The sequence below is a fragment of the Ixodes scapularis genome, unplaced genomic scaffold, assembly GCF_016920785.2.
Source record: "Ixodes scapularis isolate PalLabHiFi unplaced genomic scaffold, ASM1692078v2 ptg001029l_1___fragment_2___debris__unscaffolded, whole genome shotgun sequence".
Taxonomy (NCBI): domain Eukaryota; kingdom Metazoa; phylum Arthropoda; class Arachnida; order Ixodida; family Ixodidae; genus Ixodes; species Ixodes scapularis.
Window position 1 is genome coordinate 71,669 of NW_024610085.1, and position 72,089 is coordinate 143,757.

Sequence of the window (72,089 nt, forward strand, 5' to 3'; positions counted from 1 at the left end):
CTGTCGTCCGTGTTTCGTACCTCGGGGACATTGAACATAAGAAGCTTAGCATACTTTTTAACATATCGTAGGGCGACATAGAGCAGTCTACGTTCTCCCCCAAATAATTGAGCTATCGCTTGCTGTGTAGAATCAACTGAACGTAAGGTGAACCCGTCAATGGCAGTTTAAATGTGGCTCTGTTGGACAGCGAAATAAGACTTTTGTAATCCACACTAATGTATCTATATTTAGAGCCCGTCAGATCCGCACCACAAATATTGATATCCGGAATGCTACATGGTGCTTCAGTTGTCCATTACGAACTGTTTGATGAACAGCGGAAAAGAGCAGCGGTCTTGAATGTTCCCTTATATCGAAAACCTTCCTGTCAAGGGAGCTTCGGAGAGCGAGGTTAAAACAGTTAAGGATGTAGCAACCTGTGCACAGTTAAAAGGTTTAACCCCCCAGAGCTTTTCTTGAACAGAGCAGAAGACTGCCCGACTCCCGAGCATCGGAAAGTAAGATGTAAAGATTGAAAAAAGGTAGTAGTCAAGCCAGGTTTATTTAATGACTCAAAACAAAGACCGCATAACAAGTTTGGAAATCATCGCCAACAACTTTTCCAAACGCTCTGGCTCCGTCGTTTATTTTCTCCACGGCGGTGAAAATAAGGGAGCCCCTAGGCCCTAGTGTCACGTACCATAAACCTGGCTTGCCGCCATGTATAGGTTTTTTGAACCTATACATGGCTTCGAAACGAACGCCGTGTTTAGGGCGACGTTTCATGAAATGGTCGTCACGTGGCGTATACAATAGACCGCGCGAAGCCGACCTCTTCCGTCACGGAGGGAGGTTTTCCTCTTTGCTTGCTTTTAATGCGAATGTGAAAAAAAAATACTTTTTTTATACATATACCTGTTCCTACGATCAGTGAGGTCGGGCTCAGCAGTAACTTGAAACGACCCCCCAAAAATATAACAATGCCCCAAAAACATCCCTGGGCTACATAACAACCCTAGGCACTTATGTAACGAAACATAATCGCACACGCGCGTCAGCATCCGCTCATACACCCGTTTACACACTGATCTATATGTTTATTGTTTAATATATCTGTGTAGCAAAAACATTAATTGCCTATTGCTTGGATAAAGGAGTGTCCCCCGCTCAAATGATCTTCCTGCCGCAGGTAATAATTAAGTTAATAAATACTGAAATATAAACCCGTCAAGGCAGGCTGTACCAACTCATTTATTAAAACATCCTTGCCCATCTCCCCCCCCCCAAAAAAAAAAAAAGAAAAAAGAAGAAGAAAAAAACAAGAAAAAAAGAAAAGCGGATAGGAAAAAAAGGTTTCCCCCGAGAAAACGAAAAAATACCTGCGCCGAACAGCGTCGAACTTGCGCCGAACCCATAGCGGCGCCATCTATCGACAGCCCGTGATATCGCGAGGAGAAACTAACTCTCCTTACAGTTACTCTCGAGGTCGAGGGAGGGTTAAGGGAGAGTATCATCGAAAGAAACGGTCGGGAAAGAGTAACTTCCATGCAGATAGAGTTAAAGGAGAGTAAGTTAGGGCACTTACTCTCCCTTGACACCTTTTTTTTTTTAGAGTGTATAACCCGACGAAACTGTAGCTGAGGCACACGATATCTAGTCGGCTTCGGCACTGGTTTCTTGGGAATTCAAGCTAGACTAAACCTCGCACTTAGATATTTTGTTGAAGCACGCGGACCTCTCCGTGCGTTGATTAGATAATGGCGTCGGTCATCGTCTCAGCCGTGATTTTGGCTGCGGTTTGTACCTCTTCGGGGTCTCCCGCTTCAACGCCTGGTGAGTAGAAACTTGAAGTACAGCCTTCGCCAGTGTAAAAGAGCCACTGGTCGAGATAGATTTCATTCACTCTAATGTACTTTCACGCAGAACACTCGGAGAGCCGATCAGCGCAAGTTACGGAGGCAGCTCAGCGAATGACAATGCCGAAACATATGTTCAGACCAAAAAACGCAGTCCGAGTTGTGCCATTAAGCAATGCAAAACGTCACGCTTGCATTGATTAATGTCACAACTGAGTCTGCGTATTTTGGTCTAAACAGATGTTTCGGCATCGTCATTCGCTGAGCTGCCTCCGTAAGTTTCGCTGATTGGTTCTCCGAGTGTAGTGCGTGAAAGTAGACGCACAGACTTTTTTTAGAGTGTGGCGATATAGAAGGACGTTTCGACCAGGGGCCCTAAACTCGTCTATTACAAAGTTGGAGCGGAAAGTTCGCGGAGCGTGCCAATTGGACCTCTGCGAAAAAAGCGCCAAGTCATCGTCGTGATAGGCCAATCGTGGCGCTCCGTCAACTTCAGCCCCAACTTTGTGTTTGACGAGTTTAGAGGGTTACTTTCTGCTTAAAAGAGAGATTACAATAAATTCATCTTTATTTACTTGCCCCAAGGAATGCGGCCTGTCCAATCTGAATCCAGTACAGATACCTCAAACTGACCCGACAAATGGGTCTTTTATACTAATGGTGACTGTGCAGAGTGCCCCCTCTGCCCCCCCCAAAAAAAAAAGAAAACGAGTTATTTTTCTTGCAAAACGAAACGTCACGACGCCGAATGCTCCTTCTCCACCCAAATATTGCATGTAGCGCTAGTAATACTATGGTTCCTCGAGTGCGTCTCCGACTGGTGTGTTTAGCGTCCTATCCCGCTCATAAAGAGCATTGGCGTTGCGTAATTTATTTTTGCACAAAAAAAAACGTACTTTTTTGTACGATGCGAGTTTTGAGCATTTGATTATCACTTCGCAGCCAATCAGATTACGGCGTTTGCCAATAGGAACACCCAAGTGCCAATCCCGAGGAGAGATGGGTTAATTAACATAATAGGCCACACCCAGGATTTCTTTAAGTTGTCTATTACCGTGAATAGGCCGTGCTTACTTTTTTTTTGTATAGGGTAATATAGAAAGTTTTGTAAACGTTTTCCGATTAAGAGTAAGAATGAGCAAAGCAAGCAGCGTAATGAAACAAAGAAAAAAAATCACGGAAGGTTATAAACGCTCCGCTAATCCATTGCAGGATCTGCATAAGTCGAACGAGGTGATGTTTGTGGTCGATTGTGAAAATATTTATGCATGTTTGCTGTTTGAAAAATGAACCTTTCTGCTTTAATATTCGTTAACGTTTTAAGACGTTTGAATAGGTAAAAAGAACCGAGTATAGATTACAGGTCTGGCTCAGTGAGTGTTCTTTGTAAAAAAAGAGGCGCGCGTTTCTTTGTTTGTTTTTTTCGATTATAATGCACGTTATTATTAAGAAAACTCCCAATTTTCTTTTTTTGAATACGAGTTATAACATGAAGCATAGTTTGAGTGAGAGAGCTTTAACGTGTTCGATGTTTATGATAAGGCTGATGTGCGCAACATTTGAAGCACGTTTCATTTTATCTGCTTTCATTTATTTTTTTTTCTGCCTGAATATTTAGCAAAGTTGACTTTTCCAGCTAAATTTGAGGCTAAGCCTAAATTGGCGGGTAATTATACAACAATTCAATTAACTGCTGAATTTAGGGAGCAAATTCATCAGTTTTACGCTAATCGTGGATGGCATGACACATCATGCATCCTAAACACTTTGTGTGAAAAAAACTGGCAGCGACTTCTAGCTTCAAGGTCACCTAATTCACGAAACGTAATATAAAAGATTGGTGCGTTACTTGTATATTTTCCCGCTAGCCGGGAAACTGGATGGTAGTACAGATCCCGTGACGTCGATTTTCACAAACGCTAAATTTAGCGGGGAAACTTAACTGGTGTGTAGGGCACGTGCCGTCACTTTTCCCGCTATATTTAGCGGGCAAACCGAATTGGTCTCTATGTCTCATGACGTCAGGTCACGTAGTATCAATTTTCCCGCGAACAAAATTTTAAAATTGGGAGGGGGGGGGGAGCGCGAAAAAGGCCTTTCTGCGTGTCTCCTTGGTGTATATTTTAAAGGCGCTCAAAATGCGTAGGATTTCTAAGTAGTATTACGGACTCTGCGACAATCATTAGCCACCTGACATCGCAGAGTCACGGGGCCATCAGGAAAGCACATGGTCCCGTGACCTTATGACACGTGCGGACCACAGTGTCACGCGACAAGTGATGTGACATCAGGTCACGTTACCGGAACATGTGACACCATCGAGGCTACATGGGAGCAGCCTAAACGACAGCGCTAAGTACCGTCCACATAAATGCGACGTACGTTTCAATATTACCGCTTTCCTGTATTTTACGACTAATAAACGGGGTTCTTTTTGGGTTCTTTTTTTTCTCGGTGCAAAGTGTGCGGTGTTCGGGGTCCGAGCACCAAGGCCCGAGCCGGGTCCCAGGGTCCGAGTGCCCAGATTGTTGGAGGCAAAGACGCCCAGCCCCTCGAGTTTCCCTGGCAGGTCTCTCTGCAGGAGATCCTGACACCTGGAGGGGACTGGCAACATGTCTGTGGGGGTGCCATCATCAACAAGCAGTAGATCGCCACTGCAGCGCACTGCGTCGAAGAGTGGGTCACACTAAAGCCGCATCCACACTGCCCAGACAACTACGGAGAAAAATATGGGGAAGAGGACAGACCGTTACGCCCCAAGCGGTTAACTTTAGAACTACAAGGATAGGGACAACAAATTGAATGACTCAGCGCTCGGCTGAGTTAACCGAACGCGGCGTCAGCGTTCGTCTGGTGTTCGTGTTCTCCGGTGAGGGGGAGAGGCGGCTCTTTTGTTACCACTCCAGCCTGCGTGAACAATGCTGCATGCACGGTGCCCAGCTCAGCACAAAAGCCGAAGTGGGTCAAGCTCGTATTCTCTGACGACTGCTTTCGGGATAGATTCGGCACTAAAGCGCGAGACACATGGACGACAGAATCGTCCGATCCGACAGTCCGAAAGCCCGCTCCGAATTGCCGCACGCGACAGTTTGAGACACACGCTTCCGACCTTGCATGATACACGACAATCCGTTCGGCTCCGCCCAAAAGATCCAAGCACTCCAGCGGAGGTCTGCGTTTATAGATCTCTGGACCCATATTGACGGTTTAACTCGCACGAGCGAAGTTAGGAGCTCGTTCTCGCTAGCGCGTGCATTCTTTGCCGCGGCTATCTTTTTCGAATGGGTCAGCGGGATCAACGGCGTCCGGCTTCCCGTCGCCCGTCCCGTTCCTTTATTGGTCCCGCCAGACCCAGTACATCATCATGACGTTCACGCTAGCTGGGCTGTCATTGGCTGGACGCTTCCGACAGTCCGTCCGCCTTGCGAAACTATCTGGAACGTTGGACGCACGCCAGATCCACGATCCGACGTCTGAAGCGACCAAATTTTTCGAATTAGGCAGTCGTACTGCCGGATCGGACGTCGGATCGGATGGATTTTCGCGCATGTGTGTGGCACTTTAACGTCACTTCGTTGATTGTTAGTATTTTTTTACATTACACTCTGCCCCGCGCTTTATTGTTGAGGATGACATGGCCATGCCCATAAAGCCTGTGGGCACGTGCACAGGCCTTGTGTTGAGTAAACACCGAGGCGTGGGGACAACAAACCGGTCAGAGCGCCCCCTATAGTTCGATCTACCGCCCAATAGGTTTCTTGCACCTGCATGACGTAACTTCCGGTTATCCTTGAAATGGAAACCAACATTTTCATTGTATGCAATCAATGCAAAGTTGCAAGCGAGCTGGACAAGAATGACAATGTTAGCCCCTAGACAAAGAAAAAAAGGGTACAGTTCTGTTGTTAGAGCGCTCCACTGGAAATGGAGAGGTCCCTGGTTCGATACCAGGACCTGGCGGATTATTTCGGTCGAGCGCTAGTCACCTATATTGCTGTGTTTGGAGATTTCTGTTTGTCTTTTGTCCCCTTTGTTCCCCTTCTCCAGGGATTACTATTGTTAACATTGTCGTCTGCCCATCAGTGCCGTGGCGCCCTGTTGGAGGCGTTCAGCGTCCTGTTGCAGCAGTAGTGGTGCCATAGAGCTCCATGGCGTTCGCCTCGCTCGGGCGAGCAGCCGATGAAACACGTGTCAAAATAAGCGTGGCCTGCGTTTAACATCCTCGGGTGGCACTTGGATGCGCGCGTGGAGCGCCGACGCTTCGCACATGAACGCCTCTCAAGAAGTGCCGTCGGACGGCACAAAAATGCGTTGTCTGCTAATAATTTGCGGTGACTGACAACAAAAAGAGTGCCTCAATGATTGGGGTGTTTCGCGCAAACAACATGTTACTACTCTAGCCGGTCTTCCAACGTTTTGACCGGCTACAAAGACGAAGACCGGAGCTTCCGCCCAAGTAATCTCGTTTGACGTACCAGACCTAGTCAATCGCAAAGAGGTTCCTCACCCGACACAAGCGTGGTCCACCAATCCTTAGTTGCTACGAAGCTTTTCTGTCGAGATTGTACCAGCGTGTCGGTCGGAGCCATTAAATGACGCCAGCGAACCGAATGCTCGAGCGTAGCCTTATCTGGCTCCAATCAACTGCAAAAACTATGGAGAAAAAAAAATACAGCTGGCCGTAGCTCCATTTTGTTGCCGACGTCTACGGCTGAAATAATTAATTAGTGCACCACTGACCACTTTAAACCACGAGTGAGCAGAAAAAGAACAGAGCGAACACGGCCTCAAAGCACACTAAGCGTAGCGTGTGGGATTTTTCTACCAACACAGGTACCGATAGAGTAACCAAAGGATTGCCTCAACAGCGGCGATATCTCAATGGAAACGTCAAACCTAGTAGCGCGATCCCCACATCTCCGCGGCAATATAGACGACGTTTAGGGCTACATTACCGCGGGTCGGTTCGATTAATTTCCTCCGTCGGTGCCAATGATCGTCTACCTTGTCTCACTCTCTCGAATATAGCGGAAGAGAAGACACACGTACCAGAGTAAGGACAGAGTCGAAGAGCATTTATTAGAACACTCTTCTATATAAACTACAATGTCCCCATCCAAAATGCCCCCCGCGCCGGCAAGGTTAGAAAAGGTCCTTACCTGGGCAGATGCGGGGTTCCGGAGAGCCAAGACAGGGAAGCATCGGAGAAGTCGCCGACACACGTCCTATCTCTTTCGCGGTCACCCGGACGAGTCCCTTTCCCCAAAGCGGGAAAACAAGAGGCGAAACCTCCTCGCCTGTCAGCGGTGATCCGCATCCGAGCGGGGGAACGGAAATCGGTCCCCCCGAGAAAGAGAAAGAGAGAGACAGGAGGGCCCCCCAAGCCAGGCGGCCCTCCGCGTCACGAGCAGGTCGGAGCTCACGGCGAAGGAGGCCGAGTGTTCCGACCCGCGGCCGTTATCACAGCCATCGGGGAAGGGAGACCACAGGAATCCCCACAAGCGTAGCAGAGACAAATGCCGGCAACGTGTATTCCGTGGCGGGTTTCGGCGAGATTTTCGAACCAGCAGATCGTGCAGTCGTGGAAGAACCCTATGTAGAGCGCAAGTTGAATTGAATTGAACTGAAGTTTATTTGACATACGAAATGTCGGGGAGGGAGGAGCAAAAGTTGCCGAAGCTACCTGACGAGGCTCCATTCCCTTTTTCGACGTTACAGCAGTCGCAGCAGCAGTGTAGAGGTCATACATTTAAAATTTAAGCGGAAAATTATTCTACAGAGACTGTTTTAACATAAATTAAACACAAACAAAATCACAAACTAAACACAAACCAAACACAAACTGCGATGATTTGCCTTAAGTCAAGTCATAAATGAACGCATAAAATATTAATCATCTGAATCTGGAGAGCGTGAAGCAGTGGCCAATATTTAACCCAAGAGCGTAAGAATGTACTCTTTTATTTCCTTTTTGAAGCTCCGCAAAAAAGAACAGCAATTTATAAAATCTAATACCTCTGAAAATCTGTTGAAAAAATTTTGGAATCAAAAGGCTCAATTTCTGTGACCCTTAATTTGTGCAAATTCTCTCCTGAAGGAATAACTCATGCAGTAAATTTATGTCGTAATGTATTTTGGTTACATATGTAGAGACGAAGACTCGCTGTTTTTTATCTCTTTCTAAATTAATAAGGCTAATTAAAGTTATAATATTGCTGAATTGTAAAAACCTTGTGTTTGGAGAAAGAAAGAGCGGTGTGAACGCAAAAATCTAAATAGTCTATGCATCGAATCGCTTGTTTTTGTAGGACAAGTACCCTGGTAAGATTCATTGTTGCTGTTTTACCCCAGATAAGCAGACAGTAGTTTAGGTGAGAGTATAACAATGCGTAATACATTTGACGTTTTAACCAACATGGAAGACGCAATCTAAGCCTGCGTAATATGCCAATAGATTAGCAAAGTTTTGAGCAGAGGTGTTCAACATGGCGCGACCAAGTCAATCTCTCCTCGAACCAGACACAAAGAAATTTATGTGAGCTTAGATTTTTGATAATAGTTCCCTCAAATGTGATACTCATGTCATAACTAACCGGTTTATTTCTTGATTTAAAAAGAATACATTTTGTTTTACCAGTGTTAAGCTGAAGTTCATTAGACCGCAACCATAGTGATAAATTGTTTAGCTACTCATTCGTCAAGAATAGTAGTTCCATCAAGTGCAAATGTGAAAAAAAAACATTTGTATCGCCTGCGTACGTGATAATATCGGGTGTTTGTGGCAGATTAAGAATGTCGTTTATTTAGAGAATAAATAACACGGGACCTAAAATAGATCCCTGACGTGCACCATACTCAATAGTTTCAAGCCTGGACTGCATGCCTTCTATTACCGTACACTGTGATTGTTCCGTTAGGTAATTTCGAATTAGCTCCGACGCCGTGCCTTTTATACTGTATTTTGGCAATTTTTTTTAAAGAATATCATGCTTGATCGAGTCAAAAGCTTTTCTAAAATCTAAGAAAATTCCTAGTGCAAACATTTTATTTTCTATATTGCTGATTATCTTATCTATTACTTTCAATAACGCCATTTCGGTTGATTTGTCCTTTTGAAACCGATTTTGCTGGTTTACGTGCAGAGTATTGGCCGTAAGGAAGTTGGTGAGTTTTGCGCTTATAAGTCGCTCTATATTTTTGAGAACAATGGTAAAAACCGATATTGGTCGATAATTATTTAGATTATTTAGTGCTCTCCCTTTATGCAACACGCAGGCCCTAGCCATTTTCATTCTCTCTGGGAAAATGGCTTTGCTTAATACGGCGTTAAAAATGTGGGCAAGAGGCACTGAAATTAAATTAGACACCGCTTCAATCGGTTCAGCTTTTATTTCAGCCTGGCCAGCTCCGGTACTGTTAGCCAAAGCATTGATCATAGCAAATATTTCCTCCTCACATGTAGGAGAAAGAAAAATTGAAGTAGGTACACCCGCCGGTGATATGAAGGTGAACGCCGGACCATCGACCAGTGCGTGCTATCAGCGCCATGACGCGGCTGCCGTGGCGGCTCGCTTTCTTGTCGCGCGCTTCGCCGAGATTAAGCGCTTAGATCGAGCGCTGTTCACAGCTCTGCTGCTACACCTCGCAGAAAGCGCGAGGATTGGGGAAGGAGCGTTTCAGACGCTATTGGTAGACAATATGATTTAGTAGTTTTTTGTTGTGATATGTGCTGAACCGGAAGGCTGCGGAACAAATCAAAAAGTAACTTATACTTTTTGTTTCTTAAAAAGAATAGTTATTAGCGTTCGCAGTTATTAGCGTTTGCTCATAAATAGAAAAAGCGGTTGAGTCACTGATAATCCATGCCCAACAACGTCCACCCTAGTTCAAGTGCAATGTGCAAATCACTTGCCGGCAATCAGGCACGGCGCCCACAAAAAAGCGATGCCGAAATCAATGCCCACTTCCACGCTTTCTGCGGGGAGTATCAGCAGAGCTGAGAACAGCGCTCGATCCAAGCGCTTAATCTCGCCGAAGCGAGCGATAAGAAAGCGACGGTAGCCGCGTCATGGCGCTGATAGCACGCACCGGTCGACTTTCCGGCGTTCACCTTCATATCGCTGTCGGGTGTACATTTTTGCTTACGTATAAGGTTCCGATCCATCGTGGTCCATCGAGAATGGTGATGCACCAGAGGCTACAAAGTGGGAATTAAGCTTATTTGTTAATGATTCACCAGAGAACAGGACACCGTCAATTGGTAATTGGTCCGGAAATCTATGTACATCTTTCGAGCTAAGGCTTGATACTGTATCCTAAATCTTCTTCGGATTGCTTTGAATTCTCAAAACTTATGCTTGTAATATTCTAGTCGTGCTTTCTTAATCTCATAATTAACCTTATTTCTCACCATTTTGTACCCTGCCAGAACACATTTCTCTCTGCTCTCAATGAATTTGCCGTATAACATGTTATGGTCACTAATCCGTTTATAGAGCGCTTGCGTTATCCAGGGCTTCTTTGCCTTCTTGTGCGTTCGTAATTTCTGCAGCGGATATGATAAGTCGTAACAATCGAGCAGCTTTTGTAAAAAGATGTCATTAGCTTGACTCAGGTTTTGTTCATGACCTACATCATCCCAGTTTATGTCGGACATAAGTAGGCAAAATGAACTAATTTTCTCGTTGTTGATAGATCTATACAAGATTTAAGTTTTTGGACACTTTCTAGATGTGGAACATGGTAATACAGAAAATATAGGCAGGTGGTCATTTAGGTCACACAATAAAACACCAGAGATTACATTATTCACTTGTGAACTAATAACACTTAGATCAATCACCGTTTCAGTTTTTTGTGTAATTCTTGTTGGTACATCAATCACATTTTTACAGTTGTAGGATTCAATCACATCAAGAAACTGTCGACACGCTGGGCTAACGCATAATAGATCAATATTCATATCTCCAATGACAACCATAGGCAAGTTTAAAAACGAAATTCTATCAATGAGGTCATCCATATAAAGCACAAAGTCATTAATTGAACCAGAAGGCGGACGATAAACAAGGGCTATGACAGTGCCACAGCATTTTACAACGAGAGATTCGCAATGAGCGTTCAATACCGATAGCTCAGGCATAACGTTAAAGCAGTCTTGAATAGTAACGCGTTACTGTAACTTCGTTACTTTTTTGGTAACTTCTAACTGTAACAAGTTACTTTTTAAAAATATAACTTGTAACTGTAGTTCTATTACTTTTTTCTGAGGTAACAATGAAAGTAATGACGTTACTTTGGTCGTTACTTTCCAGTTTTTTTATGAATAACATGATTAAACGAATACCCCCCCCCCCCCCCCCCCCCCCCTGTGTAGCTATTCTTGTACTTTCCAAATTTTCTGTTCCGACATTTCGAGTGTCAAGTTGGCCATGCACAAACTTGTAAATAAATTCTTTCTCGCTAGTCACGACCCGAATATAGCCACGTGTTGATGTGATGAAAACAATATCTAGTTATCTTTACGCACGCGCGTGTGCTTTATGACTGAACACTTATATCTTAGTATCTTGAAGCACTATCTGTGCTGCGGTTGTACTTTTTTCTGCGCAAACGCTTTTTAATCGGGTGGATCTATCGTGAAACAACAATACACATGAAGGGCACTGCGAATGTTTCGTATTTGGATTTGCGCCACTGCTCCGACATGGTGTGAACAGTCGAGGCAAAATTTACTGCTGTTTGCGCGGGGTTTGTTCGTTGCTCATGGTTGCGCGGGGTCCGTTCAGCAAGGGCAGGGACGTGTTCGCCATCAAACGAGAGAAACTTTTAGTCACTAATTTTGATAAGCAACTGCTGCTATGATACAATATGAAGTAAAAAGCGTACTTTTTACTTTTATTTAATAAAAATTGATGAGGGGCGTTTTCGAGTATTACCTAAATTGGTCGTGTTCTAGAAAAGTAACTGAAAAGTAACGCCGTTACTTTTTAAAAGTAACTGTAACGAGTTACTCTTTTGATGCGGTAACTGTAACGGTAACTTCACTACTGTTTTCTGAAATTAACTGTAACTGTAACGAATTACTTTTTAAAAGTAACTTACCCAAGACTGCGTCAAAGGCGATATTGTCCGGGAAATAAAGCGCTATTCCTTCCCCACTTTTGTTCTCTCGATACCTTCCTTCATATATGTAGCCATCAAAATTAACCACGTCATTTCTAGAAGTATACAAAGTTTCAGTAAAAGCCAGCACATCAAACCTAAAATCTAGGGAGCCCAGGTACACATCACTGTCATCGCTTTTGTTTCTCATGCTTCTTGCATTTAAGTGAAATAAGGAGAGGATGCCCTTAATTAAGGCCTGACAACCCTGCAAATATTCAACAAACGACGTGTTATCGTAGTATCGTTTCGTTTCCACCGACCTTGCCATAAAGCAAAGAAAGATAAGCCAATGTATACTTTAGGTGAAATCCCTCAGCACATTTTGTCCAAGTCATCTTCGGTATCAATTTTGATAACTCGATCACCTTGTTTTTTTCAAGCAAACATTCTGCTTCGTCTGCTCCTTTTTGCAGGGGTTGTGCTGACGTCAGAACGACGTCGAGTTCTGATTGGCTCTGATGGGAAGGATAGTGGGTAGACCTCAACGGCAAGCTGCCTTTAGGTCTACCCACTATCCTTAAGTCACACCTAATCAGAGCTCGGCCTTTTGACGTCACCACAACCTCTGCAAAAGACGTAGACGAACTTGCGCTCCACATTCCCGGCAGTCACGTTGGAAAAATTGTCTGTGGAAATGAATCAAGCAGCCTCGAAGCAGGCTCCCTTCCTACGTACGCATGTTTCGAGATTGTCCGCAGACAGTTTCTTGTATGACCAATGGACAAGGCCCGTCGTAGAGGGAAGAAACGCGCCACGGAGAGCGCCTGCAAGACTGTTTTTCGCGAATTATAGAAGCACGACGGATGCTTCTTAGGATAAACGGAAGCAAAAGAGCGCGAGTTTTTAGCCTAGGGCGGTCCCACGTAAGTGCCTTTTTCATTCCGGCATGCCACGTTCGCCATGTCGGTGGACAGTGTTCGGCGTTTGTTTACACGCAGACGCTTGGTTATTGGCGTCGCGTTTGGCACTGGCGAACGCTCGAGCGTGGTGAGCGGCTCGGCCTATACGTCAGAATTCGGTAGGTGTACAGTCGGAAACTTGCTTGGGTTTACTTCGATGTCTACTTCGAAGTTTACTTCGATGTGTTGTCCATTGGAGTTTTTTGGTGTCAACACATTTTGAGTTTTTGTACGCTGACGGATGTTTATCGGTGTTTTTCGGTTCAAACCGCAATGTCTGTGGCCTACCTGTCGTATGTTAACGGCAGTTGTTCCCATAACAGAGTAGTCTACGTTGCGTTTCTTTTTTTTCCTTTTATTTCAGCAACCTATCACCCTCCACCTACAGGGTCAAGGTTGGAGAGTACGATCTCGGCAAACAAGATCCTCATGAAAGAAGACTGGAGCTTTCGGACGTAAGAGGAAACTGTTGTGTTCACCTAGTTTCGATTTCCACTTCATTTTCTTCGCATTGTTGTAAATAGTTTGATGCTATCATCAATCTTCTCTTCTTCATCTTTCTTTTCTTCTATTGGCTCGATCTAATAAAAAAACAGTCTATCAGAACGCTCGGACCAGACTGGCTGCTCACTTCACAGTGTCCCCGTAGCCCGGGACACAACATACATTTCTGGCGACGAGGATGGGATGTCTGCTTGCGAGGGAGGCCGTTCTATAGCACAGCCATCTTGAATGTGGCTGGGGACGACCGAAGGACGCGGCTGGACGAACAGAATAATTCGCCGAGAACCAGCCGACGAAACCAAGGCGCAGCCGATGCCTTGTCGGTGAAGACAATCGGGTCCAGGAACTCCTCGTCGCCAGAAATGTATGTTGTGTCCCGGGCTACGGGGACACTGTGAAGTGAGCAGCCAGTCTGGTCCGAGCGTTCTGATAGACTGTTTTTTTTATTAGATCGAGCCAATAGAGGAAAAAGAAAGATGAAGAAGAGAAGTATGCTGATAGCATCAAACTCCACAACATCAAGTGTCCTTGTAGCCCGGGACACAACATACATTTCTGGCGACGAGGAGTTCCTGGACCCGATTGTCTTCACCGGCAAGACATCGGCTGCGCCCTTGGTTTCGTCGGCTGGTTCTCGGCGAATTATTCTGTTCGTCCAGCCGCGTCCTTCGGTCGTCCCCAGCCACATTCAAGATGGCTGTGCTATAGAACGGCCTCCCTCGCAAGCAGAAGGTCATCATCCCATGATGGCGACGTCCGGCGGCAGACTTCCACCAGAGTTCTTGGCGAAACCGGGTACTCCGCCCATTCCATGTAAACGTTGGATACGCATTTTTGAGCGATATCTTCTGGCCACTGTCGCTCGAGATTACGACGCCGAACGTCGGCAGGCCATGCTGTTAAACTGTCTCGGCGAAGCAGGCCAACAGATATTCGACTCATTACCAACGCCCGAGAGTGCTGTTGCAACGGCGCCAGCAACGTCGGCAGCAGCAAGCGGCGAACAAACTCGCCGTCCACCGGCGAGAGACATCTACAAAGAGACGGTGGAACTCCTGGAAGCGGAGTTCACTCAACCCGTCAACGTGACTCTGCAACAGCTGCAATTTCACCTTCGGAAGCAACAAGAGGGTGAGTCCCTCAAGGACTTTCTGTCGGCGCTGCGAGCCTTAGCGATTCCGGCAAGTTTTGGAGACCAAACGCAAGCAGAGGTCAGGAAACAGTTCATGATCGGCGTCGCGTCGTCTGAAATGCAAGAGCGAATGGTTCTAGATGCCGCTCTTCCATTCGACGTGGTCCTTCAGACGCTTCTCAACATTGAACGTGCACGACGTGAAGTTCGGGAATGGACAACGGCATCGACGCCTTCACCGAACTCTCTATCGACTTGCAACGTTTCCACCGGAAGTGCGGGCTTCGAAGCAGGATCGTCGACAGAAAGGAGCTTGAGACGGAATCATACACCACCACCGTCTTCAAGAAACTCATCACCTCGAGAGTCTTCCCGTCGGTGCAGTTCTCGCTCTCCCGCAAGGAGTGAACGTGCTGAGAGCCGAAGATCGACATCTCGAAGCACGCGCGACGCACGCGCGCCAGCTATTTCGCCCTGCGCCACCTGTGGCGGTACCGGCCGAAAACAATCGTCTGGAGGTGGACCACGACGGTCTGGACAGCCAGGTCGTAGGTCGGTCCAATTCACATCTTCGCCTAACTCGTGGCAAGACCAACCCCCAAGGCGTAACGATCAGAGAATTTATGGACGAACGTGTGCGAACTGCGGACACGGGTTGGAACGCTGCCAGAGTTACGACACGTGCCCAGCCCGGAATCTTTACTGTTACAAGTGTGGTCGTCGTGGTCACTTCGGCGGTGTCTGCAGAAGCACGCCCCAGGGCTATTCACAACGGCCGCGGCACAAAAAAGTCGAACAGATTCTGTCGGATGACGACGACGACGAAGACTCAATGCTCGTGAATCACATCACGGGAATGTGCAAATCACGAATCTTCATTACGGTAAAAGTCTTTAAGACGTCACTGCCGTTCTTGTTTGATACGGGATCGTCTGTTTCGGTAATGGACAAGTCCACATTTATACAGCAGTTCGCAAGCGACGCCAAAGTTGTGCCACCCCCTGTCACGTTGCTGAATTTTTCCCGCGAGCCCATCAACGTGTTGGGAGCTTTCACGGCCACAGTTACGTTCAAAACGAGACAGGCACAAGTGCTGTTTTATATAGCGGACAACGGTACGTCACTACTTGGAATGGACGCTGTGGTAGCACTGGACATTAAAATAAGTGGAGCAGCTAGAACATGCTTTTATACCGACGCTGACGAGCCTGATAAAGCGTCGCGACTGCCAGACCTTCCTTTGGTATCTGAGAAGACTACTGACAACACGGAAGGTCGACAACCAACACCTTCCACATCTACAACTGATCTAACCTGCCAGCCCGACGACATGTTTGCGGCGCTGCAAGAAGAGTGGGCAGCGCGTGCCATGCCACAAAAACAAGCGGCAGCAATTCTGCCTACCGCATCCGCACCGGCAACGCAAAGTCCAACACTTCCAGCGTGTCTCGCACGTTTTAATCACCTCTTCGCCCCTGGCTTGGGTCGAGTGAAAGGAATCCAATGCAAGGTAAAGATTCGAGCGTCGGTTCCACCGGTTCAACATCGCATGAGGCGAATCCCTCAAGCGGCTCGGCAAGCCGTCTCGGAAGAAGTCAAACGCCTAGAACGAGAAGGCGTGATTGAGCGCATTAATGCCTCAGAATGGGTCTCGCCCATTGTGGTAGTGCAGAAGAAAGACGGCACCATTCGGATGTGCGTTGATCTTCGTAGCGCAAACAAAGCGGTTGTAATTGATAGTTACCCGCTTCCTCACATCGAAGAGCTGTTGAACGCTCTACACGGTGCCCGTCACTTCTCAAAATTAGACCTCGCGGCTGCTTACCATCAAGTGCCATTCCATCCAGACAGCCGTGACATAACAGCATTCATCACACACGAAGGGCTGTTCCGCTACAAAAGAGTGTGTTTTGGACTAGCCTCTGCTCCGGCAACGTTCCAGCAGATGATGTCCAAAATCCTGCATGGCTGTCAAGGCGTACTGTTTTACCTTGACGACGTTGTCGTCTTTGGCAAGACTCAACAAGAACATCTGGAACGTCTGCAGGAGGTCCTTCAACGCATTTCGGACGCAGGGCTCAAGCTTAACAACAAGTGTGTCTTCGGCGTCCCAGAACTCTCTTTTCTGGGACATAAAGTCAGCGGCGCCGGGATCGCTCCTTTGCAACAAAAAGTGGATGCTCTTCAAGCTGCTCCGATCCCAACAGACCTGACGCAGCTAAGGTCCTTCCTGGGCATGGTCGAGTATTATGCACGATTCGTTCCCCACCTTGCGTCTGAGGTAGAACCTTTGCGCAAGTACCTCCGGAAGGGCACGCCTTTTATTTGGGACCAAGCCGCGGACAAGAGCTTCGCTCGAGTGAAGAAGTTGCTTTCGTCTTCAAAAACACTCAGGATGTTCAATCCAGACCTACCCATCATTGTGACTACCGATGCTTCGGCGTACGGGCTTGGAGCCGTGCTTCAGCACCTCCACGGCACTGAAGTCCAGACGGTCGCCTTCGCATCACGTACGCTGACCCCGGCAGAGCGCAAGTACTCGGCGGGGGAAAGAGAAGCCCTTGCATGCTTGTGGGCGTGTGAAAGATGGCACACGTACCTGTGGGGTCGTCGCTTCAAGTTGAGGACAGACCACCAGGCACTCGTTGCACTGTTAAACACCCGAGGAAATGGCCTTCGCCCACTCAGAATTACGCGGTGGTCGACCCGTCTCCTGAAGTACAACTTCCAAGTCGAGGCAGTGAAAATCAGGTAGCGGGGCAGTGAAAATCAGGTTGCAGACGCGCTTTCCAGGCTTCCGGTACCAGATGACGAAGGCGGAACACAATTCGACAAAGAGATTGTGTCATTTGTCTCCCTGGACAGTGAATGCGTAACAAAAGCGCAGTTACAAGAGGAAACTGCGGCGGACCCGCTCCTTTCTGCAGTAATGACCTACATCATCTCTGAGTGGCCACCCTGGAAGGCGTTGTCCGCAGATGAGGTCATTCTCCACGATCAGAAAGACACACTATCGGTGGATGACGGCCTTCTGTTAAGGGGTGAGCAGTTTGTCATCCCAACAAGCATGCGAGCGACGCTGATCGCTAGGCCACACGAAGGTCATGCTGGCATTGTCAGGACGACAACTCGCCTTCGCGAACTTTACTGGTGGCCCCGCATGAACGCGGAGGTGAAGCAGGCAGTTCACGCCTGTGACATCTGCAAGACAGCCGACAAGTCTGCGAAGACGGCAACCACGCCTCTGCAACCGGTGCCTCTGCCGGATCGCCCGTGGTCAAAGGTCGGCATCGATATAGTAGGCCCTTTCGAGAGAGCGCCGCCGGCATACCGCTACGTAATCACGTTGGTGGATTACTTCTCTAAATGGCCGGAAGTTCAGTTCTGCTCTAACGTCACCACAAAAACGGTGACTAATTTTCTACATCTGGTGTTTACGCGCGAGGGCTATCCCGACAGTCTCGTCTGCGACAATGGGCCCCAGTTTGTTTCTGAGGAATTCAAAACTTTCCTGGCTCATCGGGGAATAAAACACAAGCTTGTCTCTAACTACCACCCACAAGCCAACCCTCAGGTGGAAAGATTCAACAGAACCCTCAAGTCCTACATACAGTGCGCAGCACTCGAGAACCGCGCACTGCACGCTGCAGTCCTGGACTACCTTTTCGTCTACCGCTGTACGCCGCACGCCACCACCGGGTTGTCTCCTGCTCTTCTGCTCCACGGTCGCAAGCCAAGACACAGGCTGCACATTTTGGGTCTCTCCTACACAGAGTTCCTCAAGAACCCGTTTGAGGAGATGCGGCGACTGCGTGAGCGTGTAGAGCAGAGACAAGACCGCTGCAAGAGATATACCGATGGAAGACGGGCGGCTAGGACGCCGCGCTTCAGAGTGGGAGACCTCGTCAGAGTGAAAAAGCCTGGAAAAGTGCCTAAGGGAAGAACAGCTTTCAGTTCTCCTACGCGCATAACCCAGCAGGTCAGAAGGTGGACCTACCGACTGGAGGACGGCAAGGTATGGAATGCCTCCAAGCTAGCAACCGTTCCAGAGCCGGAGGTGACTGTGCCCAAAAACCTCCTCCAAAACAAAACCAACGACAAAGAAAGGGCGATGTGCAGTCATCATGACCAGACTTGTACCGTACGCATTACAAGTAATCAAATTAATTGTAATCGATTACTTTTTGGAGTAATTTTGTAATCAGTTGATTACTTTTATTAGGCAGTAATCACAAGAGTAATCTGATTACTTTTTGAAGTAATAAAATTACTTGTAACCGTTACAATTTGTCCATGGGACCCCCCCCCCCCCCCCCCCCCCCGGCACACGCTTTTTTTTTTATGAAATGACAAAAATAAAATTTGCTTTTTTTTTTTTCGAACGGAATAAAGAAAGATATTTGCGGAGCTGTAGGAAACGAGGTCAATCTCTATCTATGTACAGTTTCTGAGGAATGCCCGTTTTTTTTTTTTTTTCTTTTTTTTTTTTGAGCTGGGGTTGGGAGTGGGAAGCCCCAGGAGAACCACAGTGCGTGACAAAGGCCATTCAGGGCGAAGTTTGAGGAAGCGGAATGTAGCTTTGTGAGTCCTTCGTTCAAACTAGCCCCCTCATGCACACACACACAAATAAAATAAAAAAATAAATCCTGCTCGCCATTCGTAGGAGAACCAGAACCGAAGAATGCCTAAAGCGGATGCAAAATATAACAAAGGCAGTTGAAATATTTCCCCATTTCCCCTACGTGGTTTTTGTGACAAGCAATGTTTCGAGTTGAGAAGTGGTCGGGGCGATCTCTTCCGCTAATGATACTACACATGATCCGTTTCAAATCCTAGAGCTGCTGCTCTTTTGTATAACATGCGAGCTCATCCACATGTGAATAATAAAATGAGCGACGCAAACTTTGAGCGACAACCCTTGCTCAAGCTTAACAATATCTAGAACCCCCTCCGCTTCCCCCCCCCCCCCCCCCCCCACACACACACACACACTGGCGAACGCCCAAATCATTAAACGTCTTCAAACGAATTCTGTTTGTGTCCGCATTGTGAAGGTGCAGCAACGACCACGAAGAGGGAGCCAGTTTTTCTTCTTCAATACTTGTGCAAATGTGAAATATAAGTTGGAAGTAGTTCATTGTTATGAGCGCTAAAGATGTGTCTTCACACAATAAAGTAATCGGAAAAGTAACGATTACTTCTTTAAGTAATGTCCAATTACTTTTGCAGTCGAGTAATCAAGTAATCTAATCGAACACTTTTTAACCAAGAGTAATAGTAATTGTAATCGATTACTTTTTTTAGTAACGTGTACAAGACTGATCTTGACTGGCAACCAACAGCTGTCGCTCCGACACCTCGGTTGAGACCAGGATCAGCGGAACCAGATTCAACAGCACCAGCGCCCCAAATACCAAGACTGCGACGGTCTCAGCGCAGCCGGCGACCACCAGAGCGATTCAGTAGAACTTATATATAACGGAACGAACTGTCATAGTTTATCTCATGAAACCTGTATGTGTGAGTGGTTAAAAATGAGTACATGTAGTAGTATGTGTTAACGTCTATAGTCCTGGTCAGGAATAACTAAACGTGTAGAATTGGAATGAATGTGCTGTAAATAAGTCTGAAAATGGGTCGTGTTATCTTGAGCGATGCCTTCGAAATTGTTCTTGGTTTCAACGTAACGAACTTAGCATTGTACATCGAAAAAAATTGCCAGTTGTATATATGTGTAATTGTTGTTGTTCACATGCCTTTGGTACTGTATAGTGACCCGGTTTAATTTGTAATTTCCTTGAAATGTTCTTCTCTTTTGGTTCTCTCTATTAACTATGTTCAATGTTTCATTCTTATTTTCCAAATTCAATGGCAGGGGGGAGAATGTTGTGTTCACCTAGTTCCGATTTCCACTTCCTTTTCTTCGCATTGTTGTAAATAGTTTGATGCTATCATCATTCTTCTCTTCTTCATCTTTCTTTTCTTCTATTGGCTCGATCTAATAAAGAAACAGTCTATCCGAACGCTCGGACCAGACTGGCTGCTCACTTCACACTGTCCCCGTAGCCCGGGACACAACAGAAACCATATTACGTTGCCCGAAACTCGCCTTCCACTGGTGTGTTTAGTGCCCTATTCCGCCCACGCTTCAAAAGTGGCCCCCGACGCGGCATTAAACAACATCACGAAGGCCGCAGTGCTTTGCTGTCGGATCACGCGTCTTGGCCTTTGGGGAATTCCGATGAACAGCACGAGCGAACGCGAGATGTGGCCGTCGTCGCGGCGTCCCACCTCTTGGCCACAGAAGCTTCCGCGGGCTGTCAGGCTGGAGGAGAGCAACCTGCAGCGGAGCAGGCGTCTGTCACATCCAGCCCCGCTGCTGTGACTCCGCCAGGATTGCTGCGGGCGACAGAATGACACTTCTATGGCGTCATCAGACGGAAATCGAGGGTGCACTTTTTAGGAAGCGGGGGAACACGGCAGTCGAAGACGCGTTCCATCCGCCGACTTGCCCAACGAGAGTTCCTTTTGTCCCTGTGCCGCCCGCGGAGACTAACGAGCGTTTTCCCCTTTCCCGCTCAAGCCACCCGTCGCCGGCGCGCTAGCTGGCTCTCTCTAGCTGGCCCAGAAGGTCACGCACGCATTCCCTTAAATCCGGTCTGCGAAAGCTACATAAAAATAAAAAAAAAAAATAAAAAAACGCATCTTTACGTGGTGAATGATGTTGAAGGGGGCGAAGCTCTGGTGGTGCTTGTCTGCGTAGACGCTGAGCCGCAGCATGCCGAGCCTTTCGTTCGTTTTCATTCATGTCACGCTGCGGTCAAATGCTCAAGCGCGTTTAGACCCGTTGCATTCGGGCAGGGGGCGCGCGCGCGTCAAGGCCAGAGCCGTTTATTGGGCAAGGCGCGACCTTGTTATGCTGGCAGCACCATTCAGGCGGCGCTGTAACGTTCGATTTTGCACGTGCCACGTTCGAATGCAAGCATCTGTCAGCATCTGTAAACGTGCAATAACAAAACGTATAAAAAATAAAATAAAAAAGAATTACGCCCAGCTCGCGGCCTCAGCGTCCCATTAAACATTCCTTTCAGCTTTATTATTTTACTATTGCTTTCTTTCATAGCTTCCGTGAGCCCGTATGTTTCTTTTTGCGTGATAGCGAAGTTGCAGCTACTTGCAAAAGCATGTTCCCCTGAATGATGCCCGCACTGTGCGAGGGCACGTGCTTGTCAGGGGCATGGAAAGCTCGAAGCTCGCTCTTGTAGCCTCCGCTATGGTGGCACTTACAAGTTATAATAGAACGCAGTATAAAAAACTGTAGTGGGGAGGGTAATGACGCACGTTCGGAACGCCAGCCAAATATTCTATTTTGCTCGCCTGGAGCGCTGCTCAAAACTTGAGAGCTACCGGACCTATATAACCACGTTCCATACCACACATTCTCTTTCTGACATGGATGAAAACGAACGAATGGCTCGGTATGCTGCGGCTCAGCGTCTACGCAGACAAGCACCACCAGAGCTTCGCCCCAATCAACATCATTCACCACGTGGAGATGCGGGTTTTTTTTTTTTTTTTTTGTCCTACACGTGCACGGAAGCACGTGCTCACGTGCTCGTGAGCACGTGAGCGCGTGAGCTCACGAGCAGGAGCACGTGCACCCGGCGGCGGACGGACACACGGACATGGCTAGCCCCTAAAGGGGTATTCACACGAGGGAGAAATCCCGGGGATTCCTCCCTCGCGTGAATACCCCTTTCGCCCCTAAAAATGGTTCTGTTCTCCGCATTATTACGGACGACGTTTTGCGGGCTGGTGTGGATCCATCCTTATTTGAAGGCTCGATCACTTGTTCGCCGCATTGGGGGAAAGTGGACACTGCAGACTTTTAGAATGATTTATATATAGCGTTGCTATGTTCAATGACTGCCTTACAAAAGCACGTTTTTAAAAATATTATTTTGAAAGTGCAGGTGACGATTCATCCCAACTGGGACAGGAAGGCTGCGACCTACGACTACGCGCTTCTGAAGCTGAAGACGCCACTGGACTTCAGCGGTGCCGGGAGCGCTGTGATGCCCATCTGTCTTCCAACAAAAAACCAGGAATTCGATGGCAAGATCTGCACCGCAAGCGGATGGGGACTCACGAAATGTTGGTCTTTTTTTTTTTAACCTATAGAAGATATTTTGGTGAAATCCTGAAACGTGAAGGCAAGGTATGAGCGTCAAATTTCTAGCAAAGCATTTCGAAGAGCCAAGATTCAAGACTTTATGACAGTGCAAGGTGTCGTTTTTAGGCTTAAATTTGTTTTTAGCCTCTTCGATCGCCGAGATCCTTTCATAACTTACAGTGATCGGCTCCTTCATGCTTTTGTGTGAACGCAGATGGCAAGGTTTTTTGTTGTTTTTTTAGAGTGCACTAGTGTCACCACTGCAAAAGGGGTCACTCGCGGGTGGCGTCTCACTCCTATTGGCTAGCGTAGGCGACCATGTGACCCTAGCGACAACAAATGGCGCTCTTGTTCCTAAGTCGTAACACGCGAGTGTCTACACAAAAGATTGCACCAAGATTTAGACACACACAAGCATATTATCCGTCTGGTAATTTCGTATCAGTCTCTACGGCCAGACTACTTCGTCTGGCCACAGCATTTAGAGCACAGCACCCATTCCCGGCTTGAGCGGCGTCGGCGTCGGTGTCGCCGTCGCAGTCGCCGTCGGCGACGGCGTCGGCGTTGCCGCGCGGTGCAGGGTGGGTAAATTTCCCCGCTAAATATAGGAAAAAATTGTCCCCGCTAAATTTAGCGGAAAAAATTTCTCGCTAAATTTAGCAGAAATTTTTTCAGCTAAATTTAGCGTAACATTTTCCCCGCTAAATTTAGCGGAAAAACTTACCACCTAAATTTAGCGGAAAAATTTTCCCGGTAAATCTAGCGGAAAATTTTCCCCGCTAAATTTAACAGAAACTTTTCCCCGCTAAGTTTAGCGGAAAAAATTTCCTGTTATATTTAGCGGAAAATTTTCACCGCAGAATTTAGCGGGGAATGTTTTCTGCTAAATTTAGCGGGGAAACCTTTTCCCTAAATGGGGTGCGAGCAGGAGAGGAGGATGGGCATAGCTTCTTCTCCTTACCTTCCCCTCCTCCTCAAGAGCTGCGCTCTAATTCGGCGTTACAAGTAATTTAGTAATCGAGTTCGTTTTTTTTTTCTTATTGCACGTTTATAGATTTCTTTTTATTTCTAGATGTTCTATATAATGAATTACAAATAAAACATACTGATATAGCATAAAACTGACTGCGTTCTAAAAATATTAAAAAATATATGTTTGCTAAAGAATAAATGTATGTTTACATCTAAAAAGCCAGTCGTTATATGTCAGGTGAAATCGGGTCACGAAGTTACGTCAATTTTGACACTCATGGTCAGTAATTTGCGACAGTCGCTTTACAGTTCACTTATCTGTCTCCACGCGGCGTATTTACTCTTAACTTTTACGCCCTGTGCAATTACCGCCTTAACGCAGTGTGTGCCAAAGAAAAAAAAAACTAAGTCACTTTAAAGATAAAATAAGGATGAGGTAATCAGTCGTATGGTAAACCTTGTACTTTGTTGTATATTGAAATTGTACTCGTTTGAACTTCGCTGTTTCTCAAAAATTTGCGCGAGGTGCCTCCAAAATATATATTTTTTATAGATATAATAATATCTTAGACACTGTAAAATTTGCCAGAACGTTGGGAAGGGATTGCATTTAACTTATGTAATCATGGCAAGTTTTTTTTTTTTTTTTTTGATACTCAAGAATAAGTTGAGTACTTTGATAACTTGGATACTGTCCATAGTGGCTATACATCAAAAAGTTAATTTGACTGGACGGAGGAACCTGCAGTTTACACTCCGTCATCTTGAAAATTTGGCACAAGAATAGCAGTATATGATAAAATAGAGTTATAGAAAGGAAAATTGTTCAAAGCACAACGTTTCGGTGTTATGGTCATATTTGTATATTAACTGCATGAGCTTCGATACACCATTTGCTATATTCCCAAGTGCCCCGGTCCGCACTCGAGGAATCATGGGAACGGTGTTCCTTCAGCTTGGAAAGAGAACTTTATTTCCAAGTTGGGACAACGGTACCCAAACAAAACGAGGAAACGTAAGGCGGAAAGAGGGCGCACGCGAACGTAAATAAGGACTAGAAATCGACCTCCCGGGAGCGATACAAATATGTACAGTGCTTATCTGGACACACGCGGCAAAAAAGGGATCACAGACACAAAGAAAATAAATAACAAGTAGACTAGAACGGCTTCATTTGCTACACTACTGATAGTTGCGTGAAAACATAATTAATCGAGGCACCACCGACGTCGTAGCACCACTCTGCGGCCTGAAACGCTAATGAAGTCCGCATGCCAGCTCCGAAGAAACTCCTCCTCCCCAAGGGCAAAAGTGCGTCCTCGGTGTGGGAGAGGAGCAGTGTCCGGAGTCGTCGCAGCAGCGGGAACATCAGACCGAGACGGCGCTGGCGGCCCACAGCAATGCTACTCTGTTGCCACAAGACGTAGCTGGAGGCGGCGAACACCAGACCCGCACTCCGGTGTCCAGCGCAGAAATGTCTGCTCAGTGGCAGCGCAAAGATGCGACTCACAAAAGTCCAAAAAGATTGAGCTACAACGCACTCAAATACCGCGTGGGTGCTGGTTTCAACCTGTATACAGTTGACATACAAATTGGAGTTAACGACACCCCATCGTGCTAGATAGACGGTCCCGGGTGGGTAGAACGCCCCACCCCAGCCGCCAATGAAAGTCTGCAAGGCCGGGAGGGATGTCTGGGGAGAAAGCGCTGGCCCAGTTTGCAGTCCGACTTTGAACCCGGAGTAAAAGGGGCACCTCCGACTCGCAGAGGGCTTCACAAAGACTTGAGACAGGTACGTCACGGACGTCACAGTCAGGCGTGGCCGTTTGTAACTGCTGGTAGACTTGAACTACCGTTGCGTAGAAAAACAAAGGGGACTCCGCCGTCGGACACGAGTTCCCTAGCCCCCGAGGCACCAGGACGCGACGATCGGTGCTGAGCCAGTACAGCGTCAGGCTCCGGCCGGGATAGTCAGGGGCGTCTTGGATGTCCAGGACGTTCCGAAGGGCAAGTAAGCGGCTGAAGGTGACAAGGCAAGGGATGCTCACGCCCCCATCACAGCGCGACATTCGAAGGGTCAAGCGAGCGACCAGCTAGGGGCGCCCCTCCCAGAGGAAAGCAAAAATCACAAAGTTTATGCGCCGAACGACAGACGGAGGAGGGAGGGCGATCCGTGAGGCGTACCACAGCCGGGCGCACAGCAGCGACTTCACGATATAAGCTCTATCGCGTTGGGGCAGGGAGAAACGGCCTTTTGCACGACGTCTGTCGCAATGCTGTTTCTTGTTTCTGCCGACACACCAGAGCAATCTAAGAGAACACCTCGGACCCTGACCACCCTTGTTACCATGATGCCACCCGGCATCATGGTAACAAGGGTTGACACCCAAGTGGGCCGACAAAACAACCAAAGAGAACGGCTCTACTTTTGAACGTGTTGAGCCGGGCCCCTGAAAGGACAACGTACTCTTCGTACAGCCATATGATATAAGACTCCCGGAGTCCCGTGAGAAAAGAAAGACGTCGTCCGCATATGCGGATACTTCGATGGAGTCCGAGCCAGGAAGAGGAAAGCCACGTACCGATGGTTGGTCGCGGATTCGTCGGAAAAGGGGGTCCAGGCAAAGGACGAAACGTAAGGGTGACAGAGGACAGCCCTGGCGTACCCCTCGCTCAACGGCAAAGCACGGGGCAATTTGGCCATTGAAAACGACGTCACTGACCAGATTTACATAGAAAACCTCAAAGAGGCGCACGAAGTCTAAAGAACCCATACCTCCGAAGGACCGAAAACAAAAATCGGTGGTCCAGACGGTCGAATGCCTTCTCCTGGTCTAAGGAAATGAAAGCGCCGGAAAGGCCACAGGACTCTGTGAAGTGGAACATGTCACGCGTTAGCGTGAGGGACGAGAATATGCTCCGTCCAGGAACAGAGCAGCTCTGAAAATGGCTTATAAGTCCTGGTAACACGTCGCGAAGGCGGTGAGCGAGAATGGTGGCCAACAGTTTGTAGTCTGCGTTGAGGAGAGTGACGGGCCGCCACGCCTGCGGCGTGGAGCGGTCGCCAGTCTCCTTCGGGACGGTAACGATGCGGCCACGCCTGAAGGAGTCGGGAACGTTGCCGCCTCGAAGGAAAGCATCGAAAACGCCGACTAGTGCCGTGCCAACCTGGGACCAAAACTCTTTGTAAAACTCTGCAGGCAGGCCGTCGACACGTGGCACAGAACTCATCTTCATGCCTCTGAGAGCCTCGTTAGCCTCGAATGCGCTGACAGGGCGGTGAAGAGTATCACCCAAGTCGGGCGGGACTTGAGGTAAGGAACCACAAAACTATTGGACATCCGATGTGTTCCGGGAGAAGTCATCTCCCATTCCGAACAAGGCTGCAAAGTGTTCGAAGAAAACTTTCACGATGTCAGGCGGATGGGACGACTAGAAGCCATCTGGGCCCGTTTGCTCGAAGCACTAACCGCGGCTAAAGTTAGCCGCAGTACCTAGGAGAGGGATTTTGAGATCACGTGACTGGCTCAGTAGGGATGCGGGGAAACATGGTGGTGCTCCAGTGAGTGAGCGCCGCTCGCTTTGGAACTAATGTGTCGTAGCTGCAATATCGGGCGCGTTAGTCAGCAACGAATGGTGCAGGAGGCTTTCGCTTTGCCTTACCTCACTTAAACTGCAAAGCATGGGCAATGACATCGCCGCAGTTTTTAGATAGTGTTTAGATTCTGGGCATTCCTAAGCGTAAATGAACGCGATAATTGTCGGCATGGCAACGTCTTTGGAAAGCGGATTGTTGACAGCACACAAAAGCAAACAGCGTCCCAACAGACCTTTTTTCTAAATTATCTAAGCACCGAGGTGTATGCTACGACTGTAGTTGCATGCGTCGCACGTGCTGGCGTCTGCAGTAGTAACCGTTCTAAAGCAAAATGTATAAAACAAATTTCCCTTGCACGCGCGTTCGTTAAAGCCTTATTATGATTTTTTACTTCGAATCTTTTATAAGAGGAAGGCCAGCGCACGTGGACCGTAGAATTACACTTCCAGCGTTCTCCTCGCGATGCTTGGATAATTTAGAAAAAAGTCTGTCGGGACGCTGTCTGCTTTTGTGTGCTATCAACAATCCGCTTTCCAAAGACGTTGCCATGCCGACAATTATCGCGTTCATTTAGGCTTAGGAATGCCCAGAATCTAAACACTATCTAAAAACTGCGGCGATGTCATTGCCCATGCTTTGCGGTTTAAGTGAGGTAAGGCAAAGCGAAAGCCTCCTCCACCATTCGTTGCTGACTAACGCGCCCGATATTGCAGCTACAACGACACATTAGTTCCAAAGCGAGCGGCGCTCACTCACTGGAGCACCACCATGTTTCCCCGCATCCCTACTGAGCCAGTCACGTGATCTCGAAATCCCTCTCCTAGGTACTGCGGCTAACTTTAGCCGCGGTTAGTGCTTCGAGCAAACGGGCCCTGGTGTGGCGACAGACGGAACCCAGCCCGGCCGATCCCCGGGGCCCCGAGAGACGCGAAGGTAGCGGAGAACCTCAGTGTCTGACACGGGACGGCTGTCCCAGTTCTGCTATGCCGCAGTTCCTGAACTTTCCCGCAGAAGGCGAGAGTACCTCACCCGCAACAAATTCAAGCACTCAGACATTAGGGGCGTGAAGGCTTAATGATCCGGATATGTCGCAGGACCTCATTGAGCTTGTGAGAGAGTTGACGCCGACTCCACTTGCCCTCGCGGACGCACAGAGAACTCCAGAACACCTTCAGGCTGTCCCACCGAGCAGGATCCGGGCCCATGACACATTGTGCCTCAGTGAGCGCTTGGCGGAGTGACTGAACTGCTTCCCTATCCCGAAGAAGCCGCGCGTCGAAATGCCAAAAAAATGCAGCGAGGCTGTTCGCCCCCAGAAACGGACAAGGAAATCAGGACAGGACGATGATCCGAGATGTACCCCGCCGCAGAGGGAAACGAGAAAGTCTCACATCGAGTGAGACATGTAGCAAGCCAGGTTGGGAGGTACACCCGGTCTAAACGACTGCTCGAGCCCGCACGAAACCACGTGGGCGCAAAAGAGGAGCCGTGTAACGTGCACAAAGCGTCTCGTAAGTCGAACTGGATAGCTAGGTTCGACATTGTACATGTTCCTTTTTTTAGTACACGGAAGTGACGTCATCACGTCTGATTGGTTGGAAGCAAAAGTGACGTAATTTCCCTAGAAAAATGTGGGCGGAGTCGGCAAAACTGGGCGGAGTCGGCTACCGGACGTGACAACAAAATGACGTTTCGTTTTGTACCGAGTACGTTTCAAAAGGTACTTGCTCGGAACTAGGTGTCATTGGCAGCATGTTTTCGGCGGCGAGGCGTCGCCGTCTCGTCAATTCTTCTTTTTCTTTAATAGAGCTTTTTTTTTCGTCAGAAAGGCTGTATCGGGAACACCGCGATGCATTCGAGCTCCCGGAGGAGATCTTTTGGAAGCAATACCGCCTGCCCAAGATCGTGGTGCGGTGGTTGTGCGACGAACTTCGCGAGGAACCGGAGGTGGGGAGAGTGCGTACCTCGTGGACGGTCATGACTGTGGAGCTTCAAGTGTTGTGTGCACTGCGCTTCTACGGCACGGGGAGCTTCCAAGGCATGGTGGCGAGCGACGAACACGTAGCGCGGGACCAAAAGACAGTCAGCGTTGCGGTCCGCGCCGTGTCCGTCGCTATCGTGCGTCGTCTCGGGGTCCAGCGTGGCTGGATCCACTTCCCCGAGAAGCCGAGCGAGAGGTTCGACGCGGAGAAGGGCTTCAGGCTGTTCGGTAGGATACCCGGCGTCATCAGTTGCGTGGACGGGACCATGGTCTCCATCGTCGGCCCGTCCAAGAACGACCCCACCGTCACGAAGACGGCGTACTGGTGCCGCAAGTACTTCTACGCCCTCAACGTGATGGTGGTAAGTACACCGGGCTCTGTATTACCACCCTTCAACAGCCACCGCCATTATTTCGGCATGTGCAGTGCCCCACTACATCTGCCTTGCATCGAGCGAGCCAGAACCGGAGTCAGACTCCGACCCTGAAGAGTCAGAGTTGGAGTCTGAGCCGAGCTCGGACGGTTCTGAGCCGAGCTCGGAGAGGTCAGCGTCGGCTCCCGAGAGGCTGGCTCCTGCCGGCCCTCCGGTCGGCCTTCCGGTCGGCCTTCCGGTCGGCCTCTCGGACAGGGGGAAGGCTCTGAGGCAGCGCCTTGTCGCCCGGTTCCGAACCCGCCGCAGACGTGCCCGTGCGGAGCGCCACACGCAAGGGGTCCGCCGCCACGACGGTAGTCCCGACCACCAGGGACTCCGTCGGGAAGCCCCTCAGCGCCCTCGCTGCGGTAGTGCCCAGCACGGACGCCGCCAGCGACAGGGAACCTCTCGCCACCACGACTGAGGTCCTGACCACCAAGGACCCCGTCACATTCTTGCCCTCAGTGAAGCCCTCCCCGTGGAAGCCGTAAAGTGCACACTTCGCTTCCTGCTCCACAGTCATGGCCGTCCACAAGCTACATACTCTCTTCAGCTCCTACACCTTGTGAAGTTCGTCGCACAGCCAGCGTGCTGCCTCCGGATACGTGTCGAGTGCATCGCGGTGAAATCGATACAGCCTTTTTTTTATTTTTATGAGCAGAAGGCACGAGACGCAGTCGACAGTGACAGAAAAGGTTCGGAGGTTTAGTTGCCAGACCAACAGGTCATCTGGATTGCCCCTGCAAAGAACTCAGAAGTAATTTAGACTACCTCTAGAAAGAAATGCTTGCTTTTGCAGAGATTGCTTTCTTAGTTGCTGATTGAACCAGGGATATTGTTGTCATGAACATTGTTTCATTTTACAAATGCTTCAAAGAGTCTTGCCTTCTGCTCCATTTTATTATCTCTTTTATGGTACTTCATCAAAGTTAGGTGATTGTGTTATCTCAAGACAGTGCACATGTAGTTTGTTTTGCAAATTGCTTTATTTCTTTAAGAAAAACCTGTGACTTCATGAATAAAAGTGTGATAACATGGAATGTAATATTTCATTCTTGGAAGTAAAACTGAGCATCGACTGGAACCATGTAAGCAATTGGGCAATCTTAAGTATATATCACAGATATCTTGTTGAACACTCTGGTCTTATTTGAGCACAATAGTTAAATTTCGAAAGGAAAAAAAATATATATATATTCTCTAACTAGCATACCACCATATAAACACTGGACCACTTTGAAAGAATTATCACAGATGTTACGCCAAACATTCTTATTTGAGCACAGCAATAGCAAGTTCTCGAAAGATAAAAAAATTGTTTCTGACTAAAGCAGCCGTCACTCGCGCGCTCCCCGTTGGTTCCGCCGACCCCTCCGCTGCCCCCGGCACACCCGGCTCCTCGTGGTTCGACATTTTGGTTTGAAGAAGGCGCGTAGCGCACGTCCCGCATAATATTGGAACAACTTTCTCTCCAATTAATTCTTAAATGTATTGCAAAAGGGTACAAAAAAGCGGTTTGTTTTAACAACGCCCAAAAGGTTTTGATTGTTTTTCAATACTTTTACCTGTACTAGAACAGATACGACGGCCAGCGACGCACAGGATTGGTTGCCGTTCCTTCGCTAAACGCAGGAACTGCTCCCCGCGTCGTAGTAAATCCTACCCCGTATCCCGCGCGTAGGGACGCCTCAGGGAATGCGTAGCTACTTCCGCTCGTCGGTGGTTGGCTCCGGACGTCGCTGAAACGGGTGACGGGTGTCAAGTTTGCGATGACGTAGCGGCGTCAAAGTGGGCAGAGCCGCCACGTGAGTGTTGCTAGGATACGCTCCTCCTTTGCATTACGTCACTTCCATGTACCTTTTCTCAAATGTCCAACCTAGCGATCCTGTTTAACGAAGCGACGAAGTTCCCGAGCATTCCAGTTGGATAGCCTGACCTAGACCCCGAACATCGCGGTGAGCGTCTAAAACACAGTTAAAATCCCCCAAAATCAAGAAGGAGTGAGGCTCCAACAAATATGCGTCCAACTCTCGAAAGAAGCTGCAGTCGATAAAGACATACTTACGTTCCGGCGCATAAACATTCACCGCGCGCAAGCGATGCTGACCAAAAAAGAAATCAGATGCAATGACGCGACCAGCGGGATCAAAAATGCTTCGACATCCTTGACTGAGCGCTCAACGCAGGATAAGAACGCCGACGCAGCGACAGCGCGTGTCTAAAAAAAACAGTCAAGGCCGAAGCGATCACGAAAAGCAGTGCTGTCGCGTGCAGAAAAAATAAATAGTTTCTGCAAAAAGACAAGGTGTCTACACCAACCGAGCGCGCGAAGTGGACGACCTCACCTCAAGCTGCTTATCACGGCTTCTAAAGCCCTGGACATTCAGCGTGAGGACATGCAGGAGCATGGCTATTGGCGATGTGAGCAATCGAAAGCGTCGCTGTGGTCGGCCTACCACAATTGGCCGAATGCTGACAATGACGTCAGCAAAGGATGTCTCATTGACGGAAATAAGAGAAATGTAAGAACTTCAATTTTGACGGTGTTGGCGGTGTCCCTTTGAGAGTGCTATGATTTCAGGCTTCCACCATGCCCATTACAAACACCATCGAACTTGTTGTTCACAAGGTTATGACGTCACGAACGGTAACCGGACGAGGGCGCCACCGAAACATCTCGCCGGTAATAGGAAGTATTCACTGGACACCATATTTGTGGGTGCTGTTTACAGCGCATGCTCAGAACGAGCTCACATTAATAGGCTGCTAAGACCGGCAGTCTTGATGGTACGGAAGGCACGTTGCAAAAGAACTGTCGAAGGTCGCCGTCAGCACGCGCTCAGCATTCACGCACACAGCTATGGCCGCCAGTGAATACTCCCTATAAAAATAAAATTTAAAAAAAAACCTAAGCGAGCATACCGCACTATACTTCGTCTCATGTTAGTATGGACTATTGTTAGCCGCGCGTGCTAAAAGCGCGAGATAGTTGCTTCGAAGGAAGCCTCGGCGGCTGCACGAGCGCTCGTGCAACGAGTGCTCCAGTCAAGGCAGTCAAGGTTAGCCGCTCGCGCTAGCACAGCATTCGCGGTTAGTCCATGCTAAGGTGAGACGATGTTTTTTTGTTTGTTTTTTTATAGAACACCAGAGAGTCGAAAAAGTCCTCCGAGTCGGATGGCTTTGCGCGACCCAGGCGTTTCTTCTTTGTCGAGGTTCCGGGGGCGTCAGACCCGCTGCTGGTGCTTGTGAGGCCGCGCTTCGTTTCAGGACGGTCGCAGCACATGGCGCCGGCGTCGTGGTCGTCAGACCTTGGATACACAGACGCGTCGCTGACTGGTAGCGGCACCACGTCACCGACGTCACCTACGTTGCCTTCGGCGGATGCCGAAGCCGAAGGCAACGTAGGTGACGTCGGAGGGTTCCCTTAGCCCGGGGTGACGTCAGCGATTTCAGCTGCGTTGGGGCAGGTGATGAGTGGATTCGGGGCGGCGCCCTCTGCAATGAGGAAGTCTTGTCGGCACATTGATACTTTAGACCCATGTTGTTGTAAAAAAAACTATCTCCAAACTCCGGTCTAAAAACATGCTTTTCGTGCAAGGCTCGTCAAATTATGAGGCGCTGGAGAAATGCAGCCTTCTGCGTTAATTCCTTATTTCGAACTCTTTTTGTTCGCCTTCCGCCCATTGAAAAGCATGCGGGAAGGGCCTTAGAACGCACCTGGTATCGCTACGCCGCAGCGTTCTTCCGCAACATGAAGTTCGTCTGCTTTCCTCGCCGTCACCATGGCAACGAACGCCGAATGAATAGAAGCACGCACGGTACCGCCGCGTGAAGCCAGCAACAGCTGACGCCATTTTACGAACGCCGTCTGCTAGCCAAAGCCGAACGCGGTGTGTCAGATCAACCACCTCCGCCGGTGCGCCGCTAGCAAAGACGACGAAGCTGAGACACGCCGACGGCGATCGAGCAAGCAACAACACCACGGGACGACTGCAACGGCGGCATTTATTTGGATCAAAGGCCGCCTTCGCCGGTGCGCCGCTAGCAAAGACAACGAAGCTGAGGCACGCCGACGGCGAATGGGCGAGCAACAGCACCGCCGGACGACTGCAACGGCGGCATTTATTGGGATCAAAGGCGCGAAATAAGCAAGAACAATTCTTATTTGAATCATAACACCCGATATCCAAGTTGGGGACCACATACCTTTGCTGGGTCTTTCCTGTGAACTTTTTATAGAGACTCGGGGTGCCGCATTCAAAACACAGCTCCGTTTGCAAAATATGGGGGCCCTGAAAAGGACCGTTTAGACCGCTACCAGAACCTATAACTGACGTAACGAGCACTTGACGAGCGGTTAGCGCATAAGTCGTCTTTATGCATTTTTTTTTTATACGTGGTGCAAAGTAATCCCGCCCCATATTTTTATGGCGTCAGGAACGAAGCAGCATAGAAAGAGTACCCTTCAAACGACAATAATAATAATAATTAAAAACTGCTGGATCTCCGCTGGAGACTCCGAGGCACAGTGGAGTAGTCGTCACGATAAAAAATCTAAAGAAACAAAATAAATAGCCTAACGGTCGTCGGCTGCGTCATAAGGCCTCGCCAAGTGCGGAGTATAACGGTCTTGGCATACGGTATGTATTGTGCATTCGTTATTTTCTTTTCTTTTCTACCACGTCAAACTCTGACGCCAAGACTCTCTACCTCCTCCGTTCCAACGCGTTGTTTGTTATTATTTTAACAAATCAGCTTCAAATAAGGGTCGTGGCACCCAGTAGAGTAAGAAAAAGAATAAAAAAGGAATATTCCGAGCAGCCAGAGCAGCACGGCTGCTCTGGCCGCTCTGGCCAGAGCAGCTCCTCTCATCAAAGAAGACGCCGTCCGAAACTCCAACGGCTCCCTTCTTATTTTTTTATTCTTATTTACTTTGTTACTTCATTTTGTTGTTGGGTTCGACTGCTCCCTTCTCTGTGACGATGCCGTCCGTAAACATACGTTTGGCGTTTTTTTTTTGTTGTTGTTTTTTTTGTCACTCGATGGTGTGGTCCGACAGATCAACCAATGACTTTGTTAGAATTGTGTCACGAGGTATAAAATGGCGGATGAAATAAATATAATAAATGCAAAGAAGCGCGCAGTTCCCCTTCGGCGCTTTATTCTTCCAGAGGCGAGCATCGCAGTGCCATGGCGTTCAACTTGTGCCGTCTTCTTGGCGCCATGAAAGACCCTCTTGAAACAATTAATTTGCTTCAGCGCGTTGGCCCGCTCCTGGCTCCTGGGTTTTCGTGCGTGTCCAAAGTGCGAAGCTGCGATGACAAGCTGTAAGTCCGCGCTAGATCTGCGGATGGCTACACGGGGGGGGGGGGGGGGGGAGGGTGAGGGTGCGGTGCGGTGTGTGGATGACTCGTGAGGTGCCCAAGAGGAAGCCGGTCAAAGTTCATTGCCGGGGCGAGGTCTCGGTACGGAGCGGTTCCTTTTTCGAAGGATCGCACGCACCTGACGCTTCTCCAACTCATGAAAATCATCCTCCGGATGCCAGAACCTACCGTGCGCCGTCATTCAGCGGGAGGCTGATATCACAAGTAAGACAATAACTGATTGCGCGAGCCTTTGTCGGTAGGTTTTGGTAAATGCCGTCTTTAAGCATTCAGACATGATTGGTGGCGAAGGCGTGACTGTATACCTAGACGAGAGTATGATCGGTCGGCACAAGTACCATCGGGGTATTTAAGGCCTGGCCAGTGGGTTTTCGGCGGTGTGGCGCGTTGCAGCGGGTGCTGCTTTTTTGTTCCCGTGGAGACCCGTGACGCTAAAACCCTGCAAGGGTTAATAGCCGAGTGGGTCCGCCCTGGAACAAGAATAATCACTGATTGTAGTGCTGGCTATCGCAAGCTTGCAGATGGCGCTCGCTTCACGCACCTCACCGTTAACCACAAGCTGCACTTTGTCGACCCGAACACTGGTGCGCACACCAATACGGTGGAGGGCACCTGGGCCCACGTCAAAAACTCTCTTCCACGTGGACGGCGCGAGAGCCACCATTTCACTGGTCACCTTGCAAAGTTCATGTTTTGGAGGAGAGAGAAGGCGCGCGGAAACACTGATAGATTCCAGTCGTTCGTCGCCGCGGCCGCCAAAATCTAGAGCCCCGAATAACAGGCTGAATTTGAGCTAGTTGGTACATAATTTTGTTATTTAATCAATATTTTGATTTAGTAGTGTACTGTAAGGATTTAGGGTCATTCATTGGCATTACTTTAGGTGTGAATCTGTGGGTTACAGTGATGAAGAAGAAGTATAAAGTCTTAGTTGATAGTCAGCGGTGTGTATGTCTCTGTTTCTCCCTGTCTGTGTTTGTCCCTCTCGTTCTAGCTGACCATTTACCTAGAGCCCCGACGCAGACAGGGCGAGGATTCTGACGGCCCCGGTGACTTCGAGGGATCCGCTGCGCTGAGCCCGTCAGCTGCCTGCATGCATAAAGACGACTTATGCGCCAACCGCTCGTCAAGTGCTCGTTACGTCAGTTATAGGTTCTGGTAGCGGTCTAAACGGCCCTTTTTGGGGCCCCCATATTTTGCAAACGGAGCTGTGTTTTGAATGCGGCACCCCGTGTCTCTGTAAAAAGTTCACAGGAAAGACCCAGCAAAGGTATGTGGTCCCCAACTTGGATATCGGGTGTTATGATTCAAATAAAAATTGTTTTTGCTTATTTCGCGCCTTTGATCCCAATAAATGCCGCCGTTGCAGTCGTCCGGCGGTGCTGTTGCTCGCCCATTCGCCGTCGGCGTGCCTCAGCTTCGTTGTCTTTGCTAGCGGCGCACCGGCGAAGGCGGCCTTTGATCCAAATAAATGCCGCCGTTGCAGTCGTCCCGTGGTGTTGTTGCTTGCTCGATCGCCGTCGGCGTGTCTCAGCTTCGTCGTCTTTGCTAGCGGCGCGCCGGCGGAGGCGGTTGATCTGACACACCGCGTTCGGCTTTGGCTAGCAGACTGCGTTCGTAAAATGGCGTCAGCTGTTGCTGGCTTCACGCGGCGGTACCGTGCGTGCTTCTATTCATTCGGCGTTCGTTGCCATGGTGACGGCGAGGAAAGCAGACGAACTTTTTGATGCGGAAGAACGCTGCGGCGCAGCGATACCAGGTGCGTTCTAAGGCCCTTCCCGCATGCTTTTCAATGGGCGGAAGGCGAACAAAAAGAGTTCGAAATAAGGACTTAACGAAGAAGGCTGCATTTCTCCAGCGCCTCATAATTTGACGAACCTTGCACGAAAAGCATGTTTTTTGGCCATCCCTCGTCCTGTTTTTTTTATCCGGAACATGGGTCTAAAGTATCAAACTGCCGTTGAGGGCTCTGCCGCCGGTGGGGAGACTCCGTGGGCAGTGGGCGAGCGGGTGATTGCGGAAGGTGGCTTAGCCTGCTCAGGGGGGCCGGGAGCTTGGGTCGCAGACGGCTCGGGGGTGCTGGCCGGTGGCGGAGATCCACGGCGCGAATCTCTAGCAGCTGCCGAGTACGTCTTGCGCTGAACGCAGTCTGTGATGGCGTGGGCGCGGCCGTAGCGTTGGCAGGGCGCAGCACATCCTTCTGTCGGGTGCCCGAAGACGCCTCACCTGTCACAGCGGGGAGTCTTGCAGGAGGACCCAAAATGACCCTCCTGACCACAGCGGCTACAGACCCGGCGCATGCCGCGATAGTCCACCATGACTCTGTGGCCCTGGATGTGGATGAAGTTGGGCACAGGCTTGGCCATCTCCAGCTTGACCACCCGCGTTTCCGTACGGATGTCCGGTCGGTCACTGTAGGTAACCTTGCCGTACTGCCCGAGGACCTGGACGAGGGCGTCCTCGGACACGTACGGCGGGAGTCGGTAAACCGACACGTGGACGACGTGGGCCCAGACCGGTTTGAGTGGGACCTGGATGTCACCGAGCAACAGGTGTCCCTATGCTACCAAACATTGGGCAGTGGCCATGGAGTTCACCACTGCCATAAACCTTGCACCACCATGGTGCTGAAGGTACAGAAGGCCGCTGTCGCCGACCACGTGTTGGAAAGCGTCCATGATGGCGTCAACTGATGTGTCCACCGACGCGTTGATGACAAAGCAATGCGCCTTGGACGGCGCGCTGACGACGTCGAAGCCGCCATGTCAAAGGCCGAAGTCCCCAGGGAACACTAAAAAACTGCAAGGCACGACGCTAGTGATCGCCAATTTTCGACCAACTCTATGGTTACACAGTATTTGAGCGTGATGTGGAGTCACACTTAACAAGCTCCTGATATACCACAAGGACCTGTCATATCACTTTGAAAATTTCTCGTCAGTGTCAGCATTTTTGATACTGCGCATGCGGTCCACCTTTCAACCTGCCTGAGCTTCAGAAACCTCTTACAACTCTTACAACATCATCATTCTCGTGATTGTTGTTTGAGCAGGAATTTCTTAAAAAGCCGATAATTCACAACAACAAAAAACAGGATTTAGCTCGGAGTCCGCGGGGCTTTTTACAGCATTTTTAGCGTTTCTAAATTAATATCAGCATGATAATAATGTAAGAGATTTTTGCGGCCCATCCAGGTTGAAGGGTGGATAGCATGCACAGTATCAAAAAAGCTGACATTGAGAGAAATATAAAAAGCGATTAGACAGGTCATTGGGGTATAACAGGCGCTTGTTCAGGGGGACTCCGAATTACGCTCCAACCTGTGTAACTAATGACAGGGTCGAAATTACAGATCACTAAGGGCATCTGTGATCAACCCCAAAGTCTCGTCACTTTTCCTGCTGGTGCGTGCGCGCTACCCCCGACATATGTGCGGTCGGGGGGTAGTCCCAGGATGTCTGCAACGCATCCCACTTTCCCGCCGAAGACCCAGGCCTTCGATGTCACCGCTCCAGCAGGCGCGTCGGTGGATGCTATCATCGATGCGGCTGCAAGCATTGTCGGCAAAGCCGAATTGTTCTCTATTCAGCACCTGGGAGCCACCAACTTCCAGATAACTGTATCCTCCAAGCCAGCAATGTCGAAAATCGTCAACGCCAAGGGACTCCCCATTGGCGGTGCAAGAGTCCCAATCGTTCCGATAGGACCGCAGGTTACGACCGTGAACTGTTTGTTCCTCCCAGTTTACATCAGCAATGACGCCCTCGTCGCAGCACTCTCTCCGTATGGCAAGGTGCTGGAAGTCCGATATGGCGTCTACCAGGACCATCCCAATATCAAGACCGGGACTCGTTACGTGCGTATGGAAATTCGGGACTCAAACCCAGTTCCCAATTTCCTGCGTATTGCTGGACACCGGGCCGCGTTCGACTACAGGGGCATCCGACGAGTGTGCCGCAGGTGCCACCAAGAGAGGCATTTTAAGGCAGCTTGCAAAGCCGAGTACTGCAACCTGTATGCGACATTCGGCCACGCCGCAGAAGGGTGCACAACTGATTGCGGCCGCTGCGGAGCGTCCCATGCGACCGTAGACTGTACGGCAATACGAAGCTATGCCAGTGCCGTCACTCGCCAAGTAAACCTGAACGACTTCCCCTATCTTCAGCTTATCCCGACCTCGAAACAAACAACATCGGCCACGGCAACTGAGTCCGAGAACGCAGAGGCTGCACCGAACGAAGGCGCTTCCCCTTCCCAAAAAGCGCAAGACTAAGTACATTCCCCTACCGTGCACACCATCACGCTATCCGAATCATCGGATCCGGTATCGCCTCTCCTTCCAAGCGCAACGGATTGCAGTCCTCAGAGCAGAAGCCTACAACAGACCGAACAATCCCTTTTGCAGCACGATCTTGAGCTCTCAAGCGAAGAGGAAACATCGAGCGACAACGAAAGTGACAGACTCATCATGGACATCCCCCCTTCCCCGGACAACGCTGACTGGGCGGATCGTATAGGCACGCCCGGACACGACCACAAACGAGGCCATTCATCAACCACCGCAAATGTATCGTCAACATCGGATGAACGAGACAACGTGACCAAATTGAAGAAACCCCGCCGATCAGCACCCGGTGTCGCCGGCAGGTCAAAGGACAGACGTGACGATGCCGTTTAGGCGCAAACCACAGACAACATGGTATAGCATTTTCTTTAAGATAGCTCTTAGAATTATCACTTTAAATGTGCGCGGTTTTAGTTTTTTCATGAAACAAGGGGAAGAAATGTCTTTCGCACAAATTACACCTTGCGATTTTTTGCAGTTACAAGAAAGAAACTTCACGGCCTATAGGCAAGTGCATGCTTTCAAAACCCAGTTTAATGTGGAATGCTTCGTTTCTTACGCGCGGTCCCGCATGAATAGAGTGGGAATTTTGGTTTTAAACTCACGATTCTTAAGTGGAAATTTTTGAACTTATGATCCAGATGGACGTTTTTTGTTTTTCGATTTTTTTGCAAATGGGCAGAAATATCGACTAATTAACATTTATGCACCAGCGCATGGAACATTAACGAATAGCTTTTTTCACAACCTAGAGGTGCCTTTCTTGTGCGGGTGGCCTGTTATTATGGCAGGAGATTTTAATTGTGTGCTGGACTCTAATACCGACGTGCGTGGTCCTGGGCGTGGACGCTCTACTAATAACGCCAAGGAGCTAAAACGCTTCATTGAAAGTTTTGGCATGACAGACACGTGGCCCCCTCTGCATGGCGCGTCCTTTGTGGCTACCTGGGCTCGAGGAAGTTCGCAAACACGACTCGACCGCTGTTACGTGCCACGAGCTTTAGAGTCGGCGGTGCAGATTGCAGAAGTGCTCGACCTTCCAGTGTCTGTCAATGACCACTTTCCCTTTAGGGTCACTCTTCGGCTACCTGTGCGAACTGGTGGAGGAACATGGTGTCTCGACGCGAGCCTGCTCGCAGAGAAGGAAACTGTGCAGGCGCTTGCTGCAGGTATCGCCCAGTTTTTCACGGAGTTTCCGGTGTCACCGAATTGCTGGGACGGCATGAAAGTGAGGTGGCGTTTTCTGTGCATTGCAGCAGGCAAAGAGAAACTCAAGCGTCAGCCACAAATCCTTGCGGACATCCGTTATCGCATTCGCGTGGTCCGGCGCGGCGGCTTGAACTCCTTTCTTATGCAAAGCTACCTGTGTGTACTGCAAGAGCGGCACACTCGAAAACTCCGAGCGATGTCGACAACAGCAAGAGTAGCGAGGGCACGGTCTTTCCCGCAAGAAAGCGTGGCTTTTCTTAGATTTTTGCAGGAGCACGAGGATCGAGTGATAACAAGTCCCAGTAGGCGTGTCGGCGCTGTGCTCTTGCATGATGGCAGCATTAGTGAAGACACCCAGGACATTGAAAGGGAATTTTGTGGCACACTTCACAGAAGCCTTTAGAAAAAATGTAACTGTTGAACCCGCAACTAGACTATCACAGGACGTCACTCTACTGCAGCAACTTCCGACGCTTCCTGATGTGTCAAGATACCGAATCGGCGTGCCATTCACGGCTTTGGAGCTCTGCCAGGTCCTGTCTAAGATGAAAAGTGGCGCTGCGCCAGGGAGCGACGGGCTCCCTGCGGAGTTCTATAAGGCTTTTTGGAATGTTCTTGGCGCAGCTGTAGTGAGAATTTTAAACTTGATAATGGAAGAAGGACAGGTTAAGGATTCTTTCCACCAGTTTGTAGTGGTATTACTGCCAAAAAGTGAATGTGTTCTCCGATCTCCACATTCTTGGCGCCCCATTTCACTTCTTAATGGAAATTACAAGCTTTTAGCATCGACTCTTGCCAGCAGACTGGGTAACGTCATGGAGCTATTAGTACATCCCACCCACACCTGCGCTGTTCCGGGACGCAATATTACTTCATCCTTGCTTTTGACCCGTGATCTACTGTGGTACTAAATGGCAAAGTCGATAAGTGGCCACCTTGTTTCCTTAGATCAAGCAAAAGCTTTCGACCGAGTGGAAGATGATATCTCTATGCAGTGCTTGAGGCGGTTGGTCTTCCAGACGCCTTCACGGCGATGATACAACGACTGTACACGGGCTACACAAGTACGTTGATGATCAACGGTCAGCAAACAAATAGCTTCCCTGTCACAAAAGGAGTGCGACAAGGGCTGCCCCTTGTCGCCACTACCATTTGCCCTCTGTATCTAACCTCTCCTGCACCAGATTCGTTCATGTTCCCGCATCAGAGGACTGCCTCTTCCTGGCTCGGAACAGGTGAAGGTTTCAGCATATTCTCACGACGTTACTCTTTACGTCACCGACGCTGAGAGCATCACGGCGGCCTTTGACATTTTTGACAAGTACGCCGCTGCATCCGGTGCGCGATTGAACGCGGAGAAGACAAAGGTGCTGAACGTGGGCTCCCCGAGGGTACCTCTTCCGGGAAACCTAAGAGCAGAAGCGGAGTTGACATTTCTTGGGGCGTCTTTTACTTGACGTGGTATATCTAGGGAACAATGGCCCCAATTGCTGCGAGAAGTCCAAGAGAAGCTCACCAGAGCGAGTCCTTTTGAACTCGCTATGCGTGACAAGGTGTACCTGTTAAAATGCATGATTTTAGCATGGGTGTGGTACGTGGCACGCGTTGCTCCTCCGTCCCCAACTCAGACAGACTGCCTCAATTCCATGATCTTCTGTTTCCTGTGGGATGAGAAGAATGGGTTTGTGTGCAGGCAGATAATGCGCCTGTCGCGAGATCTGGGCGGTTGGAGTATCCCAGATGTTGAGAAAACAAGCCGTCTCCTAGCACTTCGCACCGTACAGACTGTGTTAGATGATGTAGACTGCCTAACCCGTCCACTCGTCATGTATTTTTTGGGGCCTTTAAAGAGACGCTTGCTGCCGAGGGGGCTTGGGAATGCCGGGCCGACGGCAGAAACGCCAGCACTGTACTACAAAGCGCTGATGAGAATCCAGAAAGAACTAAGCAACGTATCCCCGGATTCGGACGTCAAAGAGGAGACTATGTCCTGGTTGTCTGAGCAATTGGCGGCCCAGACTGTACTATTCTGCCTACTGGGCGCTAAAGCTATGAAGGACTCATCGGACGGAGGTGCCGGTGTTCCATGGCCGAGCAGGAGAAGCCGTCTTCCCGAGTGAACCCTGTCTGGTTTACCCGGTGGCGAAAGGAAAGACAACTGTCCTGTTCGAGTGTTGGCAAAACGTCTGACCGAGCGCTGGCCTCGAGGCCGCCAGCGCGTGGCACCTTCTTTTATTACAAAACTGATGTCCGTTGTTATGCCATCTTTGACAGAACTAAAAATACCGACAAATGTAAATACTCCACTCTCCCTTCCTTGAACGATTTATGAGAGAGGTGTGGAATAAGAATGTACGTTAAACACTTTGCGACCTTTCAACAAATTATTAAAGTTAACATGTCTCCGAACTTAACGAATATACAAAATGTCCTGAGTGAAAATGTTAATCACCTAGCGGAAAATGTTCATTATATATAAAGTCTTGTGCACTTTAACACGAAAATGAAGAGTTCCACCTCTCACTCGCGACTTCTCAACACTCCGAAAAGTTCAACCAGTTTCACTGCATTATGAAGTCTACATATAAAGCTTTCCCCCTTTGTTGAAAAAAAAAAAGAGAGAACACCATGCGTATATGTACCCGCACATTCCACTTATTTCAAAAATGTCCAGGACACATGTGCAGTATTGGCCGTTATTTTGTTAGTGGTGTTATATGTTGGTAGTTTTGTGTTTGTCATGGACATTTCTCCTTGGCCAAGGATTTTCTATGACAGTGACTGATTCATTTCCTATAGCAAGTAAATATAGCTCATGACAAATGACAACTATCAGAAAACCTAACTAGCAAGAACTACAAAACCTTTCTAATTATTGTCACTAAATTCAGAGTCTGAGTCCAAACTACCATTACCAACTGCGAGGATGTAGTCCCTAAATTTCAGTGGAAGTCTTTTTTTGCGTATTGGTCGACTTTGTGCTGTTCGTGGCTGAGAATATATATTAGGAGCTCTAGATGACTCAGAGGTCGAAGGTGGTGCGTGTAATTCCGTTGTAGTCTCGTCACCGGAGTCCTCAAGTGGAGGCGTCGACAATGGCGTGCTGGAACGTGCGTCCAGAGGACTACTCGTCCTCGGCAAAGGAACACTGAGAAGTGCTTCACGGGGATCTGGGAAAGCGTCCAGATCGAAGATGGGCAGTTCAATATTTTCATGCACAGGCTGCTCAAGCCCCGGAACAGGAATAAGTCTGGGGACAGGCCCAAGAATTGGAGCAGGCCCGGGGACAGGCCCAGGAACGGAAGCAGGCCCGAGGACAGGCCCAGGAACAGGAATAAGCCTGGGGACAGGCCCAAGAATTGGAACAGGCCCAGGAACAGAAGCAGGCCCGAGGACAGGCCCAGGAACAGGAACACGCCGAAGGACAGCCCCAGGAACAGTAGCAGGAGACCCTGGCACTGGAGTGCTGCAGGGCGCCACAAGATGCCCGGGGTCCACAGCGAGACCTTGACCATGGACACTAGTGAATGCAGCAGGAAGATCTTGCCTCTTGGGAGAACCCAGAGTTGCATGGCGGGCTGTACCTGCCACCCGTGCAGCAGGAGAACCGGGTCTCCTCAAGAGACCAGACGCTGCGAGGTCACTAGAGCCTTTATCGTCACCATCATCATCGTCATCCCAGCGTTGGTCAGAAACTTGTATCGAAGGCAGTTGTGCAGCTTTTGTGAGTTTCGCTGCATTCCATCTTCTACCATTAGCTAGTTGATATGTTGCAGGTCCTAGCTGTGCTTGTATCATTTGTGGCTCAGTGTATCTAGTGTGGAGTTTATTCTGATGAGTGGGCTTGAAGACACGGACATCTTGGCCCGGGTGAAACTGAGGTGTTCGCACCGCTCTGCGATGATCCGAGTAAGATTTCATGTGTTGCTGATACCTGTCGACTCTTTGTTGGAGTTGAGCCCGTCTCTCTGGAAGGTCAGCAGGAACTTCGCGGGTTGGCATACCCTGTACATCTAGTCTTGACCTGTGAATTCTTCCACGCAGAAGAAGAGACGATGCGAGCCCTGTTGTTGGATGTACCGTACGACGATATGCTTCTAGGTGGTCCCGAACGGCGTCTGGAAGGGAACGACCTTGCACAACGGCCAACTGAAGCCAGGATTTCAAAACGCGATTAAACCTTTCAACCTGCCCGTTGCTTTGAGGATGATACAACGATGTTTTCTTATGTTTAATACCATTTTGTCGTAGAAAATCCTGAAACTCTCGAGAGGTGAACTGGACCCCATTATCAGAACCAATCACACCGGGAAGTCCTTCACGTGAAAAAACATTCTTCAGAAAGCTGATGACGGTCGCTGACGTTACCGACGACGTGGCTTGAACTTCTGGCCACTTAGAGTGGTAGTCTATTAGGACAATGAAAAATCTTTGACTGGGCGGTGCACGATCAATCGGACCCACAATGTCAATGCCGAGCTTTTCCCAGGGTTGACTAGGAAACTGGATGGGCTGCAGAGGAGCCGGCGCAGCCTTCACTGTCTTGTCAGTTGAGTGGCACACTGTACAGTTTTCTATCTTGTTCTTTATATGTTGGTTCATGAGAGGCCACCAGTAATGCTCACGGATCACACTTGTAGTTCTCGTGATCCCTTGGTGTACTTCGTGCGCTACTTCCATTATCCTGTCTCGGAACTGCATCGAAAACTAGCTTCTCTCCTTTGTACAAGATGCCATCGTACAGGGAGAGCTGATCTCGTACCTGATAGTATTGTCGCAGGTCTGGATTCATTTTGCTGCCCTTAGGCCAAGACGATGTGGTATATCGGATAACAGAAGGCAGAACTACATCATTGGCCGTAGCCTGTTGAAAACCACCCTTAGACAGAGGAGCCATGACAACAGAAACAACCTCCTTGTCAAATCGCATACCCTCTTCCGTGTCAGGCACTGGCAACCTTGAAAACGCGTCAGCAACGACGTTGGTGGCGCCCTTCTGAAACTCCATCTTAAAATTATAGTTCAGAAGTCTGGATGACCAACGGGTGATTCTAAGAGGACGGATTCCAGATCCCTTGTTTGAAAGTAACGTAACCAGCGCTTGATGGTCCGTTCGAATTACAAAAGACCTTCCCCACAGATAGGCATGCCACTTTTCGCACGCCCATAGACATGCCAGTGCTTCTTTCTCACCAGTAGAATACCTTCGCTCGGAATCGGTTAGCGAGCGCGACACGAAGGCTACAGGACGAAGCTGATTTCCATACTGCTGCTGAAGAACAGCGCCAAGACCATACTGCGAAGCATCTGTTGCCACGACGATAGGCAACGTTGGGTCGAACATAGCTAAAATTGGCGCTGCTTGAATGGAAGCCTTTACTTTCTGAAAACTGGCCTCAACTTCCGGGGACCAGTTGAAAGGAACTCCTTTACGGAGGAGACGACGCATCGGTTCTACGACCGTAGAACAATGTGGTATGAATTTACTATTGCCGCGCGCAAGGCTGAGAAAGAAACGCTCGGTCACGGTCCTCCAGAAAGTTCCCGTTTATTCATGTACCGCACGTAACTTCTATCATTTATCCCTGCTTTTGTTTTCTAGAAAGTACGTGTTCATTCTCGCCCCGATCACGCGACGCTCGAACCGCTTTCGCCGAATCTTCGAGATAGCGGCGCACTCTAGATAAGAGGCCGCCCGCGACCTTGTCGAGTCAGTCTCGCCCTAGCGCTCGATTCTGCTGACACGCCGACTTCGACGCCCGCGACGCTCTGCTTTCTTCTGTCTCCTTCTTTATTTTTGGCACAAGTTCGCCACATTAAACGTTTATTTATTCCTGTTTATTTCTTGTTTATTAGTCACCACCCGTGACATTTTGGTGGAGGTGCGGGGTACCGCATGTTCGTGCAGCGCAGCCCCCCAAGTTCCCGCACTGCAAGTCCGAACCCAAGCTCCCGAGGACCCAACGAAGACCAGATCGAGACTCGATCAAGTCGCCGAACCCAAGGGCTACACCCGGAATACGGACCTTTACCACCCAGGACCAGGCAGCCGACGATGGCCAACCAGTCACAGACCCCCGCCGCTCCTGCCGTCGTCTACCTACCCGTCGCTCCTCGGACACCGGCTCCATTCCACGGCGAGCAGTACGAAGACGTCGAAGACTGGATTGACCAGTATGAACGCGTTGCCCGCCACAATTGCTGGACAGACGAGCAGCGCCTACACAATGTCTATTTTTCGCTTGAGGGGACTGCCAAGCACTGGTACGAGAATCATGAGTCCTCCCTGACGTCCTGGGACATTTTCAAGAACGATCTCAAGGCTACCTTCATCAACCACCACCGCCGAGAGAGAGCCGAGGACCTACTGCGAACCAGAACCCAGGGCCCCAACGAGAGTGTCACCGGCTTCGTAGAGGACGTCCTGCGCCTGAGCGCCCGCGCCGACCCTCGGGCTACAGAGGAGAAGAAGCTACGAATCCTCATGCGGGGCGTGAGAGAAAACATCTCTGGTGGCCTTGTCCGCAGCCCTCCGACAACTGTCGAAGATTTTGTCGCCGAGGCAACGAACATCGAGCGTGCCCTGCAAGCCCGAGCCAGCCACTACCAGAGGCTACCCGGCGTCAGCGCGGTTCCGCCGTCCGCTTGCGACCTTGGGTCCAGCATCCCAAGCATTCGCGAGATCATTCGCGACGTCGTCCGGGAGGAGCTGCGAAAGCTACTACCCGCCGCGGACCGACCAGCTTCGCTCTCCATCGCTGAGGTCGTGCGGGAAGAGGTGCAGAGAGCCATTCAACCAGAGGTTCCCATCAGCGCAGCAGTCTCCGAAGAACCCGCGCTAACTTACGCCGCAGTGGCCCGACGGCCACCGCCTCCTCCTAGCGCCTATGTCGCGCCGCCCCGACGCCAGTCTCCTGCGCCGCAGCACGACCGACGCCACGACGACCAGCCCCAGTACGCCAGCCAGGAGCCCCGTGCACCCCGGAAGACCGATGTGTGGCGAACGCCCGACCGACGCCCTCTGTGCTTCCACTGCGGGGAGGAAGACCACACCTACCGCCGATGCCCATACCGTCGACTCGGGCTGCGCGGATTCCACCCAAGCGACCCGCGCCCCCGGTATGGTGAACGCCCTCGGGAGATCGACGAGTACCTGCGACGACCCCAGTCCCCCGAGCCTGCGTCCCGCCGAGAGTTCCGGTCGCCGTCACCGCGACGTCCAGCTTCGCCGATGCACCGACCCCGACGTGAAAGCCTGTCGCCCCTCGCTCCTCGCCGGGGAAACTAGGCGCGGCAACCCCTGGAGGTGGAGTTGCCGAAGACGACCGACGTAAAGAGCCTCCACGAACGACGGAGCGCTCCCACTCTCCCGACGATACGCATCACAACGACGCTCCTGCTTCGGTGTCCAACAACTTAAACGTTGTTATTGACGGCCTCGACTCATCGGCACTCGTGGACACCGGAGCAGACTACTCAGTCTTGAGTGGGAGGCTCTCTCGCCGCCTGCGAAAAGTCATGACGCCGTGGGATGGACCCCAAATACGAACCGCCGGAGGACATCTCATCACGCCGGTCGGGAGATGCACTGCTCGCGTCGAGATCCACGGTGAAACGTGCCCTGTGAAGTTCGTCGTTCTGCAAGACTGTTCGAGGGACGTTATCCTCGGAATGGACTTTCTCTGCGAATATGGCGCCGTCATCGACCTCGGGGCAAACCAGTTGACGCTGCGGAAACCTGTTTTACCGCCGGTAGAGACCAACACAACATCAACCGCGATCCGAGTTATCGCCGACCATGTGAACCTACCGCCGCGGTCGAGTGTTTTCGTCACCGTTATGGCCGACGCCGCCATGCACGGTGAAGCTCTTGTGGAAGGCAGCGTCCAACTGCTCCTCGAAAAAGGAATTGGCGTCGCAAGAGGCGTAACGGATCTCCAAGAAAGACGTACAACTGTTCTTGTGACGAACTTTCGAGAGGAGCCGCAGCACCTAACGAAGGGTACCACCGTGGGCCACGTCGAGGAGCTTCAAGCGCCAGCGGTGGTCACCGCAATCTCCGAGGAAACCTCGTCGCCACAGCAGAAAAGCACGACGCCGCCGCCGCTCGACATTGACCCCGAGCTCCCAGCTACGAAGCGCCGGCAACTGATTGATCTCCTTGCCGAATACAGTGACTGTTTTGCCACGACATCAAAGATTCGCCAAACACCAATGGCGAAACATCGCATTGTTACCGACGACGACGCACTTCCTGTCCACCAGTCGCCGTATCGGGTCTCCTTAAAGGAAAGGAAAGTGATTCAAGATCAAGTCCAGGAGATGCTCGACGACGACATCATTCAACCCTCAAGGAGCCCATGGGCGTCCCCAGTCGTCCTTGTAAAGAAGAAGGACGGAACCCTGCGGTTCTGCGTGGACTATCGTCGACTGAACGCCGTGACAAAGAAGGACGTCTATCCGCTCCCCCGCATCGATGATACGTTAGACCGACTGCGCCACTCCCGATATTTTTCGTCGATGGACCTGAAGAGTGGTTATTGGCAGATTGAAGTCGACGAACGTGACCGGGAGAAAACTGCCTTCGTCACTCCCGACGGACTATACGAATTCAAAGTGATGCCGTTCGGACTTTGTACAGCACCAGCCACCTTCCAGCGCGTCATGGACACCGTGCTGGCAGGTCTGAAATGGCAGAGCTGCCTCGTCTACCTGGACGATGTCGTGGTATTCTCACGAGATTTCGATGAACACCTCAGACGACTTCGAGCCGTGCTTCAAGCCATCAAGACCGCCGGCCTGTCACTCAAGCCAACAAAGTGTCGGTTCGCCTATGGGGAACTAAAGTTCCTTGGCCACGTCGTGAACAACAAGGGTGTTCTACCTGACCCCGAGAAGACCCGCGCCGTAGCTGCATTTACGCCGCCGTCTGACAAGAAGGCCGTGAGAAGATTTCTCGGACTCTGTGCCTACTACAGGCGCTTTGTTCGAGACTTCGCCAAGCTATCCGCACCGCTGACACACCTCACGAAGGACGCCGTAAAGTTCGAGTGGACAGAAGAACACCAGAGGTCATTCGACGAGCTCAAACGAAGACTCCAGACGCCCCCGATTCTCGGCCATTTCGACCAGTTTGCTGAAACCGAGATCCACACCGACGCCAGTAACACCGGACTCGGTGCGGTACTAGTCCAAGTGCAGTACGGAGCCGAGCGAGTTATCGCATACGCAAGTCGGACGCTGTCTAAAGCGGAGAGGAACTATTCAACGACCGAAAAGGAGTGCCTCGCTGTCGTATGGGCAATAACAAAGTTTCGCCCATATTTTCGCGTAGTCACAGACCACCACTCGCTCTGCTGGCTGGCGAATCTGAAGGACCCCTCCGGACGCCTCGCTCGGTGGAGCCTACGACTGCAGGAGTTCGACATGGCCGTGGTGTACAAGTCCGGCCGGAAGCACAATGACGCCGACTGCCTGTCAAGGGCCCCAGTCGAGGCCGGTCCTGCCTGCACCAAAGAGGACGACGATGAGTGTTTCCTCGGCGCTCTGGATGTAAGCGACATGGCAGCACTCCAACGAGACGACCCTGAGCTGCGAGCACTCATCGAACACCTAGAGGGGCAAGAAAGCGCCGTTCCCCGCGGTTTTGTTCGAACACTGCCAACCTTCTCCATCCGACAAGGCGTACTGTACAAGGAGAACTTCAGCGACAGCAACACGGCGTGGCTGTTGGTGATCCCTTCCAGTCTTCGAGAAGAAATTTTTCAAGCCTGCCACGATGACCCGACGGCGGGACACCTTGGTTACAGCAGGACTCTTGCGAGGATACGCGAAAAGTACTACTGGCCCAAGCTTGCGAAGACAGTACACCACTACACCCGATCTTGCCACGAGTGTCAACGAAGGAAGAAGCCACCGACGAGACCGGCAGGACTTCTTCAGCCTATTGCGCCGCCATCTGCCCCATTTCAGCAAATCGGTATGGATTTACTCGGACCTTTCCCACCGTCGACGCAAGGAAACCGATGGATAATCGTCGCAACCGATTATCTCACGCGGTACGCCGAGACAAAAGCCCTTCCATCAGGAACGGCTGTTGAAGTCGCCAAGTTTTTCATCGAGTCCATTGTCCTCCGGCACGGCGCTCCCGAAGTCCTGATCTCAGACCGTGGATCATCATTCATGGCCCAGCTGACGCAAGAAGTCCTTCGTCTCAGCCACACCAGCCATCGTCGCACCACGGCGTACCACCCGCAGACCAACGGGCTGACGGAGAGACTCAACAAAACCATCGCCGACATGATCTCCATGTACGTCGACGTGGAGCACAAGACATGGGACGAGGTGTTGCCGTACGTCACATTTGCCTACAACACGGCCGTACAAGAGACCACCGGAGTGACACCCTTTCAACTGGTGCATGGGCGCAAAGTAACGACCATGCTGGACGCGATGCTGCCCCATGAGCCAGCTGACAGTGAGAGCGACGACGCCCAGGTGGTTGCTCAACGGGCCGAAGAAGTCCGCCAGCTCGCCCGACTCAGGATTCAAGACCAGCAACGCGCCGACGCGGGCCGCTACAACCTTCGTCGCAGGGACGTTCACTTCCAGCCCGGAGACAGGGTGTGGGTTTGGACGCCCATCCGTCGCCGCGGCCTCAGTGAGAAACTGCTGAAACGGTACTTTGGACCATACAAGGTACTTCGTCGCCTCGGCGAGCTGAACTACAAGGTGATGCCCGACGGAACACGAACATCGTCACGCCGCCCACCACGACCTGAGGTCGTCCACGTCGTGCGCCTGAAGCCGTACTACGCTCGATAGGACTGTGGACCTTTTGTGCTCCAAAAGACTCTTTAGTTTATCGTTCTTTTTTATTTTGATTTGTTTTACACTGCATCTTGGCGATGCACTTTTAAAGGGGGGAGTAATGCCGCGCGCAAGGCTGAGAAAGAAACGCTCGGTCACGGTCCTCCAGAAAGTTCCCGTTTATTCATGTACCGCACGTAACTTCTATCATTTATCCCTGCTTTTGTTTTCTAGAAAGTACGTGTTCATTCTCGCCCCGATCACGCGACGCTCGAACCGCTTTCGCCGAAACTTCGAGATAGCGGCGCACTCTAGATAAGAGGCCGCCCGCGACCTTGTCGAGTCAGTCTCGCCCTAGCGCTCGATTCTGCTGACACGCCGACTTCGACGCCCGCGACGCTCTGCTTTCTTCTGTCTCCTTCTTTATTTTTGGCACAAGTTCGCCACATTAAACGTTTATTTATTCCTGTTTATTTCTTGTTTATTAGTCACCACCCGTGACACTATAATACTCAATAAGTCCCAAAAACGCTCTTAGCTTCACTGAGTCAGAGGGAGTTGCAAAATTCAGGACTGCATCTACCTTAGATGAAAGGGGTGCTAACCCTCTCACGGAAAGATGGCGTCCCAAAAATGAGAGCTCCTCTACTCGGAAAACACCTTTGCGGTTTAACTTCATTCCCGCTTGGGAAATTCTAGATAAGACACAACGGAGATTCTCATCGTGCTCTTTCAAAGTGGATCCATACACAATAACATCATCAAAGTAAAACTGGACTCCTGGACAATCCTTTAGGATTTTGGACATTATTTGCTGGAAAGCTGCGGGAGCGGATGCTAGCCCGAAACAAACTCGCTTAAAGCGGAACAATCCCTCATGGGTAATGAAAGAAGTGAGGTCACGACTCACCGGGTCGAGATGGACCTGATGATAGGCTGAAGCCAAATCCAGTTTGGAGAAAAACGCTGCTCCACGCAAAGAACTCAAAAGTTCGTTGATACATGGCAGCGGAAAGGAATCGATAACAACGGCTTAATTCGGCGCTCGTAGATCCACACACATACGAATGTTGCCATCTGGCTTGCGGACAACAACAATCGGCGACACCCACTCAGAGGCTTGAACACGTTCGATGATACCGGCTCGTTCCAACTTGAAAATTTCTTCAGAAACTTGATCCCTCAATGTCATCGGAAGACGACGGAGTTTTGATTGGACGGGTTGAACTGTATGCCGCACCTTAACCTTGTGTGTATGATTCTTCACCAGACCCAAACCTGGGCCAAAGAGATGTTCAAACCCTTCGAACCCAGGCGGTAACTTCGATGTGTCCGTTTTTGTGGAAGCAGGAGTCTCATGATGACTTGTTGATGTACTCGTCTTTTCAGAATGACGTTGAGGACTTGACTTGTACAAAATGGCTTTAGGTATAGTATCTCCAGAGATTGATGAAGCAGGGGATATGTCAGGAATGTTATTCCCAGCAGAAAGGAGACCGGAACTCGCCGCAGGGGATGAACCAAGTGGCTGCGTTGCTTGACGGCACGACACGGTGAACGGTTGTCGCTGCGGATTGGGCGTGGCCCTCACATTCCGCTGCGGTGCTCCTCCTCCGTGAGCTGCATTAGCGTACAAACATTCGTATTTAGCACCATTCAGTACAAGTTTCATTTTACGGACCGCGTCGATTCCGAGCAACGAATGTCCCGTCCTGGTTACATAAAATTCCAGCGATGTCCAGCAATCCTTAAAATTTACTTGTCCCACAAAACATCCGAGCACAAAGATGGTGTCTTGCATATAGTGGACGAGGGTCCTCGACGGTGGGTATAACCTTATATTGTTATTCTTGTTAACTTCCTTAAAGGTACGCTCATTTAAAATTGATACGAATGAACCAGTATCAACAAGAATGCGAAGAGGTGTGTCATTTACCGTGATTTCGGCCATGAATGCTTCTCGACGAACGATGCCACCCTCTCCTCTCTCAGTTGTCTCGACGGGCAGTCTCCGCGAACGGGAATCTCCGCGAACGGGAATCTCCGCGAACGTCGACGGGAATCTCCGCGAACGTAACACTTGGTAGCATCTCTGGAGCCGGCGGCGGGTCGACCATGCCCACCAGGTTGAACCTGACTCCTCGGGACTGTCGGTCAGCGAAGCTTCGCCGAGAACCTCGGCCCTGGACAGGAAACGACGCTTGTCTGCGGTCGTAGGCGAAGGCCGCCGACGGCGGGCGACGACTCTGGCACATCACTGCAAAATGTCCCAGCTTCCCGCATAGGAAGCAAGCTGCCTGGGACGCCGGGCAAAGCACCCGGTCATGGCTGCGGCGTCCGCAAAAATAACAAGCGCTGCCTTCTGCGTTTCCACCAGTTCGAGGAGGGGCAAGGTCACGATCTCGTCGAGGCTGGAGCACCCGCGCCGGAAACCGGGGCACGTGACCAGCGGCCAATGGGAGCCAAGGCATGCAAGGTATCAATAAATAAAAAAAAAAATTCTGGGTCCAGCCTGAGACAAGGAATAACCAGGTTGATGCGACGAGGGATATCCGACGTAGCCATCTTGGCGATGCTCGAATGAAGATGACGACGCTGTGCCGCCATCTTGGGTTTCTGGCAGACGTCGTTCCCTGATTCGCTAAATCTCCGCCGAGTCTCGGTTTTGTGATTGTTCTCGTCTCCGGAAACTCGCGGCCGTTTTCGCCCTCTGCTCAAACTGTTGTGCTAATTGAATAGCTCGAGATAAGGTCGGTACCTCGCTGCCCTCGCATTCCCGCAGGAGGCGATCCTGAACGCGTCTGGATTCCAAACCCTCCAAGAACACCTCACAGAGTCTTTCGTCGAGAGCGTTTCCATAAGCGCAGAACGAGCCTTGATGTCGTAATTCGGCAAAAAACTCGGTGACTAACTGTCCGGGACGCTGTACTAAGGCGCGCAGTTTCTGGCGCTCAAGAGCAACACTACCAGAAAATTCAAAATGCCTGCCAACGGCCTCTAAGAAAATCTGGAACTCATCGGTTCCTTCTGCAGAAGGAGTCTCATACAATTGAAATGCGTCTACGATACGCTGGGCTTCCGCACCCAATAGTGAAAATAAAATCGCCTTTTTCCGACGCGGTTCGACACACTGCAAACCTGATGTTTCAAGGTATGTCAAAACCCACGCTTCCATGCTGGCCAAGCAACTATCGGTGGACCAGGGGGGCTATGTTGCGCTTTTTGCACTCCCAGGAGACTAGGGAGAGGGAAGTGACGTCAACGACACAGCAAACGCAGATTGGGTGTTGATTTCGTTTTCTTCTGTCAACATCCAATCTGCGTTTGCTGTGTCGTTGACGTCACTTCCCTCTTCCAAGTCTCCTGGGAGTGCAAAAAGCGCAACATAGCACCCCAGGGGTGCTATGTTGCGCTTTTTGCACTCCCAGGAGACTTGGAAGAGGGAAGTGACGTCAACGACACAGCAAATGCAGATTGGATGTTGACAGAAGAAAACGAAATCAACACCCAATCTGCGTTTGCTGTGTCGTTGACGTCACTTCCCTCTCCCCAGTCTCCTGGGAGTGCAAAAAGCGCAACATAGCCCCCCAGGAACAGCCAAAAACACGGCCGGCGGTGGGAATGCCATCGAACCAACCACAATGGAAGAGGAAGATGAAGTCATCTCGAAGGTGGGAACAACTGAGAACAAAATGGAGATTGAACAAAATAATGTCCCACGCGAACTGATCGCACTAAAGGAGGAGAACGCAATTAATCACTTAACGTGCGAAAATCTCGAAAACCAAAAAGAAGATATGAAAATAAATATGAAACCAGGGAACGAAAGAAAATCTGTTACGCGCCGGTATTCCAAACCACTGGACCGGGACGCGGAGCGCTGCCTACTACTCGAACAAGGTTACAAAAATTCAGCTCAAAATAAATAAATCCCATCCTCGTCGCCAAAATGTACTATTCTGCCTACTGGGCGCTAAAGCTGTGAAGGACTCATCGGACGGAGGTGCCGGTGTTCCATGGCCGAGCAGGAGAAGCCGTCTTCCCGAATGAACCCTGTCTGGTTTACCCGGTGGCGAAAGGAAAGACAACTGTCCTGTTCGAGTGTTGGCAAAACGTCTGACCGAGCGCTGGCCTCGAGGCCGCCAGCGCATGGCACCTTCTTTTATTACAAAACTGATGTAAGTTGTTATGCCATCTTTGACAAAACTAAAAAGACCGACAAATGCAAATGTAAATACACTTGCTGCCGAGGGGGCTTGGGAATGCCGGGCCGACGGCAGAAACGCCAGCACTGTACTACAAAGCGCTGATGAGAATCCAGAAAGAAGTAAGCAACATATCCCCGGATTCGGACGTCAAAGAGGAGACTATGTCCTGGGGGGCTATGTTGCGCTTTTTGCACTCCCAGGAGACTAGGGAGAGGGAAGTGACGTCAACGACACAGCAAATGCAGATTAGATGTTGATTTTGTTTTCTTCTGTCAACATCCAATCTGTATTTGCTCTAGTCGTTGACGTCACTTCCCTCTTCCAAGTCTCCTGGGAGTGCAAAAAGCGCAACATTGCACCCCAGGTTGTCTGAGAAATTGGCGGCCCAGACCATACCTGCAAACCGCGCCCAAGCAGCGGTCTCTACACCCTGGGGGCAACTTTTTAATTTATCGCTACCACCGGTGTTGTGATTAAGAAACTCCGTTTGAGTCAACCATTTATTCACTCAGACATCCAAGCAGAAGACTATAGATCCAAGGCCAAAATCATTGCGTTCCAATCGTCATACACACACCGTCCTCGTCGTTTTAAAATCAGTCCTGGATGAGCATCGTACCGGCGTGCGGTCGTGTATCACTACTGCGTGATGCACGTTAAAGACCCCAGGCTAGCGGCTGTACCGCACTGGCTAAATTTCTCATCTACAGCTGGGAGACTCGTCGCCCCTGTGAGGCAGACCAAGTTCTAGGCTGTATAAACACACACACAACCCAATTTTTTTTTTTTTTAAAATCAGTCCCAGCTCGCGCAACAACACAGCAGTACAACGGTGCGCCCTTTTCAGTGGCAGCACCGATTACAATCAAATGCATGGCACGCGCGATCAATGCAGGAAAACAAAGCGCGTGGCGATACGACACCGCGAATAGAAGTCATGGTCTCACACAACAACCGGAAGTGTGCGACTTTCAGTGGCGTATGGGTTGGTCCGTACTGCCTAAAGCTGATCGCCTTCAGCGATGGGGCACAGTAGCTGATAACACCTGTCCCAACTGCACTCACGCAGAGAGCAACAACCACGCATTCAATGAATGTGTTGTAGCTCGGACGTTCTGGGTACTTATCGCGAGAGAGTCTTCACTATCGCATTTTTCGCACCGTCAGCCTAACAGTTATGCGAATCTCGTGTTTGCCATTGGACGCTTCGTCCTAGGAAGGTCACGCTGCCGCGCAATACGGCGGGGACGTAAGATATGGACTCAATACTCTCTGATTATAGAAACGTATGTTATGGTAGTCCAGCATTTGGAAAATGAGCTTCAGGTGCTTGGGGAGCAGGAGTTCCTGCGACGATGGTCAAAAAGATTTCTTACCGTATGCGAAGGTCGTGCAAATCTGTACTGTAGTATGCTTTGATGTCGTTGATTCTTACGGCGTCCCAGTGAAATGATGTCAGTAAATTTTTTTTAGAACACCGTTCCCATGATTCTTTTAACGCGGGCCGGGGCACTCCGGGGATGTAGCAAATGGTGAAACGATGTGACAACATCGTTTCACCATTTGCTGTTTGTCACCATTTGTGACATTGTTTCAACAGTGAAACGATGTCACAAACTTCTGGGGATGAAAGTTACCATGGAAACACAACGAGAGAGTGGCACGGAGTGACGGATAACATTCTAGTAGTTCGTTTTATTAACTTCTGTTAAGAACGTATCCCGTCTTTCAAAAACTACTATTTGGTTTATTTTTCTTTTCAATACATCCGTACAATGCATTCACTTCACCCGAGCTTCAGCGGTCATCAACAGTAGGAAACAATATGCGGTTTTCCCACTTATTAAACACCCATTCGTCGCGGCATTTGATGCGGTGGTGCTAAGCACACTTTCGCCGGAGACGCTTTGTTTTAAAAGAGAGCGAATAGGACAAGCTTTCCTTTATTTCCTCGCCCCGAGCAATACGGGCCTCGCCAAAGTTAATACACAGCATTACCAATTGAAAGCAGTTTTGAACACGTTACTAATAAAAAAAATCGATTACAATTACAAGTTTTATTGGTTAAAATATTTAAATAAGATCAGTCGTCCACTAGAAAAGAAAAGTGTAATTTGCTGTTACTTGAAATTGTATACCGTTACCTTTTCGATCACTACAGATATTCAACACGTCAAACGTTGTCGGTTTGAAACTAATGTTTTTTTACTGTTCATTTATTAAATTAGAATCACCGAATTAATGACTAATTATCTGTTTAATCCACACTTTTTGTTATACTATCTTTTAGTAGGATATTAAATTCGAGGATTTCTTGGTGGGTAACTTGAAGAAACAAAACGGGACTTTGGGAACAGGAGGCAAAAAAAGTAATGGGTATGAGTAATATTAGTACTCCTCAATGTAATCAAATTACCCGTCTAATTACTTGCTAATAAATGTATTAAAATAATTACACAATTACTTCCAAAAGTAGTTGTGTAATAAGATCCGTGCAATTCTGGCTAAAACTTCCCCGTCAAGTGAGTCGTTCATATTGTCGAAGGTTGTAGATCCGGATCGATGCCATAACTCTGATTGTTTTGGCATGCGCAGTTGGTGGCAAGATCTCGAAGATCCTTAAGAAAGTGGACTTACCCATCGTACCTTTTGAGGAGTGCAAGGAGGACTACGAGGGGCTCGCCAAGGTGGACAAGAACACCATGGTTTGCGCTGGCTACGAGGAAGGCGGGAGAGCGACGTGCATTGTAAACCATTACCAATACATGATGCGTTTAATCAGTCGAATTTCTTAAGAAAACCCATCGGGAAGAACCGTACGGTCAATTTGTCAACTAAATTTAGCGGCGAAATCATGGTCACATGATGTCGATTTTCACGTAAAATTTAGCGAGGAAATCGGCGTCACCTGGCCACGTCATGCAACCTCAAGTCACGTGATATCACTGTCCCCGCTAAATTTAGGGGTGAACTTGATGTGACGCGACCTCGACCTCAAGTCACGTAGCGTCAATCTTCGCGAGGTGATAAAATTGTGCTAAGGATATTCTTTTTTTCCCCGGTCTTTGTCAGCTTCACCAAGCTGGCGTATATTTTTTTTCTGTTTGACAAACCAGAGCCTTGTATACTTGAAGAGTTTGGCAGTATTTTGAAGACGCCAATATGCTGGGGTGAGATCTGTTAACTGAAAAGTGGCAGGTTCCCTCCGCCACTTCGGGTTTTTCACGACGGACCGTGGCCGTTTCTGGATAAGACGAGACGCCATTTTGTATTATTGCCGCAGTGATTTCAATCCATATTTCGTTCTACCTGAAGTACAAACGCAGCTAAAGCTTCGATGTAATTGGACTAATCAAGCGACGTCAAAATCGCGAGTCACTACGCTTTTCTTGTTTATGATTGATTCGGCAATCACAATACACGTACAAAAACACGACAACCAACGTGATGATGCGCTTCCAACGCTGCCTGAATTGTTCCATCGGTTCAGTAACATCGGCTACGTCGGGACTTAGAAAGGAAACGAACTATATGGTTACTTGCTTCCCCCCCCCCCCCCCCCCCCCCAAACCCGTATGGAGAAAAATTACATTATTTAAAAGAACGCCGCTTGTTTTCTTGGGTAAATCATGACGGCGAACCAGAGCACGGCAGTAAAATATGAAAATAAAGAAAAGAATGTGTCGCGCAGGAGGACGAGGATTGAATGGAGGAAGAGAGAATACCTATATGCCTTCAGAACGCAGCCACGGTTTCATTCGAGTCGATGGATTTTATTCAGAAACGCCAGATGTATAATGTCACGACTCTCAGCATTTTTACTTGTAGATCAGCTTATCCAACAAAATTCAAAAAGTAACCATGAGAATGCGGTTTTACTTCGCATGTACGCGTTTGCGCGTCGTTTAGACATCGAATGCGCTTTGACTGACGATCAAACCACCCATCGATATGCCAATATTTGCATTGTTTTAATCTAAGTGTTTTTTTAGCTTTGTCATCTGCTAGAATCGTTTTAATTTTGCTTTAATTGGATTTATCTCTGTTCTGCAACAACGAAAACCTCACATACATTATCTGACAGCACCGTCGAAAAAATGGATAGATGGATGGATGGATGGATGAATGCCAATAGTTATAACCTTTGTAATGGGCGGTAGCTTGCGCCACCTAGCCTAACTAAAAGAAACACGCCTACAGTGTCTGCAAACTGTCTTCTGTATGATGCATTTGCTGTCTTTTTGGACTTCAGACATTCGAGGCTCAGGGTTGGTGCAAAGTTCAGATGTTCGCAGACATTCTTGCCATTAAGTGTCTATTTTAGGTGCAACTTCTATTTCTGGACGTGTCGGTGGATGAAGTTAGTTATGTAAATCTTCTACCCAGGGTGACTCCGGAGGACCCCTGGTGTGTCCAAGGGAGGACGGCCGCTATGTGTTGGCGGGAAGCACATCGTTTGGTGCAGAGTGCGCGGAGCCCGGTTACCCGCCTGTATTCTCGAGGATCTCAACACGGCTTGATTGGATCAAGAGCATCGCCCGAGAAACGCCCTGAAATCAAAGATCAGCGCCGCGACAATGAAAAAAAAAAACGAAGAAAAACTTAATTCGTGAGGTTGCTTTTCTGCAGTACATTGGGACTTCCAGTCACGTTGCACAGTACGAGGAGAAACTGAGAGAGAGGGAGAGAGAGATAACGAGATGAAAGAGCTCCTGGATATCAGAACGCCGAGCTCTTATTGGTATGATTAGTGGGTAGATAAGAAGGCCGCCTTTGTCGCCGTTCGAACGCGAGGCACTGTACGAGGAATAGACGACGGACTTTTTCGCTTTGTCTCGACGTAGAGGGTGCGTGGAGAACAAAGAGCTAGCCTTCGTGTTTACCCACTAATCCTTCCAATCAGAGCTCGGCCCTCTGACAACACCACGCTCTCTCATATCCTCCTCTCAAAACTCAAAATACGAATAGACAAAAAAGAAAAAGAAACTTGCGATGCGTACAGAAACAACGAGCATAACGTTTTAGTTGAACATTGTCTCTGTGCCCATATCATTTTACAAACCTGATAATGTATTTTGAGCATTTTCATTGGCTGAGATCCTTCAACTATTCGAGGTGATTTTCTGTTCGTTTGTGTTTTACGAAAAAGTGGACTCACAGGTTGCGTTTAGAATATGGTGTCGCTGCGATTTGTTTAAATGAAAAAATATATACTTGGTATTTTCACTTTCAGCACGTTGCATGTAGATTAAAAAGAAAACTATGGATTGTTAGAAAAAGATGACGAAGTGTTTCTACGCTGGAGCACCAATTCACCCCTCTTTACTATTTTCGTAAATAATAACCTGAAATTGAACCCTCCGCTACCACAGTCACCGTTCGTCGACGTCGTCCCCGGTATGACCTCTGGAGACCCATTGCCCCCCCCCCCCCCCCCCCCGCCCCCCAACTCCAGACGGTACCTACCACTGAACCGACCCACTCAGCAGCGGAATTCCAATAACTAGCCGAACGATCTGCACTGCCGAGCGGCGAGTGCATAAGCGTGGATGAATCTTTAACGACTGAAACGAACATGTGCATCGACTCCCTGACCGCTGTGCAGTATCTTTCCAGCTTTATGGACATTGATAATTCCGTTACAACGGCCCACGAGGGCTACAATTGAAGCTATCGAAAAAGCAAAGAAACGATGTCGTAAACCTAAGAGTTCGTCTTCGAACAATACAATAATGTCTGTTTAGGCCCGACCTTTAACTCCGACAGTCTTAGGCGTAGACTTCGGGGGGGGGGGGGGGGGGGGGGGGGGGCATCGGGGCTCGTGCTTCCCCAGGTGAGATCCGAGGGGGGGGGGGTAGAGCCCCCCCCCCCCGGGCCCGGGCCATGATCCTTATCGAGATGCGGTTTACGTGCCATGTAACGAGCTTTCAGTAGTGGCAGGTAAACAAAATAACGCCCACCTTGCCATTATTGACAAAATACGTGGGAAATTGAATCCCAGCGTGCTTTCGTTAGCTTCAATCTCCAATTCTGGCGAAAAGGAAGGTAACGGCCAGCAGCAGCAGCACCCCCCCCCCCCCCCCTCCAAGAAAAAACAACTAAAACTGACAGAGCTATTTGAATCAAAAGCACCCGCCTCCATTGTTCGAATACGCACGAACTGCAGAGTCAGCCTGATTTAGGTCGATGCACGAAACGCTGAAGGACTTGCATCTCTTCTGAAGGTGATATCTGTGCTGGGAATTGCTGTCAAATCCTTTGAACCACGTTCCCGAGCCCAGGCAACCGGAGTCATCAGAGGAGTTGACATTAACATCAGCTCTTCCGAGATACATGAGGAGTTAAGACAAATAACAGCACAACAATTACATCTGTTCGTCATACATCCACAACATGCAGTACCCATAAGTGCTACTGCATGTTGCACTCTCATCAAGACTTCTTGAGTATGTTTTTCTCCGTTTTCGACGGCACAAAGTAGAAATATTCGTCGAAATGCAAATTCGTCAGGTAGATTTCATGTTCCCGTTTTGGGAACATGAACTCCACCTGACAAAATTCTCCAGTATGCTCGCATTGTTCTGTACAACACCAGCGAGCTAACTGTGATGCCCAGGCAACAACTGTCCACTGCTATAATTGTGGCAAGGAACACGAAGCGACATCACAACAGTGCGCGAAAGGTAAATATGAACTGGAAATACGTCGACTACGGAAGGAACACAAGTTGGACTACAGAAGAGCCCGATGAACAGCCAACAATACCCTTGAGCAAGGACTGACTAGCAGGCACTTTTTTCCGCTAAGTATGTGAACCCATCAACATGCAAGCATAAACAAAAGTTACATCGACACTAACGATAAGGTCACAACAGCATCCAGGGTGGACAAAGCCCCAGCTGAACAGTTAGCCCCACATATTGCACGTGACACTCAACATCAGGCTAAAAATGACCCTCGCCAACCTGGTCCCCTGCGGTCAAAAACTACTACTAAATTTTTTTCGATTCCTGGAAAACGGGCCAAGTACCCATATTCTGAAAGGATGGCAGGATATTAGCCATTTTAAAACCAGGAAACGTTCCCTACGACATTGCTTCTTATAAGCCAATAGCTTTATCGATTTGCATGCACAGTCAGCAAGTCTCGTGTAGTTGTTGAATATTTAGGGCGAAAAACAGGCTATTTACACAAATTACCATAAATTTACACGTTGAGTAACGGATAATTCGTTCAAAAATCATGCGAGGTTGTAAAAAACGTGTTTTGGTTCGGTCATACACGCATAACCGTATAGCCGACCTCGAAAACACGCATCACTACCGGCGACGATCGCAGCCTTGCCGGCCACCGAAGCACCGAAATGCTTGAGGACACGCCTAGAAAGGACCGTTCAGACATATTCCGCGGAAAGAAACATGTCTCAGAGACAGATATGCACCAAAAGCAATTACGCCATGTCGCAGGTCGGGGCGAACAACGCGCTTACCGTGCTTGCCGTCATTGCTGCCATTGATTCTGGTCGATGGCAATGCGGCTTCCTTCATGTCGCCATGTTTGTATTTATTTTAGGGGTCTTGAAATTTGTTTCTTACACGCCACAAATAAAGTTAGGGGTCTAATTACTCGTTTAGACAGTTACAATGAATATAAAAAGCGTGCCCTCGATGTGAACACGTGACATTGCAATTTGTTTCGTTCTGGCTTCAATCCCTCAACTGCAAGCGAAGGTGCCGCCGCTTCCCATGCACCCTCCTCAGAATTTACGGCGCTCCGTGGTGGCCAGTGTTGCTGCATCTGTAGGTCACCTTTAAGAGCTGACAGAGAAAATCTGGTCACGGCGCAACGCCGATGTACGCTGGAAGTTACAGCGGGTTTGCTTTCGTTGTTTGTATTTGGTCGGAGAAAATCTAACAATAACGCACGTTTAACACTGCACCGGTATTGTTTTGGTTGGACGGGAAGGGAAGAAGTTGCTCGGTTTGGAAGCACATGTAGCGAAGACGTGACCGGAGAAGTGCCTCTGTGATGTTCCCGGAAGACGGAAAGTATCATTCGTAATCGTCGTGTGTGCTTGGAAAGCGAAGGGAGTCACAGGGTCCACGAGTGCGCAACCACAAGCCAAGGTTCACGACAGCGCTGCGTTGACTTTGGCGATCTCGTTCTGTTTGGTGCAACGCGGCGATGCGACGAAGAGCTGAAGTGTTCGTGGTGTGTGGTGCGTTGCTTGGAGGTAGAAAGCCACAATAACAAAGAGCGCGAATTGGTTGTTGTGGGGTTGAGGGACTGAACCCGTACACGGGTTCAGTCCCGTCGTCGTCAGCTAATCCGGTCCAGCTGGTCCGGAGGACGCAGCGAGCGTTTTTAAAAGTAAATCATCTTTCGTTCCGTTTCAAAATGTGGAAGTATCCCGATGCATACCGTGAGTAAAAAGCTGCTGGCGTTTTCAACAAAATTACGTCGTTTAAATTGAACAATGGACTCCGGATTGTTGCCCTAAATCTGCCGTTTTTTATGCTTCGTGTTGTTGGACTGCGTTTGCACAGCGACGTGTTTGCACAGCGACGCACACCGTTGGAGATGATTTGGTCCTGCAAACGACCGGTTATACAGAATTTCAGGGAAACTTAAGTCACCACCTCGTGCGAGTTTGTTGCGCTCATCATGCGGTGTGAATAAAGTAGGGCAAGATTTCCTACCTGCCCACAGATGCATGAACTGAGGCCATTCTTTACGTAGTGAACATAGTACTTTTTTCTTTATTTTGGAAAGAGGCGTTGGTGCACAGTCACTTGAGAGTTGAGAAATTGGGGAGAGCGAGCAAGCTTTCCCAACTTTGTCCCTTTTCCCTCTGGCACTGCCCCTAGTTTCAGTAGGTATTCCTACTAGCAGGTACAAACTGCTCTAAAGCAGGTAAAAGACAGGGGAAGTCAGGACGGTGCGGACGCCGTGTTTTTCGCTTTTCGCAAGGTGACTGGGTAAATGCTTTTGCGACATATTCGGAATATGCAAACGATTTTGTTACGCCCGTCGTTTGCGTCTCTCCAGCAAAACGAATAAGATGATCTACTACAAAGGCGCAATCACAAGCCAAGATTTAAGATAGCAGTCGTTTGCTTCGGTGATCCGTGTAGCTGTATTTTACCCTGCTCTCTGCAACACCGTGTCATGACGAAGAGCTGGAACGGTCACGGTTTGTGGTGGCCTACCGGTTGACAGAAACCCGCATGGCCCGCATCGGCACCGAGTGCACTTGGGCTGTTGATGCTCAAGCCTTTCATCTGCGGCTTGTCGCCAGCTCATCCTGTTGGTCAACGGTGAGGAAGCGGCGAAAGTGACCGCTTAGGTAAATGTAAATACTCGTTCATCCAGTTATCCGGTGTCAAAGTGTGGAAGATGTCCAACGTGTACTGAAGGCGGAAACTATACGAGCGTTTTGTCTTGATTTTATAACCGAAACCAGAGCAGCGAGATAACTGCATTGCGTAGTCCAAAATTACGAAGCAATAAGTTTCAACAGGTCGAGTACGTCACCGGCGGATGTAGGCGAGACGGTGCACACTGTTTAAGCGCTTGCAGTATTCACGAGTGGTACCAGGAAAACGACGAAACGAAACAAAAGCAGAGAAGGAGTTCGCGATTCAGCATAATGGAGTGCCACAGGCCCGTGAATTTTCAAAATTCGAAAAAAATAACGGTATAAAAAAAACGCATTAGCGTTACACCAGTGATCACGAATAACACCGGTTACAAACTCCCGAGCCCCACCGATCTTCTGAACACCGACACGACATACGACAACAAACAGCATCAAAACGCCCCAAAAGTGAAGACGTCTGTTCCCGTACTGCAACTAGCAGGAGTGAAGTGTTGGGCGGATGTCCTTCACAAGAATATATAAAAAATGCTTTGCCCAATGATCATTTCTATTTGTTTATTAATTCCATAATAATAAAATCCCAATATTTTTTTTAATCTGATTTAAGCTAGTCGGACTGATCATAACACCGGTCTCGCATGAAAATAACAAAAATTTGAACTTCTCACGAACGGTTTAAGATGTATTGTTAATATATCGTTATTTGACGCAACGGACTAACATTATAGATTTTGCCTCCATACTTTGTAAATGCAAACAGTTCTTACATACGTCTGTCCATTGCGCCGTGATTCGTGTCTTCTTCTATAAATCTGTAACGGTTTATAGAACGTACGTTCTATAAATCTGTAACCAAATATAAACCATTTTGACGTCACGGACGTCAAAATAACAAAAATATCCCAAATAACGTTATTTTGATGTCCGTGATGTCACTGGCCACGCCCCCTGCGCTTCAAATCGGTGCCGGAAATACGCAGTCCCGGATCGCGGAACACACGCGGAACTACAGTAGCGGAACTGGCGGAACCAGGCAGAACTGTGTCGACGTTTTCGACGTTATGGAAATCGCAGGAAACTGCGTCCAAACAGGCGGGTTTTGTTGCCGGCTGCCTGAATGCCTTCCGTGCTGAGTTCGGTTCTGTTTTCCGATGCCGAGGGCCAACCGGCAATCAACGTGGTTCTGTATTTCTGCGTGTCAGCAACATAGCAGCAACATCGTGATGGCAGTGTTGTGCGTTGTGAACAGAAGATTGGAATTATCGCCGATGTGACCGTGTTTGCATTTAAGTGGTGTAGCAACAAGATGAGATGACGTAAACTGTCGAGCATTGATGCCACTGGTCGGGCCGTGATCGGAAGGGGCGCGGTGTCGCAGGTTGACATTCCGCTTTACATTAAAGAGTTTAAGACAACTTGAGGCAGTAGGTGCAATCGATCTACGTGCAGGTAGTCATGTTGGAACGCTGGTCTGAACAGTAAGCTCCTATCGTACTCAAGCCAATGTGACTGTATGTTATCTCCTCCCCGAGAGCGATTGCGCTCTGGAGAAAGGACTGAACAGCACAAAATTATAACGGAAAGTACGTATATTTACAGCGTGGAATTTTAGCATTAAAGAGTAGTAGGTAAAATAAAAATAAAAAAGTTATCCTATATTTTGCTGTTTAAATATACTACGGTTCCTGGAGAAACTGCCCTCCAGGTGGCGCGCTGGGATGAGCGCTAGAAGTTCTCGAGCTCGCCACGGCGTAGCTCCGTACACTTAACACCTGTCACAAGTCGCAACTCTGACCGCATTCAAGATGATCGAAAAGCGATTTTTCTGCCCGTGAAGCATCACTTCCAGCTAAGTGAATATCCGCTCTACAGAGAATAATTCAGGACGGCAATTTGCAGCCGTGCGCGAACAGCACGAATAGAAAAAGAAAGACTACAATAGAAATACTGGCTACGACGTGCCATGCGGGGAAACAAACTCATTGCTTGGAACCGCATTGGAGCGGCTTGATTTATTGGCTTTCAAATAAGTACGGCATGATCGAGCGTTTTCTTTTTACTAAGAGATTCCCTTGAGCCATTTAAAATACTTTCAGAGGTATCACATTGCTGGGAAAAAATCAACATGCTGAAAATATGTTTTATTGCTTAAGCAGTCACCGAGAAATTCCATACGTTCAAAACGATCACTATAAAAGACGGAAAAGCAAGCTCGGGTGTAGAGATCGAGTCGCTGTGCCGAAGTATTCATGTTTGTATGAGCCATGTATGTGTATGCGCTCAATGTATGTTCAGCTGATGCTTGCAGTATGCGTAATGTGCCTACATCTGTGTAGAATAGAGGTTCCCGAATATCTCGAAGGAAATAAAAATATATTTTGTAGAACATGAATTGGGCGGTACATAGCGCGACATAGCCTAGCTACTTGCAATTACTCTGCTTGGCCCTGCCATCTCATGGTAAGTGATTTAACCTTCTTTCACGCTACGCGATAAACAGCGGCTTCGAGTTTGTTCTTTTGAGAGCGGCTTTTGGTTTTGCAAATTGGTTTTTCCATTCCTCCGTGATGCGCAGTTGACGAAGGAATTGTGGCTCGAGCAACAGCAAAGGTAAGACGTAAAGTGCGAAGTAACTGGGTATCGGTTTAACCGTTTGTCATCGCAGTGCTAACGACGAGAAGACTGAGTAACTGCTTTTGAAACGCAAGTCTCTGTACATGCAGGGAAAATCTGGCTTTTGAAAATAAACACAGTTCGCGGAAAGCTCGTGTTACTCTTTTATTTGCTGCTCCTCTCGTCCCGTACAAGAGACGGAGCGTACTCGTTACGGCTCATTGAGCTCGATGTGCTCAATTCGGGGCCGCCATAATGAGATGCAGGCGACGGAGGAACTTTGCTCCCCTGCTTCAGGAACGGAAGTTTTTTTTCCTTTCTAAAGGAACGTAGGTTATAAGACCGTTCCTCCCCTTAGGGAGGACTATCCATAACCTTTTTTCTAAGAGTGTATAGAGTAATATTGTAACGAATGAGAGTGATGACTCGATAAATAAGCCAATGAGAAACTGTAGAAACTAAACATTTAATGTGGCCCACTAGTGCCGAGAAAACAAAAGATAAAACAGACAGCGTCGCAGGCGTCGATGGCTGCGTAGTAGCAGGATGGAGCGCTGGAGCGAGACCGACTTCGGGCCGACACGCGGTGCACCTTTTGTACCCGCGTGGTTTATGGAACATTCGGCGTAAAACGTTCGGCCCGTACAACATTCGTGACTCGAGCAGACGACAAGGCTTTCGAACGTTCGAAAACGCTAAATTGAAAGAACAAAAAGAGCCAGGAATTGCAATTTGGGCCTCCTGGTGATAGCCGAATAGCGTAACCATTTGGCCTCGCACTCTTTTTCTTTTTTTTTTTTTTCTAATTTACTTGCCCCTTTTATTGACGCGCGTGGCAACATTATGTAACTTAAAGCAGCGCACCTTAGCGGCTGTTGAGAAGTTGGTCTCGGCTTCCTGCTTAGGCGCTTCTGTGCACTCCATGGCTGCTATCTTAAAGGGACACTGACACCCCCCAAAATTTTTTTTTAATTTTTTGCCAGGCGCTTCATTATGGTGTCGGAGGACTACCCAGTTAATATTTTGCAACAGAGTAGCGTATTTTTTTAATAAAGCCAAAAGACGCAACTGCTCGAAACCGAAACCGAAACCCGACGGAGGTCGGAGAAGTGGAGGGAAGAGAGTGAGCGGCGGAAGTCACGTGGCTACACCCGACCGTGTGCTTTTTTTTTTTTTTTTCTCCTTCCCGGTAGCAGACGACATGCGGCGTACGGGAACTGTTCGCCGTGGGATTCTTTTGCAGTTATGTATGTTCCGCTCGTCGTTCTGTACTCCAATATGAGTTGTTTTGTACATTGAGGAGTTGGAGATGAGTAGTGAGTGCCCGTGGTGAATTTTGATCGGCTCCGAAAAGAATACACCCAAGATGTTGCATGAAGAGCTGGCTCACATGTCCTGCGTCCGAAACAGAAGTGGCATTGTGCGACAGAGTTTCCGAAAGATCAACGGGATCGGGACCAATGGCTGGCTGCAATTCCTGTAGACCATTTACGGGCACCTCGGAAAGCGGACGCTGATTTATATGCTCCTTGCATTTTGTGGAAAGTGATTACATTGAGTTCGCAGGTGTCAAAAAGGAAATCCCATACCATTTAATTCAGCGACGTGTCGTCCACAACATTTGTTTCTTTTTTTTTTTATTTTTGTTTCTTCAATGATAATTGTAAAAAAAAAAAAGAAATGTAAACATTAAAAAAAAAATATTTGAAAAAAACTAAAACAAAAGGTTCACGAGGGATCGAACCCGGTCCTACCGCGTGCGAATCGGATGTCTTTCCCACTGAGCTACTGGGGCAGACCAAACTGGGGTCTCTCTCCTTGGTGATAATTCAGCCAATAAACTGTAAGAAGTTTGCTGCCGATTTTCCTCTAGAAAAAGCACTCCCGGGTCGAAGTCGGGATGCACCACGCATTGGCGACATTCTCACCTAGTAAAGAAATCGTACGCGTGCATATTCAACTCGAAGTAGACACGTCGTGCTTGACGTTTGCACGAGCGATGTCTTCAGCCACGAGAAGGGAGCGACGGCTCGGCGACGTCTTCGTGCAAATCGGCTTGGTGGTCGGGCGTGTCGTACAAGATGAATACCAATTCTTTTGATTAGTCCCAAATTTCTCTTTTAAAAGCAGACAAAATTCGCCGGTACCGCGAACGACAGTTCTGAAATAGAGGTCCCACGCCCGTCGTCCGCTGCCATCGCCGCCCCTGCGAGTCCCACGATACGCGAAACGACGCACGCACAGAATGCTTCCGGTTGTCTGTGGAACTTTTTTTTTCAATCAACGTATTTGCAGCTTTTTAGAAGCCACAAAAAATGGGTTTCATATTTTTTTCTATTTTTAATACTGAGTGTTTGCCTTCAGTGAACCACGACTTTGATTAAATTTGGTGGTCGCATCGATACCTTAGAAAACGGCCCGTGACCGCGAAAAAGAGAGTGAGCGAGACTCGAACCGGCCAGTTCTTGATCGGCGGTTTTCGGGCGGAAAGAAACCGAATTTCGAGCCGCAAATTCTGTTCTGGGTAGTTGAGCTCTCATATGTCACGCACAACTAAAAACCTCGGCGAGCATAAATACCCTGTCAGTGTATATAATTGAATTTTTTTTTATATCAAGCGGTAGCTTGCGCCACCTAGTCGGCCGTGGCTAATTAGAATTCTGAATTTAGGTAGGAATCGATTGCTTAAATGCTCGCGTAAATTCTAAATTCCAGGGCAGATCATGCGCGATATTCAACAAAAAATTAAGATCACTGCAGTCAACAGATAAAAGGGGACAACGAAACAAGAAAATTGAGTAATGCAAATAGGTGGTTTCATCTCAAATCGGGCAGGCTAAAAAGGTCTCATTTTTAATTTTGACAAAAAAATAAATGTTTTGAAAAGTTTCTCATGCGTTTTATCAAATTAAGGAGGGCGCAAACCACATGTTTCCCAGAATTTTTGTTCTCGAGTTACGAAGCGTAGAAGCCGCAGTGGCAGAAACTTGTTTTTTTGCCTGCCGTCAGAGGTTGCCTGTTCGACACCCTTCGCTGCCGCTACAAAATTTCCTCCATCATCTTTACTTTTCCTCCTCATTTCATAAGTACTATAGAGATACCTAGATGTATTCAAATATTTTTAGAAATTTTATTTTTTTCTATCAAAAATGTCGAACTTGTCGCTTAGGTCAATTTTTGGTTAACTTTGACAGGTCCTTACTTCGTCTGTACTTAAGGTACATTTTTGTTCTTTAGCTCTATAGAAAGCCCAAAGCAAGCCCATTCTAGATATAATACCACCATTATGACTTGTTGACTAGCTGCTCCGCAACCTTCACGTAAACATTGTGAGAAATAACAAAAGTTGGATGTTTGAAGTCGATTTTCTCAACCAAAAAAAAAAAGACACTTTTGTAAAAATTCATTTTTAAATTTTTGTTTAGAATAGTAGTTGACTACAAGAAACAAACAATCTAGAAATGTAATATTTCGGTTGAGTGTCCTCTATTCGAGCCACAATCGTGTGAAATGTGTGCACATTTGTCTAAAATACAGCACCTTACCGGCATTGTACGCCTTTGCGATTACAAAAAAAATGTTGTTATTTTTGTTGGCATTTTCAAAAAGTAACGTAAAGTAGGCTAATTTATGATATTCATTGTAATTTAAAGCTTGAAATAAGAGAGAAGCCAAGTAAGCACACGAGAAAACAATCAGTAACACGTATATACAAAACAAAAGGCCACGCAAGATATCAAAAACAAATTCTTATAGAACGGTTCAATGTAAACGAGGGTGGCTACTCATTATCCAGCCCATTACGATTAAATGATAGATTGTCACGCCAATTCAATCTTGTACATCAATCTTCTGGGAATATGCACCGGGCTTTGTTCTCCTGATATCTTGCAGATCGCCGATGGTTAGCTGCACAGTTATTGCACCTCAGCAATGTAGAAACGTGCGCCCAGAACCAGTAAAAAACACAAAAACATCGATGTCACATTTTTCAAAGGCAATACACTTTTTTACTAGTTCGACGTAACTGTGAATCAGTTTTCGCACTGTGTAGGAGCCACGCAGTCCACGGTTGCAGTTTTGAGCATGCCGGCACGCATCCACTGATGATCTAAATTTCGGGACACAATGCGGTACGTGCATGCCTTGACACGTGTATACAGCTACTCCAGGCTTTCCCAAATCTTTTCTAGGGCAACGTTCAAGGCGCTTTCGTCCAGTGTCTTCCTCCCACGCGTGAGTATCGGATGCCTCTTGGTGGGTTTGCCTTCTCCCTGTCTTTTTTCTTGAGCTCCCGCAAACGCGTGAGCTCCACTTTTGCAATTGAGAGTAGAGCGATCCTTTTGACTATTGGTCTGAGTGCTTCAAAGAAGCTTTGCGCGTTCGTTATGAAGTTCAATTCTAATATTGTCAAGCTATACATGGATGCCTGGTGCTTGAGCTCGCCACCCACTCCATCACACGA

General features: G+C 48.9%; 1 protein-coding gene across 1 annotated transcript; it reads left to right on the top strand.

The window, feature by feature from the left end:
- Positions 1-22,462: 22,462 nt before the first annotated feature.
- On the top strand, positions 22,463-60,186 carry LOC120846926 (trypsin-7-like). Its single transcript, XM_042288051.1, has 3 exons — positions 22,463-22,694; positions 58,228-58,379; positions 60,019-60,186. Exons 1-3 carry the CDS (start codon positions 22,463-22,465, stop codon positions 60,184-60,186), a joined length of 552 nt encoding a protein of 183 aa, XP_042143985.1.
- Positions 60,187-72,089: the final 11,903 nt, after the last annotated feature.

Coding starts and splice junctions, on each gene's coding strand:
- LOC120846926 (XM_042288051.1), top strand. CDS start 22,463: ATGACTGCCTTACAAAAGCACGTTTTTAAAAATATTATTTTGAAAGTG. Junction 22,695..58,227: donor CGGATGGGGACTCACGAAAT/GTTGGTCTTTTT, acceptor TGGCATGCGCAG/TTGGTGGCAAGATCTCGAAG. Junction 58,380..60,018: donor GCGGGAGAGCGACGTGCATT/GTAAACCATTAC, acceptor TCTTCTACCCAG/GGTGACTCCGGAGGACCCCT.